Source organism: Humulus lupulus, chromosome 5 (genome assembly GCF_963169125.1).
Source record: "Humulus lupulus chromosome 5, drHumLupu1.1, whole genome shotgun sequence".
Classification (NCBI taxonomy): domain Eukaryota; kingdom Viridiplantae; phylum Streptophyta; class Magnoliopsida; order Rosales; family Cannabaceae; genus Humulus; species Humulus lupulus.
The window spans coordinates 203,713,644-203,785,732 of record NC_084797.1 but is presented as its reverse complement, the minus strand read 5'-3'; the positions used below and the strand labels follow the sequence as shown (position 1 = coordinate 203,785,732).

Here is a 72,089-nt window from a genome sequence, read left to right as displayed (position 1 = left end):
CCAGATAGTGGGAAAAGTCACAATGAGGGTTTAAGATAAGACTTTGGAGAAGTCGGGGATACTTTTAGATAGCGGATGGTAATTTGGGTTATCGGGACACAGAAATAAATATATGGAGATATATTTGAGGTTAGAATGTCTAGGCGGGAATATTGGGGGATTTTACCATTTTGGCCTCGGGGACGGTTCCGGCACCCCGAGCCTTGGGATTAACTTAATAGATAAGTTAGACTTAAGGAAGCTTTTGGAAGAAAAATATAAACCGACTCTTATTCTCTCTCCCTTCTCTCTCTCAAGGGAACTAAGAAAAACACAAGGAAAATAGAGGGAATTTGGAGGATTTAGGCTGGGATTTCAGTGGGGATTTAAAAGCTTGGTGCAACGATTATCCAAGGATCATTCAACTAAAGCCAAGGTGAGAATCAACTGTGATTTTGAGGTTAGAAGCTCTGAGTTTTCTAGGTAGTTGGATAATCATGATTTTTATGTTTAAGGTTGAATTGAAGCTAGAACTTGGGAACCAGCTGGGATTTTGCTTAGAGAAGAGGTTCAGCTAAAGAGGTAAACTTTAATTTATGAATTAGAGGTTTAAATCTGGGTTTTAAATGGTTGGTTATGGTGTTTGATGTTCTTGAGTTTCAGAGATTGAAACATGGATTGCAATGAGTTTTAGATTGGGTTTCCTGTTGAATTATGATATTAAAGTTGTTTTAAAAGTGTTGGGAGTGATTGATATTGAAGTAGGGAGCTTTGGGGTGGTTTTGGGTAAGGTTTGGAGGTTGAAAATGGTGGAAATTCTGGGTTCGACGGAAAAGGCCGCGGCTCTAGCTTGCAAAGGAGCCAAGAAGGCTCAGCCAAAGGCAAGCGCCGCGGCGCGTGTCCCCTTCAGGTGTGGTGTTGGCTCTGTTTTGGTGAAGGGCCGCGGCTAAGCTTCAAGGGCCGCAGCCCTTGGTTGCACACTTGGGATTTTGAGGATTTTAAGCATGGGGGAGTGACCTAGTGTGCTCGGGTTTGGTTTCACCACCGTGCTTGGTGGAATTTGATATCCCGGGAGTTAGTTTTATAACTGGAACCTATATTTGAGTATTTATGAAACCCTATGCTTTGGTTGTGACTAGGTAATGAAGGCTTAGGCTCGGGAACGAATCGTGCTTGAGGGGCGTTGCTCGTAATTCTATAACCGCACAGATTAAAGGTAAGAAAACTGCACCTGTGTATGTGGCTAGGATGGGACTAAGTGTTCCCTATATTTGAATGTATTGTTATGTGATCATAATAAACCATGTGAATGTGTTGGGACTAAGAGTTCCCTATAACTGAATAAATGTCATAAGGTGGTATTATGCCACGGGGACATGTGGTAACGGCCTAAGGGTGCCAAAATCCACACTTGCGCGTAGGCGCGGCTCAGACACTGGTATCCGAGGACAGCTTATTATGCACTGAGCTCGGTTAAGCTGGCCGGAGTCAGTGGGCATGTCACTGTAGTTGGCCTAAGCGAGCCTAAGGCAGTGAGTTAAACAAAGGGTGCGGCCTGCGGGCGTTAACCCTAGTTATTGCTTGATATGTGTTTGTTGTGGATTAATGTCTGTGGCTTAATGAGTGCCTAGAGCTGGATTAATTGTTATTTGTGAGGGTGTTGCTTGAATGCATTTTATGGCCTGATGGTACTGAATAGTATTTTGGGGTTATTGGACTATGCTCTGTGAATTGCTAGTTGTTAATACTGTTATGTCGTGATATTATGTTTTCTTGCTGGGCTTCAGCTCATGGGTGCTACATGGTGTAGGTAAGACAAGTCGACCATGGGTTGGAGAGCTCTGAGGGCAAGGTGTACATTGTCAGCTGCTCGGCCACCACGGTTGAGGGTTTGTTCAGGAACAGGAACCTAAAACTTGTATTTTTCCATTTGAGTGGCTCGGTTACTTACTTGTAATTAAGAGCTTTGTATTCACGTTATTTAAACCTTGACTTGGGATCCCATGTATTAAACATCTGATTTTAATAAAACTTAATTGTTTATAACCGAGATTCTTTGAAACCTAATCTGCTTGTGTCATTAGGAACACATTTTGAACTAAATGACTTGATTAGCAAGTCTTGCACTACTTCAAACACACAGTGTAACGGTCTTGGTTATCCAGGGTGTTACACGAAATGTTCCAATGCTGATTTTGCCTTTTCTAAGTACGCTGCCATTCTCGTACCACGAGCCTGGTACTCTCCCAAGATCTGGTTAACCACTAGCTGGGAGTCGCTATAGCAATGCATTGCTTTAGCTTTGAGCTCTTTGGCTATACGAAGTCCCACCAATAAAGCCTCGTACTCGGTGTCGTTATTTGACGCATTGAAGTCAAATCTCAAGGCAGAGTGAAATCTGCTTCCTGTAGGAGTGATCAAAATTACTCCTGCCCCCAATCCATTTTCATTGGATGACCCATCAACGTAAAGTTTCCATAGCTTGTGGGCCGGTGTTATAACTTCATCGTTGGTCATGCCAGTACACTCCACTATGAAGTCTGCTAAGGCTTGCGCCCTAATGGTCATCCTTGGATGATAGGTGATCTTGAATTGCCCGAGTTCAAAGGCCCATTTAAGAAGCCGACCTGAAGCTTCCGGCTTGGACAAGACTTGTCTTAGTGGTTGATCCGTTAGTACATGGATAGGGTGCGCTTGAAAATAGGGTCGAAGTTTTCAAGATGAGTGAATTAAGCTAAGAGCTAGCTTCTCCATCAAGGGATATCTTAATTCTGCCCCCAGTAACCTTTTACTGATGTAATACACGGGCCTTTGCACCTTTTCTTCCTCTCGTACTTATGGTGTGCTCGGTCGTAGCAGGATATAAGTACAGAACTTCTCCCGTAATAGGTTTTGACAATATAGGGGGTTTTGCGAGGTGTTTCTTGAGTTCTTGAAAAGCCAACTCGCATTCCTCTATCCATTCAAACTTCTTGCCTCCCCTCAACAGGTTGAAAAACGGAAGACAACGGTCTGTAGATTTTGATATAAACCTACTTAGTGTCGCCATCCTGCCTGTCAAACTCTGGACATCTTTGTGTTTTCGAGGCGAAGGCATATCGATCAGGGCCTGGATCTTATCTGGATTAGCCTATATTCCTCTAGCATTTACAATGAAACCTAGGAATTTTCTAGAAGATACTCTGAAAGAGCACTTCTGAGGGTTAAGTTTCATGTTATATTTCCAGAGCACGGCAAAGCATTCTTCGAGGTCATCAATATGGTTATTGTTAAGTTGAGATTTGACTAACATATCGTCAACATAAACTTCCATGTTGTTCCCTATTTTCTCGGAGAGCATCATGTTCACGAGCCGCTGGTAAGTGGCTCCAGCATTTTTGAGCTCGAATGGCATGACGTTATAACAATATAATCCTTTATCTGTTATGAAGCTCGTATGTTCATGGTCAGGGGCATGCATGGAAATCTGGTTATATCCAGAATAGGCATCCCTAAATGACATTAGTCCATGCCCTGCCGTGGCATCCACGAGCTGGTTAATTCATGGTAAAGGAAAGCAATCCTTAGGACAGGCCTTGTTGAGGCCCGAGTAGTCAATACAGGTTCGCCATGTTCCATTAGGCTTCGGGACCAGTACCGGATTGACTACCCAATCGGGGTAAAAGGCATCCCTAATGAATTGGTTTGCCTTTAACCGGTCGACTTCCTCTTTTAGGTCCTTTTTCCTATCGTCATCCAGTTGTCTTTGCTTTTGTTGCTTCGGCGGGAAGCTTTTATCGATATTTAGCGCGTGGCTCACTATATTTGGACTTATTCCTACCATGTCCGAATGTGACCACACGAAGACATCCTGGTTTCTCTTCAAAAAGAAAATGAATTGCTATTTAGTTTCCTCCTGGAGGTTTTTCCCGACCTTTACCGTTTTCGGGGGGTCTGATTCTTCGAGCCTGATTTCTTCGAGCTCTTCTAATGGTTCAAGATTTGCTCTTTCCTCCACTCTTGGGTCGATTTCTTCATTTATCTCCAAGATTGCCCCGTCTTTATTCTGAATAATGACGAGCGTTTGTGCGCTTACCTGCTTCTTTCCTCTCATGGAAATGCTAGAGCATTCCCTCCCGGCCAACTGGTCTCCCTTCAATGTCCCGATGCCACTAGAAGTCGGCAACTTGATGGCCAAGTGCCTTACAGAGGAGACTGCCCCCAACCCTATTAGGGCGGGTCTCCCGAGCAGCACAATGTAGGCCGATGGCAGGTCCACTACTACAAATTCCATCATCTTGGTCGCTGAGACTGGATAGTCTTCCAAGGTTACAGGGAGTTCAATGGACCCCATACAGGCAATCCCCTCTCCTGAAAAACCGTACAAGGTCGTTGCACAAGCTTTTAGGTCTCGAAGCGCGAGTCCCATCTTTTCTAAGGTGGCCTTATAGAGAATGTTCACTGAGCTCCCATTATCAATGAGAACTCGGTGAATTCTCTTATTCGTGAGCTGGAGAGTGATGACCAGTGGGTCATTGTGGGGAAACTGAACATGGGACGCATCGTCCTCAGTAAAGGTTATCGGCTGAGATTCAATCTTTTGGCACTTTGGAGCTCTAGGTTCGGGTTCATAGGGGGACCCGTCCCCAGTCTTTAGCTCGTTCACATATCGCTTTTAGGCATTCTTGCCCGTCCCTGCGAGATGAGGCCCGCCCGAGATGGTTATCACATCTTCTCCATCAATCGGAGGGGGCCTATCCTCTTCTCTAGCTTGGGAATTATTGTTTTGAGCAGGCTGTGGCGCAGCTGCCCTCTGGCTAGTAGAAGCCTGATTATTATTCTAGTTCCTGACATACTGTCGGAAGTATCCTCTCGAGATTAGTCCTTTGATCTCGTCCTTCAACTGCCTGCATTCATCAGTAGTATGCCCAGTATCTCTGTGAAATCGACAGTACTTGCTGGAGTCCCTCTTGGACTTCTGATTTCTCATGGGATCTGGACGCCTGAAAGGGACCTGGTTTTCATTAGCCAGGTATATATTCTCCCGAGACTCGTTGAGCTCGGTGTACACTTTATACACAGAGAAATACCTTTCCCTTTCTTCTTCTTTCCCCCTTCCGCCTCGGGGTTACTTCCTTCGTTCTTCTTCCTTTTGGAAGGGTTTTCTGCAGGAGGTTTTGAGGTCGATGGGTCTGCCGAGGCCGAGGTAGATTTTATGTTTATCGTTGTAGTTACGGGCTGAGAGGTCATATTCAGTGTTGACCTCGCCTCTTCTACATTGAAAAACCTCTAAGCTCGCCTATTAAACTCGGTTAAGGACCTCACAGGTTTGCTCTGCATATCATCCCAAAGGGGACTTCCCGGCATTGCCCCAGCTTGGACGGCCATTAGATGACCGCTGTCGTCTACATCCCGAGCTTGGGCGATTTCCAGATTAAATCTTGTTAGGTAGCTCTTCAACGTTTCACCCGGATGTTGTCAAACGTTGGTCAGGGTCGATGCTTCGGGTCTTACCCCGATCATGGCTCTAAACTGCTTCTTGAAGTCCTTTGAAAGCTGATCCCAAGAAGTGATTGAATGTCTCTTATATTTTTCAAACCAGTTTTTTTGCTGGTCCTGTAAGAGATGCTGGAAATAACATGCATTTGAGGTCGTAACCTACATTACTTGCTCTCATTATGGTGTTAAATGTACTCAAATGACTGTACGGGTTGGATTTCCCTTCAAAAGGAGGGACATGAGGAATCTGAAACCCTTGAGGAAACGGAGTGTTGGAAATATGGGGAGCGAATGGTTCGAGCTCCTCATCAGAATCCTCATCCCGACTCCGACCTTGCTCATTCTGCAAGAGCCTAAATGCCCTTTCCAGCTGATCAATTCTTTCTTGAACCGGGTCCGTAGGGGGTCTTGCCTAAAATTGGCTATCATTGATCACAATTCCAGGCTCGCGCCTTCGCAGGGGATCTTTGCGCCCATTTAGGCGATCTCTCAGGTCTGGGTTTGATGGATTACCACTACCCCGATTCTGATTCAGGTACTCCCGCAGGTCGGAGCGGTTCCTATGGTTTCCAGTATTTATTCGACCTTGATCATACATGCTGACTGATCTGTCGTCCCCTGAGTCGTCACTGGCGAGGCTTGTCGCATGATTTTTCCGAGACGGAGTTCTTTCATGCTGCCTTGTCTTTGCAGTGCGAGATCGAGACATTTGGCTTCTCGCAGGTTGGTCGCCTCTCCGTTCTCTAGTGGCCTCTTTATTCCTCTGTTTCTTTCCTGCCCGTCTTGCCTCATCACCCCGAGTTGGTTGTGTGTTCCTCCGAGGTGGTGAGGGGTATCTTATTGGTGACGGCGGGAACCATACGGGTGACGGTGGTTGCCAATCATTTCGGGGCCTGGATGGCCTCGAGTTTGCCCGTACTGACTCAGTAACATTTTGCGTGTTACCAGGAACCTAAGTCCGAGCCATTGCAGGGGCTCGGTTATTCCCAGTTTCTGTTGGTAACTCCGCAGTCGAGTTAGCCGGAGCCCTAACCCGAGTATTTCTTCGAGGTCTCGAGGGAGTAGGTTGCTTTGCTGGTGGACGAGGTTGCTCCGCTCCTCTTGTGGCAGCATTTTTCCGGGGTCGCCCACGAGGCCTGCGGGGAGGAACGTGAACATCCCGCGGAGGTGGGTCTTGGTTCACCTGCGGAGGTTGAGGCTGAGCCGCCTATGCATCTATGGCTAACCTAGCCAACTCTTCATTCCGTTTGTTGGCCTCAGCCAATTGTTTTCTTAACTGTCGGTTCTCAAGTTCCACAATGGGGACGTACTGTTCAGGATTATAGTACATGTCCTCATCATCCCTTGGAGCCGGAGGTGCTGGAGGTCCCCGAGAATTGGAGGACTCACTTCTCTCTTCAGTTTCAGGATTCGTCATCGGCTGCTTCCCAGGGCGCCGCGGATAGTTTTCTTCAGGAATATTCTGATCATTCGTGGCCATAGCAAGTCGGGGATTGTATTGCTTAGGGCTCTCAATGAAAGCACCAAACTGTTGACGCCATTTTTCGTCAACTTAAAATGTAGAGTACGTAAACAATAAAAACTATGGCAAAGATGAATAGTATAGTAGAATAATGAGGATTTTTTACGTGGTTCAGCAGTTAACTCTGCCTAGTCCATGAGTCTTTTTTATTAGGACTTTGGAGTTTTCTGGAAATCCTTCAGGGATGAATTCTCCAGAAATTCTCTCAAGATAACAAAATTTCGTCCCCTTCAAGTGTTCATGACATCTCTATTTATAGAGAGTTTTCAGAGTTTGTTCCCACATATTTCAGGAAGATACTCATCTTTATTGATGGGAATAATGACATTAAATTCTGTAACTCCTATATTCAAGGAAACGTCCTCTGAAGACCAGGAGACATATAACAGACTACTTAATATCCCTTTAATGTAGGGAAGTTACAACAATAAATATCTTCTGAATGCATGGACTGCGTCTCATCAGATGACCCACTAAGCCGTTCGAGATCAGTGATCAGCATCATGTCAGTCCAGGTCTCTAGGTGAATTACGAGCTGTATAACTTTCCCCGAGACCAGCTTGGAGCGGGTAAATACCACCGAGGCCATTATATCCCGAGCTCATACCCATGTCAAGCTCGGGCCACTTGATCCGAAGACACCCAACAATGGATATACTCCGATGCTATTGTTGGGGTTTTATGCCCTAATTAAAACCCAAATTCTTTGTAATCTCATTTTATTATCAATAAAAGAATAGAAATCATTTTTTGACTTGGTCAATCACTTTGCTCACATGTTTTATTTTCATGATTATTTGTTTAATATAAACTTCTATTAAATCCCGAGCATATAGCTAATCTTATTTATAGTGACGTAATCACAGTGGAATATAAATATGATTATATGTTCAAAATAAGTTAGTCCTAAGATTAGTCAGTGCACTGGATTTACACTGACTTGCCAATCTACGATATGATCTACTTACACATTACAGTGTTATGTTCTTTCCAGAACATTAGCAAAGTAGATAAGATCGGATGTATTTGTTACATCGGACAGGACCGATATTGACAGTTGATAAGATAAGTAAACATACCGTTATTATCTATTCTAGTCATATCATATAGTTGACCATAGGTCAATTCAATCTCAATTCTGAGTGGTTAGTATTCTAACTGATTGTATTATTTGAGTTCTTTGACTTGTTTGTTACCAGCTTACCCTACGGACTAGTCCATACTTACATCTTGGGAACTCGGTAGTATAATTGAGTGGGAGTGTTAATCATAGATATGAACATCTATAGCTTCTGATGAAGAAGTGAAACGATGGTTTCCTTTTAGTTTGGTTCAAGGTGTTAAATGATAGATATCTCATTTCAGTAATTAAATTAGTTTACTGAAATATCATTTACAAGGAACTAAGTGTTTTAAGGATAAAATACAATGAGGGGTAAAACGGTATTTTAGTCCTATCTCATTGTAGACCGTCTATAGAGGATTGAGTGACAATTATGGTTGTAACAATGGATAATTAATAGCGTATCTATATTTGTTATAGAGCGTTCTATGAATTCAAGAGTGCAATTCCAAGTCTATAGTGGAGTCACGAGGAATTAATAAGTTAGTAAATTTATTTGTTAGATTTATGATAACTTATTGGAGCTTGATTTCATAGGCCCATGGTCCCCATTGTACCTTGGATAAAATCATCTAGATAGTCTCAATTAATTGATTTAATTATCAATTAGAAATATCAAAGTTGACCAGGTCAATTTTGGATAGTTTCACAGAGTTGTGTAATTTTGAGAAGAAAAGAGAAATTATGGCAGATTTATTAATTAAGATAAATTTGTATCTAAATTAATAAATAAATTTAAATCAAGGTTCAAATTATAAATAATTAATTTGATAAAGGATTTAAATAATTAAATCAATAGAAAATAATACAGGCCTTGATTTTAAGTCCAATGGGCTTATAATCAAATGGGAAATTTCACGGGCCTATAGCCCATGATAATTTCGACCTAGGGCTTCAAAATGGCTGTTATTTTATTGATTTTTTAATTAAATTAAATGGCCTAATTGAGTCTATAAAAGGAGTGCTTAGAGAGAAGATTTCAGAGACGACAGATAAGTCACAAGTCAGATTTTCTGATAGTTTTATATTTTCTCTAAACACAAGTCCTTTTCTAAGCCACTTTGTTATTTTCTCTTCTTCTCTCTATATCTATCTCATGTGTTGAGAATTGCCCACACTAGTCTAGGTGGTTCTAAGGATACATTGGAAGATTGTGAAGAAAATAGAAGATCGGTTCAGTTTCTTGATAATACTCTGCGACAGAAAGGATACAAGAGTTAGAGAAACTGAAGGAAGGACTCTTAATTCCGCTGCGTATACTGTAAGTATTATATTATTTGTTTCTCTTTGAATTCAATTTTAGAAACATGTTTTAGGCTATCTCGTATTAATTTGTTTAATATTAGATATACATGAAAATAAATAAAGATCCTGTATAAGCTTTTTCCAACAGCTATATCTTTCAAGCTTAGAAAGAACTTCGATGTTACATATCTTCGAGGTTGCCACCTTGCTTTGAGGGCTTGGCATCTGGACCACGAACATGCACTTTAGCTATCGCGAGCTCACACCTGACGAATCCAGCTTTCGAGGTCACAACCTCAGATCTCGAAATCTGGGTGTAACATATTTTATGTCTTGAGGTTTATATTTTAAAGGGAAATTTGCGGCAATAATACCTATGTAGTAGGATTTGTTGCACTTAAATGCTTATGTAAAAATTTTGGCGGCAATAATGCCTACCGTTACGAATTTGGTGCAGCCGTTAGTCCTTGAGCCGTTAAATGTATAAAGGGGTACGCGTGGCAGTACCTGATTGGGTCAAATTAATTTTAATTTATTAAATATTTTAAAAACCCTTAAAAATTATTTTTTTTAAATCTAATTTAAACATTTTTTATTTTCTTTTTCTCCCCTTCTTCCTCACTCTTGTTCATCCCGATTCCTAATCCTCGTTTTCTTTTTCTTCTTTTCATTCTCTTCTCTCCATCGTTCCACACAAACCAGAAGCTTGAACCCGAAAACTCAGGATCTTTTTCTTCTTCTTGCTTGCCGTTTGGGTTCGTTTTTCTTTCTCTAGATCTGAAGGTGTTACGCTTGGGCGAGCAGGGCTACAAGGGAAGGGACCGAAGAAGAAGGCCTGAGAGAGATGAGGGACGGGGCCGGAGGTTCATACACGATGAGGTTTTCTTCTTACACTTGGGCGAGTAGGGCTACCATGGTTTTCTTCTTGTTTTTTTTTTCTCCAATCGGTTCATACACAATGAGGTTGGGCTGAGGTTGGGCTAGATCTGAAGATGAGATCGAGGTTGGCGGAGAGAAGAAATTTCAGATCTGGTTTTTTGTATTTGTTTTATTATTTTGAATGAGCACAAGTTTGAGAAAAAAAAAGACACAAATCTGGGTTTTTTATTGTTCTTTGGAAAGACACTAACTGTATTGTTCTAGGTTTGGATTTTGTATTTTGATGGAATTTTCTGGGTTTGGGTTTTGTATTTTGACAAAATTTTCTAGGTTTGAGTTTGTGCTCATGCCTACAGATTCATTAATTTTTATTATTATTCTAAGATGTTAGATGTTAAATTTTAGAATGTTTAATTGATTTCAATTAATTTATTGAATGATTTATTATTTAAAATTTAAAAATAATTTTTAAGGGTTTTTAAAATATTTAATAAATTAATATTAATTTGACCCAATCGTGTATTGCCACGTGTACCCCTTTATACATTTAATGACTCAAGGACCAACGACTCCACCAAATTCGTAACGATAGGTGTAACGACCCAAATTCACTAATAAGGCTTAAGGGCCTTGATTAGTGTGCCTGGAGGGCATAATGGGACTTATGTGTAATCTTAATGAGTAAGATGCATGATTATGATTTAAAGCATGTTAAATGATTATTTGAATATTTGAGATGCATGATTATGTGTATTAGTATGCATGTAGGCCCTGATTAGGTTAGAAGGGCATAATCGTAATTTTGGCCATTATGGGCATAACCGCTTTGATGTATGTGATAATTGTCGAGACCACATTATTATGTGGATATATCTGTGATATGTGACTCGAGACGATCCTAGTGAGAAAAGTAGCGAAAAAGTCATAGCGGGGATTTATACCCGGCTCGGGGTGAGCTTAGGGGTATAAATGGGAATTTAGTGAATATACTGGAGTCAATTTTGATATTGAGGAATATTATTGGTGATTAATTAGGTATCGGGAACTAAGAGGGAAAATATTGAAGACACTAGAGGAATTAGCGGGAATTGGGTAAAATGACTAAAATGCCCTTAAGTGGACTAAAGGGTTAGAATTAATAGGGAGGGCATAATGGTCATTTTATTTACAGAAGTTAAGTTATACTAAGGCTTTATACTAGTGGAAAGTGTAGAGAAGGGTAGAAGTCTGAAAAAGAAGGAAAAGGAAGGAAAAAGAAAGGAGAGAAAACAGAGAGAATTCTTTACGTCAGTTTATATTTCCTTCACCTGTTTCTTTAGGATTTCTGGAGTAGAGCTCAGAGGAGAGCTGGGATAAACTAGGCATCAAGTATCCTAACCTAAGACTGAGGAATTGGCAGAGGTTTAGCAAGGAATCATCAGCAATTGAGGTAAGACTCTAGAGTTCTTCAATTTTCTGTTTCTGGTTTTTGAGCTTTGGTGCTTAAGTTGGATTGGATGGACCTTTAGGGAATTCAGGCTTAAGGCTGAGGAGAAGCAAGCCAAGGGAGTCTAGAGGCACCTTGTGGTCGAAATCCTATCAAAGGTATAAAATTCTAAGCTCTAACTCTGATGTTCAGCTGGTTTTTGTTGGGTTTTAGAGTTTAGGAGTGACTATGGTTAATTCTGAGTTTGTGGGTGCATGTGTTTGGATTTTAGGTGTTTGGGGTGCTTGGGATGAGTGGAGTGTGGTCATGAGGTTGTTTTTGAGTTTGGGAAAGAGTTGGGAGAGTTTTGGTTGAGGTTAGTTCGAAGAAATCGCAGAAGAGAAAAATCAGTGTTGGTCTATCTGTGACTAGCGCTACAGCGCTAGCCTTTGGGCGCTGTAGCGCTAGGCCAGAATGCTGAAGGGAGTTTGGCTTCTGTTTGTAGCACTGTAGCGCCCTCCCATGAGCGCTGTAGCACTACCCTGCCTCCTGAAGGGGATTTTAGGGTTATTTGCAAGGGTTTTTGACCTAAGGTTTGGGGTTTGATTCCACCACCTTGTTTGGTGGAACTAGGACTTCCCGGGGGCTTGGGATTGGCCCCGGGACTAGGTTTTGAACTTGAGGATTGATGATGACTTTGGCCATGATTGTGTTTAGGTGAGCGCTAGGGCTCGAGGGGAATCGTGCTCAAGGAGTCGAGGGATCAAAGCTAGTAATTGAAAGGTAAGAAAACTGCACCCGGTTATATGATTGTGATGGGACTAAGTGCTACCGAGAATTGTATCGTGTCAATGTTGGTATTACGCCATGGGACATGTAAAAGCGGCCTAAGAGTGCCGTACACAATATTAGCGCACAGGGCGCGGCTTGGCCACTGGTAGCCAAGGACAACGGGATAACGGAGGGAGCAGCCTGAGAGCGCTAGCCCTAGTTATCGTTTGTGAACTGTACATGTTATGAATTGATATGCCTAGTATGTGGAATACTTGACTATACTGAATGGTTATTTGGTTGAGGCTATGTGATGCAATGTGAGATATTGATTTGTCTGTTGATTGCTTATGCTCTGTTGTTGTTGTGTTTTCTTGCTGGGCCTTGGCTCACGGGTGCTACGTGGTGCAGGTAAAGGCAAGGGCAAGTTGGACCAAGCCTGAGGTGGAGAGCTCCGAGGTGAAATGTACATAGCCAGCTGTTCGATCACCATGGTCAAGGAGTGGACCAGGACAGAGTTTACCTAACTGCTTGTTTTGCCTTAGTATGGCTGGTTGTTGTATCTAAGTCCTATAACTTTTGTAAACGATCTTTAAACTTGTATTTTTGGGATCCCATACAAACAGATAACGTTTCTTAATGAAAATGTGGCTTTTAAGTTCAAAATATTTTAAACCCTAGTTCCTTAATAGTTTCAGTAACATGATTTTAACTACATGACTTGATTAGCAAGTCCGGCACTTTATAAACACACAGTGTAACGGTCTTGGCTACCCAGGGCGTTACAATAGGCATTATTGCCGCCAAATTTTTTACCTAAGCATTTAAGTGCAACAAATCCTACTACATAGGTATTATTGCCGCAAATTTCCCTATTTTAAATGATTGTTGTTTACATTTTAAGATTTATGGTTTACATTTTAAGCCTTGATTTTTACATTTTAAAGAATATTTTTTCATAGATTGAATACATTCCTATAAATATAGTTGTCACACACATATATGATACACTACAATTAGAATGCATTTCCAATTTAACTATAATATACCACATATAATACACATTATAACAACACTTAGAACATGTGCTCAAATAAGGGTAATTTGGGAAGTTTCATGATAATAATGGATAAAGTTCAACTAAATATATTTAGTGTTTAATATTTGTTAACTACTCCTAAAAGTGGGCAATTCTTAACTTTTCTCAATCTTCTTTGTATACATATATAATTTGTTTTTGTTAATGTGCCTTTCCTTATATGAGTAAAATTATCCCCTTGTTTTGTTGACTTATATGATGATAACCATATTCATTAGTGTTTAATTGTTTAGTATTCTCTTAGTATGGTTTCCTTTATTACTTCTCCTCTTTACACGTGTATTTGTGGTCCCTTATCTTTATCTTTTAGTAATCGTATATAAGTTTCATGGTGTACACATTTCCTTTCTAAGAATGAATATACACCGAGTATTTTACCCTAATATCTTACTCAACATTCTTCAAAGCTCTACTACGAAGGCTATTATGGCATCAAAGCAGCTGTCACCGCCGACAATCCCTTCGACATCTTCTCCGATGACGTCTTCCGCACCTCAGCAGAGAATCAGTCTTCCCCATACTCCTCAACATCCTCATTTCTCAGGCATCCTTCACACTCCTCCTAAGCATTCATCTACTACTACTGCTTTTCAAAGGGAAATTTCACTCTTTATGCATAATAGTCTCTATTATTACAAAAATATACCACCACTATTAACTATTTCATTTTGATGCTAAACATTCTCCATCTACCCAAAATACCCCTCCCACTTTTCCACCCAAAAAAATTTAACATCTCATTTCTCTCTCTACTCTCTCTCTCTCTCTCACAAGAAACACCAAAATCACGTCGAACCCAACCCCCGCCGAGCCTCAACCTCCGTCAAGCCCAACCTCCGTCGAGCATCTCAGGCAACCCATCTCCCCCATCTCACCTAACTTCATTGACCTCCATCTACTCGAGACCCACAGCAACACATTCCTTTCAAACCCAAGACCGACAACGCCTATTTCCTCCCACGGCGACAATCAAATGTTAGATCTTGAACCCAACTCCATTTTTAAGTGAAATGCATGTTGAATCTGTGGGTTTTGTGGGTTTTGTGGGTTTTTTTTCTGGGTTTGAACCAGTGGCTCGATAGGTTCGATGGTAGCTCGATTGTAAGCTCGATAGCATAGTATGAATGTGTCGATATGAGCTCGATAGGCTTGATGGTGTATATGGTTAAGCTCGATAGGAGCTCAATGAGGTATATGGTTAGGCTCGATAGGAGCTTGATGGGGTATATGGTTAGGCTCGATAGGACAGTAATTGGTTAGGCTCGATGGGGTCTATTGTAGGCTCGATAAACTCGATAGGAGCTCGATGGTTCTGATGAAGGCAGAGTATGATTTTTCTCGAAGTTAGCTCGATATGAGCTCGAGATCTTAACAGAACCCACACAATCTTCCTATTATCGAGCCCCTATCGATCTCTCATTGAGTACGTATCAAGAAACAACTAAACTAAATAGTCAAGGGTCCAATCGAACCCCTATCGAGTTCCTATCGAGCACCATCAAGAAATAAATGCTATACCTATCGAGTTATCATCGAGCCACTATCGAGCAGCATCGAGCTCACAACTTAATCATCTTCTACATAGTATCAAGCCCCTATCGAGTTATTATCGAGAAAAACTGTTGTAGAAGATGCAAAAATCTCAGAAAAACACAGATCGCGAAATCTTTCTAACAAACCCAAAAAATACACCAATATAGGCTTAGATCTGTTCGAAATAGCAAAAAAAAAAAAAAGTAAACAAACAGTACCCAACACAAAAAATTAATGTGGGTTTTGGTGGGGGTTTTGTGAGAGAGAAAGGAAGAGAGGAAGAGAGAGTTTTGGTCTTCTTGATATAATGGGAGGGGTACTTTAGGTAGATAGGGAATGTTTAGCATCAAAATGAAAGAATTAAATATAGTGGTATTTTTTGGTAATAGGAGAATCTATCAAGCATAAAAAGTGAAATTTCCCTTTTCAAACCCCTCCTCAACCCTCTTTACACCCTTCACAAATTACTCCACAGACTCTTATACAACCTCTTCGTCCTCCATATCCATCAGTACCACCTGCTTATCTTCCCCAAAATCTTCCAAATCCCCAACCTCATCTCGCTGCCCCTATTGCTCCCCTGCTTTTGCCTCTTCCTAACCTTCCTTCAATGAACCTTATGATTACTCAACTTGGCAATAGTATAATCACCTAATCATGAGCTGGATTTATGGGTCTCTCACAGAGGATATCATCACCCAAATTTTTGGCTACACAAAAACTATGGAGATTTGTGTCGCACTGGAACAAGTCTACTATGTTACTTCTTTTGCACGTATCACTGAACTGCGTGGCTTTCTTCAAACATTTAAAATAGACGGTGTCTTTGCTTCTCAATACATACAAAAGTGCAAAAGTGTCTAAAAAACATTGTAAGTTTTTATATATACGGTTACTTGCTATATTCATTATTGGTTTATATTTTGAACTTATATAAATCATATTTATTTTTATATAACTAACTCAAATTAATTACTTCGATTTTACAGGCTCATTATCAAAAACTCATTGAGGAGGGTCAATGGGAACCCCAAGGCCTTGATGATGTGTTGATGAGGGCATTGGGCACCCTCGAGCCACGATGGTGTGTTCGTGCTAAAGGTCACGGTGTGTCCCCCGCATTGTTTTGGGATACTCTGAAACTTACCAACATAAAAGAAAAATTGAAAGATATTGTTTCGGCTAGCACTATGAGAAATGAGTTTGAGGAAAGATTTCGACAACAAGAAGAACGACATTGTCAACAAGAAACGTGTTGTAATGCCCTACTTCCTTAGAGTCGTTTTATAAATGTATCATTAGCTCGCTAATCGAGGTTTTAGGATTAAAAAAGTGCGATTAAATCACATTAAAGACCCATTTAATGAATATTAAACAAAAAGAGTTGGTCATTCATCAAAATTCATTAAAAAAATTTCATTGGGATCCCAAAATACTGTTTTAAAATACATTTACAATCCAAAAATATGGCACAGTCGACCTAAGCGACAAAAGCGAACATTTACCACATGTTCCTTAAAACAACCCCAGCCGTGGAGACCAGGTAGACCAAACATGTACACACCGCTCCATGCCCTCCAACTCATGGTTGTTCGACCCAATTTCCTTGCTCTTACTGTTGAGAATTTTCTACACGCAAGTATACGTGTGTAGAGTCCAAGAACTTTACTTAGCTAATTGTTTAGTAGTATTATAGTATGTTTAGTATTATCTTTGTAACTGTGGATTTTTGGTTCAGACCGGGAATTATTTGGACACTCATAGTTGTACTTATAGATTTTCTAAGTTTAATCTATAGTTTAAGAATATTAAGTATAACCTAAGGTTTGATTAAAGTAACTGATATTAAGGATTATATTTATTATACTATAAGGTTTAGATATCAACCAATAGGATTTTAAGCACATGTTATGAATGGTGATTAAGGATTAAGTATTTTTGAGGATTAAATTAAATAAGGGTAAATTTTGAATGATATAGGGTCAATCAGCAGCTTTGAATACGTTGAAGGCTTAGTCAAGGCTGTTTACTCCATTCAAACTTAGCTAAAAATGTGTAATTTCGTGTTTAAATATTCAGCGTGTGCCGATATATCGCAGCTATAGGGGGTGATATATCGCAGCACGTAGATACGGAAAACACGAGACGATGCACGGTCGCCTCGGGCATACTGGCCCAGGCGATATATCGCCTACAGGGGGCGATATATCGCCTCCTTCAGCATAAATTCAAACTCTTTTGAATTCATTTCCTTTCAGCCATTCAAACTCCTTCAACAGTCCAGCATCTTTTGAACGAGTCTTTAGCCTCTGCTGAACGATTATTCAAATGATTTTCACCTAAAAAGCCATTATTTTTATTCAAGTAAAATCAAGATATTTTCATTCCCAAACTCTATAAATAGGACCTAGTACCCAGCCATTTCTTCACCTTTTACTCTAAGTTCAGAAGCCGCTAGGGCTAAGTAAGTGTGAGAGTGTAAACACCTGGTTTGGAAAAAAATCATAAGCTTAAACATCATAAGCTTATCAAACACTTTGGGAAGTGAGATTCGTTGGTATTTCGGTTGTGGTTAGATTGATCTTGCAAGTCTTTGAGGTAAACCCGAAACTCTAGTTCATTTATGTTATGTTTCCCTTCTCTTAGTCTTCTACTCAGTTTCCTAACCTCATTCTTATTTTGGTTAGGGAATCCAAGTTCTTAAGCACATAAGTTGTGGTAAGCATATTTTCTTTTAATGGTTTAGTCTTCCTATTCATTTTCATCTCTTCTTCTTCTTAAGACTCACTCTTTCTCATATGGTTTTAGGAGTGTTCCAAAAGTCCTAACTCAGTCCATTATATCCCGGTAACTTTGGTAAGGAAAATAGGCTAGAATCTATATGTTTATGTTTATGTTATCTTATGTGTTATGTTATGATATGTTATGAATATGTTATGAATGTGTATGTTTGTAGGCTTGGGCTTATGCCCTATTTGACTAACAAGACCCCAAAAAGATTGTGGGCATATGTCTATTTAGCTGGTAGGACCCCACTAATCTCATGGGCATAAGCTTGTTTAGTCTATGGGACCCCAAGTAATAATGGCCATTATAATAAGTGTATTATGTGTTATGATATGTCTTTACGTTATTATGAAATTGATGTGTATGACTATGTGTTAGATTTTTCCTTGCTGGGCATTAGGCTCATTCCTTTCTGTTTATGTGCAGGAAATAAGCTTTAGAGGCGGAAAGATTCGTGACGCTTAGAGGATGTGTATCGATGGTGAATGGAGTCAAGGGGCCGAGTGTTATTCGATTCGAGGATGTAGTCTCATTTTAATTTTTATGGTTTTATATGTATTTTTCGCATTTTCTTATGTAATGTCTTTTTATTTTTAAATCATGTTTTGTTTTTAAAGACAATGGGATCCCATATCCTTCTTAGTATTCATTTTATTTGTAAGTAACTCTTATTTTACAAGTTACTCAATAAAATTATGGTATTTTCGTAAAAGTGTAAGTTTTATGTATAGTTTCGTTAATGGTCCAAATAGTCTAGATTAGTGGGTCATTACAACGTGTTCGTTTAACAAGTAATATAATGTAAGAAAGGTCGAACCCACAAGGACTGTTACCAAGTACCAATCATTAATCCTAATATTCTATTTGGTTAACGATAATTTGATTATAAGAATTAAGTAAAACTATTAAAATAAGGACGTAATTGTAGGAATAAAAGATAACAAAGGAAATAGATTTCAATAATTAAATGAACTAAGGCAATTAACTTCATCTACCATCCACTTTATATTTCAGTAACACAAATTATACTATTCAGTTCTCTCTCGTGATAGCAGGTCAACAAAAGTAACTTATATTCGTACTAGGATATACAAGTCTCAACATTTTATGTAAATTTTCTACATCTCTGTGATAAATGAACATAAGACAAGCATTAAGTAAGACAATCCTAAAGCTACACAGACCAAACAGGTACTCTCGTCCTATAATGAAATCTATGTCTATTCAATTACATCATAATCAATTTTCACTTCTCAGATTTCGAATCAAAATCATATAAATCATGTAATAGATGACCAATCAATCACAAGCATTAAGCATAAATTCGAATAGATCACAAGATAGAATATAATTCATAAAACTTGCATTAATTCAAAATAAAGTTTCAGGAGAATCCATTAACACCCTAGAAAAATAGTTTAGTTCATGACAAAATTCATAATAACCATAGAAGAATTAAAAAGCATCCAAAAATACAGAAATTCAAAGTAGAAAAGAAGAAAACTGTGATTAATCCTTTGATTCCACTTGCAATCCTCCACAATGTGCCTCCAGCCGTCTCCTAGGGTTAATCTCATCTTCAAAACGTCATTAAGAAAGTTTTTATAGTCCCTAATTAATTATGTGCGAAAGGAAAAAATTGCCCTTGAAAAATGCTCTAATTTGGCTTCCGTACGGACTGGCACCGCGGCTCCATCTGGTAGCGTCGCGGCTCTAATGTGCTTCGCGCTCCAGATTTTGTCTCTGGAGTATGTGGTGCTGCAACTCTATCTGATAGAGCCGCTGCTCTAATTCTCATTTTAATAGAGCCTCAGCTCTATCTGGTAGAGTCCCAGCTCTAATTCTAGCTGATTCTTTTTTTTCTTCTCTGTAACTCTTAGGGTTGCGGCTCTACACCATAGAGTTGTGGCTCTAATTCCAACTTTTCACCAAATTATCAATTTGACCCCTGGTTTCGCCCAATTTCCATTCCTTAGCCCGTTTAGCATTGTTTCTTCAAGAATTAAGCGCTTTTCCTCCAATTTCAAGTTATTTCCTTAATAACTACACTTAATCCTGAAAACACAATAAACACCAGCATAATATCGCACAAAACCAAATAAAAGACTAAAATTGCATCTTGAAACACGCCATAAAAATATACCAAAACTTAAACCTAAAAAATTCCCCCAAACTTATCCTTTACTCGCCCTCGAGTAAAGAACACAACTAAGACTCGATAAAACTTAAACAAACCAAGTTGACAACCATAAACTAGCCTAAAAAATCATGAATACCATATGCATATAATTCTAAAGAAAAGTAACGTGCTACTTCCAATATTAATCCGGAATTTCAATCAAAATATTTCAATTATTCACTGTAATACATCGATACTCATGCTCATTCACTCATAACCAATAAATGTAAACAATTGAACCAATCTATGCATGCCAAATTCTCACCATCAATCCACTTAACATAGTTATTCCATATGCTTGCTATACTTACTATTCTCCACTAATGTAAATAAATACACACTTAAAAATCAAAAGGACTTTACAAATCTTGTAATAGAAGGCTTAGGTAAAGGTGGATGAGAAGACATTGTAGGCCCAAGTATACCGTAAGCATTCAAACCCAAGCAACCTATCCCTTTAACTCAACTTCATATCCCATTGTTACCCTTTTTTTTCTTCTTTTTCAAGATTGAGAAGAGTTGACTATTTATTCATCACATTTTTTTTTCAAACTACATTCCCCCAAACTTAGATTTTTCAGTAAATAACTTAAGGAATGTAGTTTATTCTGAATTTATAATTTCTTTTCTCTTTTTTTTTTTTTTCTCTTCTTCAAACTTTTTATGCACTGAGTAACCACTTGTTTCTACATATGTCCCTTAAACATTCACTCCCCCCTCCAATCAAAAGATATGTTTTTATGCTCATGGTATAGAACAAAGGGAATAATGAATACACGGATGCAATTATAGGCTCAAAACATGTGTTAACCAATAAAAAAGGTCAATTATAAGGCTCAAATAGGGTAACTAGAGATAAATATATATAAAGGTTAGCTTGAAAGGCTCAATCATTCTAAAGATGGCCTACATCCTCTTCTTAAGTGTGTATTGCTTAGAATTTCACCTCAAATAGCAAGTAAGCAAGTTCTAGAAAAATTTCAACTTGTACAATCCACAGTCCAAATTCAACATGCATAAACAAAGTTCAAATCCCACATTTACTGCTATGAGAAATAGTTCAAACAAGTATTCAATTAACCACAGTGAAGTGACAAAGTATTTCAATCAAGCACACAGATTGTTTTTATATACACAACTCTTCCTTCAGATTATACAACATAGCATTCACTCAATCTCACTGGCGACAAATTATCAACTTGATTTACACTCTAACAATACCGTGAAAACTAGACTCAAACACAATAACAACTAATAATAAACTTGAAAAACAACAAAGAACAACAAAGCTAAAAAAAAAACCCCTTCCCCCAAACTTAAGACCAACATTGTCCCCAATGTTAGACTCAAATAAAAAGAAGAGACTTACCTAAGCCCCATTGAAGAACATTAAAATGGAGGAAGCGATGGAATGGGAGTTGTGTTAATTTTTTTTTTTATGGAAACCCTTAAATTGCATTTCAGGACCCAATTGGCGCCGCAACGCTGGTGTATAGAGCTGGGGCTGTAATTCAGATTTTTTTTGGCTCCTCCCCTTCTGATCACATTAGAGCCCGACTCTAATTTCTAGAGTTGTGGCTCTAATTAAACTTTTGTGCTATTTTTTTTCACGGTTCTAATTGCATAAAATATTTAAAAAAAATTAAACAAAAATAAAATAAAATTGAATAAATTGTTCAACTAAAAATAGCATAAAAATAGAAAATAACGAAAACATAAACTTGAGATGCCTCTCAAGGGCGTTGTCGTTAACATCATTTAGGCAGACGTTGACCTCTTTCTTAAATTAAACTTGGATCCAAACCACCCCTCATGTCCTTGAGAGCCATAGTATCATGAGAAGACGCTTGTTTCTTAATATTTCACATTTTTTTAACTTTCCACAGCTCGTAAATCAATCGAGCTTTCTCACTAAAGATCCTTTTCACTTTCTGATGAACTATTCGCTTTCCACCTTCAACCATAGATTTCTTCTTAGTAAATTTCAGCTTATCACCCTTACTTTCCACCACATCAACTCAACAACAAGTTGGAACCTTCATTGCTGCAAAAACATTAAATGTTACCTCTTCTTTTTGCACTTGCAACTTCAACTCACATTTTTGCACATCTATTAAGGCCATACCAGTTGCTAAAATTGGCCTTCCGAGAATAATTGGCACGTTTGTATCTTCCTCCATATCCAAAACCATAAAATTTGCTGGGAAGATGAACTTATCGAACTTTACTAACACATCTTCTATGATCCCCCTCGGATGAATGAATGATCGATATGCTAATTGTAGTGTAACAATGGTTGAATTTGCCTCACCCAAACCAAGTCTTTTGAATACTGATAGAGGCATGAGATTGATGCTGGCTCCCAAAATCACATAGTGCGTGCTTACACTCAAAGTTACCAATTGTGCATGGGATTGTGAAACTTCCAGGATCCCTCAACTTCTGTGGAAGCTTCCTTTGTAGAATAGCACTACACTCTTCGGCCAATGCCACAGTTTCGTAATCCTCCATCTTTCTCTTCTTTGATAAGATATCTTTCATAAATTTAACGTAACTGGGCATCTGTTCTACTGCTTCTGCAAAGGGAATGTTGATATGCAACCTCTTGAATACCTCTAAGAACTTTGCAAATTGCTTGTCAAGACGGTTCTTTTGGAGTCTCTGTGGATATGGAATTTTGATGTGATGATCTATAGACACCGGAGGTACCACTTCTCTTGCTAGAGGATTCTCAGTAACCTTCTCTTCTCTAGTCTTCTTGTCCTCAATAGTAGGTGCCTGTTGATCCATCTTCTGCTCAACTTTTTTCTTCATACTTGGTCCCTTATACACTGATCCGCTCCTCAAGGTAATAGCCTGACATTGTTCATTAAGATTTCCCTTCGGAGTCACTTCAGTAGTGCTTGGCAAGTTCCCTTGAGCTTGGTTTGCCATTAACGTGGCCAACTGTCCAATCTGAGTTTCCAAGCTTCGAATAAATGCCCTCGTTTCTGTCATAAATTGAGTTAACAAATCAGCCTGACCATCTTGTTTTTCTTGCATTGGTTGTTGTGTAGGTCTTACTGGTTGCTGCTGATAAAACTAAGGAGGAGGCCTTGGGTACTGAGGTTGGTTTCTCCTGAAACTACTGCTGACTACCTTGACCACTTTTCTAAGAAAAATTTGGGTGATTCTGCCACCCAGGATTGTAACTCATGGAATACAGGTTGTTGGAGGGCCTTGGGGAGTTCCCTATTGATTGCACTTGATCCATAGGCATGTTGTTAAAATCCCTCATTGTGTGTTGTTCAAATAAATGAGGTCCCCCACATAATTCACACATAACCTGCATCTGCCTAACTGGAGCTTGAGCTTGAATGTTGTTCTGCTATAACTGTTTAATTAATGTTGCCACTTGAGCAGGAAACATTGAGATGGCATCCAATTCATGCATCCCAGCCACCTTCTTTGGGGTCTCCCTCTGTGATGGCCACTGATAATTGTTCATTGCCATCTCCTCCAATAAGTCATAAGCCTCATTAGTGCTCTTACTCATGAACGCTCCTCCCAATGCTGCATCAATGATTGTGCGAGTAGTATTGCACAAACCATTATATAAAATATGGACTAACATCCATTTCTCAATTCCATGGTGGGGACATTTTCTCAGCATCTCTTTGAACCTCTCCCACACATCATAAAGTGACTCACCATCTCTTTGGTGAAAATTGTTGATTTCACCTCTATACCTTGCAGATAATGATGGTGGGAAAAATTTCGCCAAAAATTTCTGAGTGAGCTCCTCCCATGCTGTAATAGAGTTGGCTTCCAAAGAAATAAGCCAACTTTTTGCTCGGTCCCTTAGTGAAAACGGGAACAGTCTCAATCTCACCGCATCATTTGTCACTCCGTTCATCTTAAATGTGGCGCAGAGCTCTAGGAAATTGGCCGAATGTAAGTTTGGATCTTCCGTTGGTGATCCCCCAAACTGAACTGATGATTGTACCATTTGCAGAATAGAAGGCTTAATTTCAAAATTATTAGCCTCAACTGCTAGAGGTCTAATGCATGACTGTGCCCCCGTGACAATAGGTAGCACATAGTCCCTCAAACTTCTTTGTATTGGTTGCTGAACTGGTGCAACTCGTTCAGCAACTCTTACTCCTCCAACATTACCCGCTGCTATCCCAACATTAATATTCTCAGTGTTGTCATGGGCAATGTTGTCAACCCCTCCGTTACCTCTGTTCTGAGCCATTCTTTCTAACCTTTTCTGTTTCTAATTTCTTCTGCAGGTTTTCTCAATTTCAGGATCAACAGGCACCCTCGATTCAGACCCCTTTCGTCGCATAAACTATGTGAATACCTGAAATCTCAAATTGCAAAAGAAAACTAGAATGAGAACCGTATAAAAGAAAAACAACAAAATTAGAAAAAGAATTAATTTCTTGATATTATTAAAAACAGTCCCCGACAACGGTGCCAAAAACGTGTTACATATTTTCAACATGCAAGTATACACTTTCGTTTAACAAATAATATAATGTAAGAAAGGTCGAACCCACAAGGACTGTTACCAAGTACCAATCATTAATCCTAATATTCTATTTGGTTAACGATAATTTGATTATAAGAATTAAGTAAAACTATTAAAATAAGGACGTAATTGTAGGAATAAAATATAACAAAGGAAATAGAATTCAATAATTGACTGAACTAAGGCAATTAACTTCATCTACCATCCACTTTATATTTTAGTAACACAAATTATACTATTCAATTCTCTCTCGTGATAGCAGGTCAACAAAAGTAACTTATATTCGTACTAGGATATACAAGTTTCAACCTTATGTAAATTTTCTACATCTCTGTGATAAATGAACATAAGACAGGCATTAAGTAAGACAACCCTAAAGCTACACAGACCAAATAGGTATTCTCGCCCTATAATGAAATCTATGTCTATTAAATTACAGCATAATCAATTCTCACTTCTCAGATTTTAAATCAAAATCATGTAATAGATGGCCAGTCAACCACAAGCATTAAAATAAATTCGAATAGATCACAAGATAGAATATAATTCATAAAACTTGCATTAATTTAAAATAAAGTTTCAAGAGAATCCATTAACACCCTAGAAAAATAGTTTAGTTCATGACAAAATTCATAATAACCATAGAAGAATTAAAAAGCATCCAAAAATACAGAAATTCAAAGTAGAAAAGAAAAAAACTGTGATGAATTCTTTGATTCCACTTGCAATCCTCCACAATGTGCCTCTAGCCATTTCCTAGGATTAATCTCATCTTAAAAACGTCATTAAAATTTTTTTATAGTCCCTAATTAATTATGTGTGAAAGGACAAAATTTCCCTTGAAAAATGCCCTAAATTTGGCTTATGTACGGACTGGCGCCGCGACTCCATTTGGTAGCGTCGCGGCTCTAATGTGCTTCTTGCTCCAGATTTTGTCTCTGGAGTATGTGGCGCCGCAGCTCTATCTAATAGATTCGCAGCTCTAATTCTCATTTTAATAGAGCCTCAGCTCTATCTGGTAGAGTCGTAGCTCTAATTCTAGCTGATTCTTTTTTTTTCTTCTATGTAACTCTTAGGGCTCCGGCTCTACACCATATAGCTGCTGCTCTAATTCCAATTTTTCACCAAATCATCAATTTGACCCTCGATTTCGCCCAGTTTCCATTCCTTGGCCTGTTTAACACCACTTCTTCAGGAATTAAGCGCTTTTCCTCCAATTTCAAGTTATTTCCTTAATAACCACACTTAATTCTGAAAACACAATAAACACCAGCATAATATCGCACAAAACCAAATAAAAGACTAAAATTATATCTTGAACACATGTCCATAAAAACATACCAAAACTAATCCTAACACTTACCTGCACCACAGAGCACCCGTGAGCTGAGGCCTAGCGAGAGAACTTCAAGCAAAGCATACAATAATAATATATCTCAACAAAACATACTTAGTCTGAACAACAAGCAGCTACCAGATCCTATTGGAATGCACAACAATACAATAGTAGAACAACTCAAAAGCACAGTGGCATAACAGCCTAATAGTATAGCAATACAATAACATAACAGTACCATAACACTGCAATACAATAACTCAATACAATAAGATAGCATGGCAACACAATAATATAATAATATAATAATACGACAGCTCAATACTACAACAGCAGCCTCCGCCGATCGGGGTGCATTACTAGGCACCAATTCTGCGGTCCCAGCCAAACGAGTGTGTACAACACCCTTGAGGGTCTCGCTCTGGCGGCCTACATTCAACATGCTTAATGCCGATCTCGGCCTCTTGCAGCTCCCGACTCTTGCTGCTTCCGGCTCCTGCCGATCAGTCATAATCACATGTATGACATAACAACTATAAACAATACATATAATGCTATATTTCACATAGCTCTACGGGTACAAAAAATTATCTTACTTGGTGTCCCTAGTTAACAACCCAAAGTGATCCCGAGCACGACTCCTAATCCCGAGCCTGAGTGGTAAAACCTAGTCACAACGTATTAATAAATATCCATCGTGATCTAAATCAATTAAAAACCCTTGGAATAACATACTAGCCTCCGGGACCTCGAATTCTACTAAACTGGTAGTAGAATCCTTCCCGAGCCCTACTATATGGATTCCCAAGCCTAAAACCCTCATTTGACCAATATTTCCCATTTGAGCCGCGACCCAGCCCATAAAGGTTGCGACGCGCTCAAGTTAGAGAGCACAACTCTCTCTGTTAATGTACGGGTCGTGACACGCCTCAGCATGCGCCGCGGCGCCTGGGCAAAGTCAGAGGTTCCTAAGGCTTTTCATTCATACAGATCGCGATGCCTGAAGCATAGGCTTGCGACTCTAGCCTAAGAACCCAGGAATCCCACCATTTTCAGACTTCTAATCCTCCTACAAATCAATCCAATCATACCCTAATGCCCGAATTGAGTCCTAAAACACTTTCACTAAACCCAGAGCAGTATATAAACCCTAAAAACTAAACCAAAACTTCATTATAACTCAACTTAATCTCTTAAGTTCAAAAACTCCTAGAACACTAAAAAAATAGAGAAACTCAACAAAAAGCTTGCTCTAAACCTTACCTCTTTGTTGCTTTTGACCTTGAGCTTACTCCAATCACTTCCAGCTCCAATTCCCCTGAATTCTAATCCTTCCCCCCTTAATTCCAGCAAAATCCCTCCTTAACCTTGAGAGAGAGAGAAAGAGAGAGATAGACGCGAGGGAGAGGGATAGTGAGAGAGAACTGAGAACAGTCTAAGGGATTCCTTCTATTTCCTTCTAATTGACTCTAGTGTTTTGATCAGCTTAAGCCTATTCCTAATTACCTAATGACCAATATACCCCCAAGTCTATCCTCAATCCTCTAGTGCCACCAAGGATAATATCGTCATTTGCTACATTCCGCTAATTCATCGAGTGTTCCTACAAATCCCCATTAAATCCCAACATACCCAAATAATTACTAAGTAATTACCCGTTATCCAGTAAACCCCAGGCACATGTCAAGCTCTCAAAACACCCCTAGGCTCACCCCGAGTCGGGTATCTGACCCCGTTGTGACTATTCTGCTAATTTGCTCCCTAGGATCGTCTTGGGCCACACATCTCAATTATATCCCCATAACACTGGGGTCTCACTCATAACACATGCATATTTACATTTATGCCCTCAACGGGCCAAAATTACAAACACGCCCCTATTTACAAAAATGGGCCCACATGTATATTCAATACACAAAATCATGCATGTCTAATCACATTACCACATAATTCATTTATAATACATCAACACACATATAATCTAAATTAGGCATTGTAGTCAAGACACTAAGCATTAATTACCAAATTCAGGATGTTACACGCGTCTAGAAGAACGTTTTTTGTAAACAAGAGGAAATGTTGAGATCTTTCATGGCCCAACAGAGCGATTCAGGATCCAATATTGGAGTCCCACCATTTGTGCCAAACCCACCGGGGCCATCTTACTATGTGCCCAACCCACCAACACCATCTTACTATGTGCTCGACCCACCAGGGCCATCTTGCTATGTGCCCGACCCACCACCGCCATCTTACTATCAACCCGACCCACGAGCACCATTTGTGCCTGAGGTAGTTTCAATTTGATAGTTGAAAATGACTATGTATGTGCATGCATACACACATATATACATAATGCTACTTATTATAAGGTGCATGTATCTAGTTGTCAGTTAGCCATTGGTTCGCTATCCAATATTGTTGCATCAGGCAAACTCATTGACAAGGAGTCAGGTAATAACTACCAAGTGGTGATTACTGACGCTATTAAGTCGGCGATGCCTCTTCCTTATGCAAAACCTGATCAGAATATGTACATTGTTATCCAAAAAGCAGGTGTGGATGATGTGGCAAGCATTTTTAACATGTGGCTGACACCTGGCAGAGGTTCTGTTCGACTATCGACCAAGGAGATTCCCCTGACACAGCATTTGGGTTTTATATACGACCAGCTTGGTCGTGTACTCCGTATATTTTGAGATAATCTTGTACAATTGTAATCATATCCGAGATTGTCTCCCATGATACCTGATGATCCTATTAATTAGGAAAAAATATCTGTAACTAATTCATGTAACCTTCCTTGAGCCTATAAATAGAGAGAAATAGCTCAAGGGAAAGTACTTTTTGGGCTGATTATGGTTTATGCTTTAGAAGAGAATTTTTGCTATTATCTTTCAATTGTATTATTCTTCCCTCTAAGGCTTGTGAAATCCGAAGAACCCTAGTTCTTTGATCACTCCTTTGAGAATCAAGATCAATAATAACTTAAGTGGACGTAGGTCATTACCAATTCGTGGGGCCGAACCACTATAATTTGTTGTGTCGTTTACTTTTCTTTCCATTAGATTTATTTCAATACTTTCTATCACATCAAGCATTTTGACTCCGTGTCAGTTGACCAAAACGAGGGTCAACATTATGGTGCTTTCATTGAGAGCTTGAGACGAAGTGGTTAAAGTACTAATGGCAAAGACATCCAGGAAGACTGGGCAGGCTGCTGACGCTGCACCATCTTAACCTCCTCCCCTGAACATGGCTGAGAATGAGCCACACTTGGAGTTTGATGAAGAGGAATTGGACTCTGAAACGCTGAGAACTACTCTGGGAGTATTGCAAGAGGAATTGGCCAATCTAAGGGCCAGTCAAGAAAGTGCTGCAGAGACCATGGCGCGACAGCAGCAAGAAATAGAGCGCCAGCGCCGAGAGCTGAGTGAAAGATAGGCGGAGATGGACTGTCGTCAGAGGGATGCCATGGCAGCCCTCGAAGCAGCTCTCCAATTGGCTAGGAATCAGGCTGCGCCTGCCTCGCAACCTGACCAACCCCCAAATGGGCCACCTCAAAGAGGTCCCAATCCTAGCCCTCCGCTTCAGCCAACAAGCCCTCAAAGGTCGGAGCAGCCACCAATGCCTCAGGATGATGTCCCACCTAGGGACCCTGAGACGCAACCTCCATCCCAGGCTGGTCGAGGCAATCCCCCACATCCAAGGCAGAATAGGACTGGGCAGCAGCCCCGCAACCCTAGATGCCCGAGGGGTGAAGAGCCGTACCCACCAAGCAGGGGGCAGCGTCCTTCTGGCAACAGAAGGAACTCAGAGATAGGCTCTACGGTAAGGGGTCCCCCACGGCATGATAATACACGGGGACCTACTGGCCAGCGCAGGCCTCCCCCTAATGCTCAGGAAGTTCCAGCCCAAGGAGGCAACTGAGAAAACAGTCAGTCCCACCATAGCCAATCAAGGTTTAAGGATGGCCATGGCTACAATGAGGCTGACTCAGGCAGAGGGAACGCTGGTCGGAAGAACGAGGAGAAAGGTGGAGGCAGAAGCCCCCCACCTAGAGAAAATCGACATGCAGGACATAATGCTGGGGGGCAGCCCAGACAAAACAACGTCTTTAGCCGGCTTGGAGCCAGCGAGCAGCAGCGAAGAGATGACGATTTAAGGGATGTACTCAACAACCGCCGAGAACGGCACGACGGGTACATTCCCCCGGCACCAGAGGCCCCGGCAATTCTTGAGGCAGTTCAGGCCCAAATAGATGCCCTGAACCAAGCAGTGCAACAGCTGGTCGAGGGAAGAATGTCTCATATCGAGTACGACAGGAGAAGGGGCACTCCTTTCATATAAAGGATCACAATGGCTGAAACCCCCAGTAAGTTTACAATGCCCACACTTCCGAACTTTGACGGGTATGGTGACCCGGTATCTCATGTCAACAAATTTGAGATACAAATGGACATTCAGAAGGTGTCCGAAGACGCTCGGTGCAGGATCTTCCTTGCAACACTTTCTGATGCTGCATAGGAGTGGTTCTTTAAGTTCCCTCCTGCAAGTATTGTATCTTGGGAGATGTTCGTAAAGGAGTTTTACGGAAAATTATACGCGGGTCATGTGCACCCAACTGAGGCAAACCAGCTGGTCGAGATATGCCAGCAAGAAGGAGAACCACTGAAAGAGTATGTCCAGCGTTTCATGCGAGCAGTGGCTGGGGCCAAAACAGTGGGGGACGAAGGCAAAATGATGGCCCTAACTGCAGGGGTTAGGCGCCGTACGCCTCTTTGGAGTAGCCTCAGGAAGCATGGGGTTAAAACTACCCAATAATTTTTGGATCGAGCTGATCGATACATCAAGCTTGAGGATGCAATTGCCAGCGAGGGAAAGACCCCAAATAAAGATAAGGGGACAGAAGAGCCCGCCAAAGCCGCCAATGGGTCAAAGCCCAATGACGCCGGTAAAGGCAATGGGAATGGCAACGGCAAGAATGGGGGGAAGAGGCCCCATAACGAACCCTCTGCCTCCGAGAGTAAGCGCTCCAAGGGAAATCGTTATGAGCCAAGGTTCACCAATTACACCGCCCTTGTCGAGTCTCGAGCAGAAGTGTATCAGGCCACAAGTTCTAGTGTGCCTTACAAGAGACCCGCTCCCATCTGAAAGGATATTTCAAAAAGGGATACAACCAAGTTCTGTCATTTTCACAACGATTACGGACACGATACGAACGAATGTAACCAGGTGAAGGATGAAATCGAGCTCCTTATTAGACAAGGACACTTGAGAAGATACGTGCGGGCCGCGGGAGCTTTCCAACAAGCGGCTCCAGGTGGCAACGAGCAAGCGCCTACACGCCAACGCTCGCCACCTTTACAGCCTGATCCCGTGGCTGGCACCTTACTCACCATCTGTGGAGGCCCACACCTTGCGGGAAACAGTGGAATAGAAAGGGAACGATACACTCGGACCCTACGTCACGACCAGGACATCAAGATGATGATTGTGGGGGATCGGGCATCAAAGAAGGCTCAAACAAAGGACGGTGCAATAACTTTCTCTGATTATGTTGCCCAACATGTCCGGTTCCCACATTCCGATTCGCTGGTCGTGGACATTCAAATAGCCAACATGATGGTGAAAAGAGTACTGGTCGATACAGGAAGTTCAGTTAACATCTTGTATAAATCTTCGCTGGAACGTATGAAGTTGTCCGTCAAGGACTTGGAGCTCTGCAACCAAACAATTTATGGTTTCTCTGGTGAGGGACTCGCTCTAATAGGGTCAATCAGGCTTCCAGTTACAACAGGTACTGCGCCCGCCACCAGGACATTACTCACTACTTTTATAGTAGTTGATTGTCCTTTAGCCTACAATGCAGTAATTGGAAGGCCAATACTGGTTGACCTTCGGGCTGTCACCTCTATATGGAACTTAGCCATGAAATTCCCAACAGACACAGGGGTAGGACACGTATTGGGAAACCAGAGGGAATCAAGGGAGTGTTACAATGCCTCAATCACTAAAGCCAAGAAGAGTATGTTGAGGAGTGCTCCCCCATAAAGTTGCAGATGTGATGAAGTCACCAAATAGGGTGTTGCCCAAAGTGAGGATAGAGACTTAGATCCTCGCTTTGGGGATTTTTAAGAAGATATAGGACCTGTCGAGGACCTTGAGGAGGTCCAGCTTGATGAAGAGTTTTCGACCAGAGTTGTAAAGGTTAGCAAAAATTTAGAAACAACAACCAAACACGCGCTGGTGGAATTTTCAAGGAAGAACCAGGAAGTTTTTGCCTGGTCACATAAAGACATGATTGGGATAGATCCTACAGTCATCAGCCATGTCCTGAACGTCGACAAAAGCTTTCCACTAGTGCAACAGAAAAGAAGGCTGCTCGATAAAGACAGATCAAAAGCCTTGAAGGAGGAAGTTGAAAAACTATAGGAGAATGGGTTCATTAAGGTAGCGTTTTATCCATCACGGGTCTCTATTCCAGTACTGGTTCCCAAGCCGAATGGAAAATGGTGGACCTGTGTGGATTTCACAGACCTTAATAAAGCCTGTCCTAAAGATTGCTTCCCACTCCCAAGGATTGACCAGCTGGTCGATGCAACTGCAGGCCATGAGATCCTCTCCTTCATGGATGCATACTCAAGGTATAATCAGATTAGTATGCATCCCCCTGATGAGGATCACACTAGCTTTCGAACCGATACGGGGCTATACTGTTACAAAGTAATGCTCTTCGGATTGAAAAATGCTGGTGCGACTTACCAGTGACTAGTTAACCACATGTTTAAGGAGTTGATCGGGGTAAACATGGAGGTGTACGTTGATGACATGCTGGTGAAATCGAAAAAGGCAGAAGGACATGTGAAGGATTTGCAAGAGTGTTTCAATGTTCTGAACAAATATCAAATAAAGCTAAATCCTCTCAAATGTTCCTTTGGAGTAGGATTAGGGAAGTTCTTGGGGTTCATCGTCAATTCGAGAGGAATCGAGGCTAATCCCAAAAACATCAAGGCCCTGATCGATATGAAATCGCCAGTAAAGATGAAAGATGTGCAAAGTTTGCTGGAAGGATTGCCGCACTCAGTAGATTTATTTCAAAATCAACAGATAAGTGCGTCCCTTTCTTTAATCTACTTAGGGGCAACAAGAAGTTCGAGTGGACTGAAGACTGCGAACAGGCTTTCCAAGCCTTAAAAGTCCACATGGCGTAGCCTCCCGTCTTGTCAAAGCTTGTAGATGGGGAAACTTTGTTCATATACCTAGCAATCACCAAATATGCTTCTAGTGCGGTGTTAGTGAGAGAAGAAGAAGGCGTACAAAAAGCAGTGTATTATGTGAGCAAGAGGTTAATCAGAGCCGAATTGAGATATCCTCCCATTGAAAGATTAGCCTATTGCCTAATTTTGGCCTCAAGGAAGTTACGTCCTTACTTCCAAGCCCATCCAATCACAGACTTGACTGACCAGCCCCTTTGGCAAGTTTTGCAAAAGCCAGAGGCTGCTGGTCATTTGTTGAAATGGGTAGTCGAACTTGGGCAGTTCGATATAACATACTCACCACGAACAGTAATAAAAGGACAAGTCTTGGCTGATTTCATTGCTGAATTCACTAAACTCCCAAACATCGAGTAGGGTGAAAAGCCTAGTGCGCTTGAGCCTCAAGTTGAAGCTCCTTTGTGGAAACTATTCATAGATGGATCATCCAACGAATCTAACGCAGGAGCAGGAGTGATATTGATAACACCAGAAGGGCATCGATTTCACTGCGCAATTAGGTTTGATTTCGCCGCTTCGAACAACGAAGCTGAGTATGATGCCTTACTTGCTGGGTTAAGGCTAGCCAAAGACATGAACATAAAAGTGCTGGATATTTACAGTGATTCACAGCTGGTGGTGAATCAGGTCTTAGGGGAGTACCAAGCACGAGGCCTAAAATGGTGGCTTATCTGAACAAACACAAAAGATCTATTGGCACAATTTGAAAAATATACCCTCCAGCAAATACCTCGAGATCAGAATTCAAACGCAGATGCCTTAGCTAAACTCGCGAGTGCAAAAGATGCTGACACTTTAAATATAATGCCAGTTGAACGGCTATGCGCGCCAAGCATATGAGCAAATGAAACCAATATGGAGGTCCGGTTAGCAGATACATGGATGGCACCATACTTGGAGTATCTCTCAAGCAATATACTACCAGCAGATAGAAATAAGGCCAAGACCCTGCAGAGACAGGCTGCTAGGTATATCCTAGTCGATGGTATTCTATATCGAAGAGGATACTCAATGCCACTGCTCAGGTGTGTTACACCAGAAAAGGCTAAAGAGCTGATGAAGGAAGTACATGAAGGCTTCTGTGGAGACCACGCTGGGGGGCAGAGCTTATCAAAGAAGATTCTAAGGCAGGTTATTTTTGGCTGACAATGAACGAAGACTCGATGGAATTTGTGTGAAAATGTGATAAGTGTCAGAGGTTTTCCAAGATCCCACGGGCAGCTCCTAATGAGTTAAAGCAAATGCAAAGTCCATGACCCTTCGCAGTATGGGGTATAGATTTAATCGGGTCCTTGTCGACAGGAAAAGGTGGGGTGAAATACGCAGTGGTGGCGGTCGACTACTTCACCAAATGGGCCGAGGCTGAGCCACTCGCAACCATAACGACAAAGAAAGTACTTGATTTTTTCATCAAGAACATTGTTTGTCGATACGGATTTCCAAGAAAGATTTTCTCGGACAATGGCACCCAGTTTGATAGTGACATGTTCACAGACTTCTGGGAAAGGCATGGCATCATCAAGAGCTTTTCTTCAGTTGCTCATTCACAAGAAAATGGGCAAGTCGAAGCGGTAAATAAGACATTGAAAGATACCCTGAAGAAAAGGCTCGAGGAAGCTAAAGGAGCATGGCCATAACAGCTGCCTGAGGTCCTCTGGTCGTATAGAACTTCTCACCGAACAGCAACAGGTCATACCCCATTTTCCTTAGCATATGGGTATGAAGCTATGTTGCCTTTCGAGTTAGATCCGCCCTTGCATCGCAGAATCACATACGACCAAGACCAAAATAGCCAACTGTTAATGGAGTCCCTAGACCTGATCGAGGAGAAACGAGAGAAAGCCCAACTCCGAGTAGCTGTGTACCAGCAAAAATTCGCTCGATATTTTAACTCCAAAGTAAAAGAAAGAAAGTTCAACGTTGGAGACTTAGCACTTCGAAGAGTTTTCTTAAACACCCGCGACCCAGCTGCTGGAGTACTCGGACCAAACTGGGAAGGACCTTACCAGATTGAAGAAGTCCTTCATCCAGGCACCTACAAACTTGCACACTTAAATGGAGATCTCATTCCATGTTATTGGAATGGAGAACACCTGCGCAAGTATTATCAGTAAACAACCCTTCTTAAAGGACTGGCTTGTATTAATTTTTACTTTTTACAAGTTTTGAAAAAAGGTTAGTCATATTGTATGGCTAATCACTTATCAGTGTAAGATCTTTCAAAGATCACTCGTAAAGACATGTTTAGTCCATTTAAATACGAGAATTATAAGGGACTGTGCGCAGCCAGTCATTCTTGCCGAACTTTGTAATTTTTTACAAGTATTTGTTCATTACGTGTGTTGTTTTGCTGTATTATAAGTTTTACATTTTATATCGAGCAGTGATGTTCGTACAGGTTGTGGTCAAGGCAAGTGACCAAGGACCTAAAGCTCCTCAATCACTTGGGGGGCATATAAGGTACATAGAAAGCAAAGAATACCAAGAGGTATGTAAACACATGAACAAAATAAGTGAAAGCATGCTACAGTACTTAGAGTATTTTTCAAACTTTATATTTTGTTAAATCAAGCCAAAGTACTATCTAAGTTCGGTCATGCGAACAGATGTTATAATAAAGCAGAAATATTATAATATCAAAAGGAATCCATTTACACCACGAGCAGTATTGCTCGGATGTAAATGTTAAGTTAAAAGGAAAAGCTGCCCATATGACAATAAGAAAATAAATATTGTCTTCGCATCATGACCTGTGGGTCATGTAAGGAAAAGAAAATAAAACAAGAAAAAATAGGCTAAGGAACAGCGGGAGGATCTTGGGGAGCATTTTGGTTAACTGGATCTTCTGCAGCTTCCCCTCCATCCATCCCTATGGCCAGCGAAATCTCTGGGGAAGCAGGAACTCTGGCCCTTTCTTCGGCAGCCAGTCGAGCAGCACAGCGAGCCAACTCAGCATTCCTGGAATCCTCTGGAAGGTAGCCGAAATTGGCATTTTGATTATGTTTCCAGAAGTCATAGAAACATCGAAGTGTCGCAGTCTTGTACCTTTCCAGGTCCATGGCGTTCATGAGCTTGAGTTGCTCCACTTGGCTCTTGAGGATGGAAATGTTCCTGTCCTTCGCGAGATTTTACTCCTGGAGCCTTTTGACTTCGCGCCAGTGGGTTCGACTGGCCTCCTGGTATTCCTTTCTCTATTTTCTGGCACTTTCCAAAGAGTCTTGTTTCTCCACCAGGTCCGCAGCCAAAGAATCCTTCTGCTGGGTCACCACCTCCAGCTCTCCCGCGTGCCTTGCCTCCGCGGCTCGAAGCTCCTCCATTAGCTTCAACTCCCCAGCGCGGGACTACTCGACGCTTGCACCAGTGCGGGCACGAGCAGCCGTCATGGTTAGCATTGCCTGCAATCAAAGAATAAGAGTTAGACTAACTTAAAAAAGGAAAATTAGGATCACGAGAATAAAAGAGAAGGAAGATTACTTGCACTTGCCACTTCATTAAGGGCTCTATTTAGGATCTGGTCGACCCCCATTGTTTCTGCTTCAGTCATGGCCTATTTGCAGCGGTCATGCTTAAGAATGTGAGCAAGGCGATCCTTGGCCGACCTTAGGGAGCGGCCCGATAGTTTAGCCCCGGGGGGAACACCCCCAACTTGTTGAGTCTATTCAGTAGGGGCCGGAGGTGAAGGAGTTGTGGCAGTAGGAGTAGGTGGAGGCGAAATTTCCTTCTCGCGAGGAGCAGGAGGTTGGACAGATGTTTGACCAGAAGGTCCATCCGTCGAAGGATCGGTGGCTCAGTTCCTCTTAGACGAAGGTATCTGATTGGGCTCCCCGTCATGTTTCCTGGTCATTTTTTTCTTTCGGACCAAGGGAACTTCTTCTTCCTCTTGAGTGCTGTAGAGATCGAAGACGTTTGTGGAAGCCATTTCTGCGAAAGAAGTAAACATGCAGACAGTAAGCCAAAAATAGATGACAAGTTATGTTGCATCAGAAAAGAAATAAAGAAAAGTACAAAGTCAAATACCCGAGCTATTACTACTGGTCGCTATACTATTGACTCTACTAGTCATACACTCACTATCTGGCATGAAGAAGCCTGGCCCTAATTTTGGAGCATATGTAAAATTTCCATCCCCGTCAAATAAATGATAGGGAATTGGCAAGTTAACTAAGAGTGAAATAACTATACCATTTTCGTCAGAGGACTCGTCTAAGTCTATGACAGGCTCGACTGCCTTTTGTTTTCCCTTTCCTTGGGGGGCAGAAGACCTTTCTGCTGAGGGAGTGCCAACGGGTTCCCTGATTGTAACCCTAGTCAGTCTCCATTGAGGAGGAGAGTGGTGGTTGCTGCTCGGGATTTCCTCGGCAGTGGTACTTCCTGCCGCAGGTTCCCTCACATCCTGGTGAGGGGCCAGGAGGCCAGCTAGCCTCAAGTTGGCCTTAGTGACCAGAGACTTGACACTCTTCTTAACGTCCGTCATACTGGCCAGCATGGCATACCTCAACACCATGTCTGGTGTTGGGTCTGGTCGCAACCATGGGCCTGAAAAACACAAGAAGTTTCAGAAATATGTAGGGAAAATTGCTAAGTAAAAACAACGACCAGTGGAAAAAGAATTTTACCTCCTCGAGTGAAGGCCAGGTTATTCGCGACCATGTCAGGCGTGAGGAAATACTCCTGATTGTATTTCCTCACGTTGGAAATGTGGGTTGTGTCACTCAGGAAGGTTTGGTTGGTCTCCTGGTGACAAAAGTGAAAGAACCCCGTACCAGATTGTTGGGGGTTGGACTTAAGGTCAAAAAGGTAATTGACCTCATGGGGGGTAGGCTCTGGCCATTGCTCATGGTTATAAAGGATATAGAGTGCAGCAAGCATTCTATATCCATTTGGTGTAATTTGGAAGGGGGCGACTCCAAAATAGTTTCCCACCCCCTGGAAGAATGGATGGAGAGGAAGGGTAGCCCCAGCCTCTACATGGTATCTCGACCAAGCGCTGTAAACGCCTCCAGGAAAATTCGCCCGCTAATCTGCAGTGGGGATTTTGAGGGTTACCCCAGAAAGGCCGTACTTTCTGAAATAATTTGCTAGCATCTTAGGGGTTACTTGGCTAAGTGGGGAAAGATACCACTCAACGTAGGGAAGAACTGAATGCCGAGGACGGGCCCTAACTTGGATGTGAGGGTTAGGAACAATATTTTCTCGACCACTGGTTGAAGGAACCCTAGCCTGTGAGTCAGGCTGGGCTGGAGGATTTGAAGGGTTTTCAGGATTTTTCTTCTTTTGGGCAGTGACTTAACACGACCCATTCTAACTGGAGTTGGTTGAGGTATGGGAGGAAAAATTTTGGAGAAAGGAATCTCGTGGATGCTCTGGGCTGATTGTTCTTCGCCCTCAAGCAGCTGCGCAAGTAGATCGTTGTCTATCGGCCTCTCACCTCCCCACAAATCTGGCATTAAAAGCTGCGAACAGAAAAATGGGGAGGTGAGGATGAAGAGCCTAAAAAGTTGGTTAGAATAACGCTGCTCATGTATAAAAGTCTAACTTTTATACAGCAGCATTCTAACGAAAACTAAACTTTTCACACGAACAGTTTGAAAAACATATCAAAAAGTGAAAGTAAAAAGTTTTTCTAAAAAAGCTTTTTCAACTTTAGTAAGGGCGGGAAAAACCCAGTTTTTCAACTAGCTTAAAAATCAAATTTTTACTTCGATTTTACGTCCTAAATTTATGATCTCGACTATCAAACTGATTCATAACCCCTAAAAAAAATATATACACTACCATATCTAGCATCACTCGACAAATGCCCTATTTTCATGCATCTCTACCCAAGAACACGAAGCAGTATCAGAACCTAAAAAACTAACTTAAATCGGCATGCACAGCAAAGTAAAGGGTGCAAAAGTTTTGAAGCTTACCTATACGAAGATTATGAAGTCCTGGAGAAATTTCGAGTGTAGGTGTGCGAACAGCATATTCCTGGACCGATGAAGGATGGTCTTCAAAGAAATTCTGGGTTCTGACTTGGGGGTTCTTGGAAGAGTTCTTGACAAAAAAATAGCTTGTAAAAAGGTGAAAATGAAATTATGGAAGCTATATTTATATTGTCTGAAATATGAAAAAAGAGGTAATCATAAGTTCCCCTTTTTCGAAACGTGGGGAAGAGTGATAGCCGTCAAAGGTTTGCTTGGGAACCAAAAAGGCATGATTGGACGTGGGTAGGTCACTTTTTCCGAGGAGGCACGAACTACTCTGACAGATTTGGTGGGGTAATCGAATGATCATTTTCCTAAAAGTTTATTTATTGCTGGTCGTAATAAATAAACTTGGTGGGAAAATGTTATCCAAAAAGCAGGTGTGGATGATGTGGCAAGCATTTTTAACATGTGGCTGACACCTGGCAGAGGTTCTGTTCGACTATCGACCAGGGAGATTCCCCTGACACAGCATTTGGGTTTTATATACGACCAGCTTGGTCGTGTACTCCGTATATTTTGAGATAATCTTGTACAATTGTAATCATATTCGAGATTTTCTCCTATGATACCTGATGATCCTATTAATTAGGAAAAAATATCTGTAACTAATTCATGTAACCTTCCTTAAGCCTATAAATAGGGAGAAATAGCTCAAGGGAAAGGACTTTTGGGGCTGATTCTGGTTTATGCTTTAGAAGAGAATTTTTGCTATTATCTTTCAATTGTATTATTCTTCCCTCTAAGGCTTGTGAAACTCGAAGAACCCTAGTTCTTTGATCACTCCTTTGAGAATCAAGATCAATAATAGCTTAAGTGGACGTAGGTCATTACCAATTCGTGGGGCCAAACCACTATAATTTGTTGTGTCGTTTACTTTTCTTTCAATTAGATTTATTTCAATACTTTCTATCACATCAAGCATTTTGACTCTGTGTCAGTTGACCAAAACGAGGGTCAACATACATAGTCATTCAGGCTATTGAGCATCCTATATCGTGGCCTAAGGAATCGGTCATCGTATCTGATGATATACATGAACAGGTGATGTATCATACTTATATAATCATATTTGTTATTATATATTTCAATTTGTTTGTAAAATTTTTAATTATTAATATTATTTTACAGACTTGTTCTAGAAGTAATAACATATCGGAACGACCGATTGCTCCCTCAACACAATGACCACAAGAAAGGATACAATGTTTGAGTGATCCTCTGACATAAGACACTAGACCTTTGGAATATATATACAATATTATATCTCGTTGGGATGACAACGACTATGTCAATCCAGGCATAAATGAGGATGTATTCGATCAGGATATTTCAAGTTTTTACTTATGCAAAGAGGACATACTTCAATTTATTCGAATGGAAAAGATTGGACAAGGAGTTGTCGTTTGCTACATGAGGTATTTCACAAGTTTTTTATTTAACCTTTCTTATTTGATTTATTCTAACAAAAAATTTCCCAAATTATATTTTTGACTACTACTTTTGTAATGTCTCAAAATTTTACTTAGCTAGATAGTAGTAGTAGTAGCTAGTAGTAGTTTATAGTATGTTAGTTTCCATGGATTTTGGTTCAAGCCGGGACTTAGTTGGAAACTCATAGCAACGGTTATGGATTTTATAAGTTTAACCTATAGTTTAGAAATATTAATTATAACATAAGGTTTGATTAATATTGCTGGTCCTAGAAATATTATTTATTATAACCTAAGGTTTAGATAGAATTATTAAGAATGCGACACTTGTCACAAGCATGTTTATTAAGGATTTAAGTATTTTTGATGAATAGTTTAATTAAAAGAAAGATCTACAAGCTTTAGAACCTTCCAGCAGCTATTAGGATCACGTTTTACTCAGTCAAAGTTGTTTTACTCAATTTCAAAATATCCTGAAAAGTACAAAAACGTATTTAAAATATTAGCGTATGCCGATATATTGCAGCTATAGGGGCCGATATATCGCCTATGGAAGATATCAAAAACACGTCGACCTCGCACGAACGAAACCATGAAGACTGGGGGTATAAGTCCAGGCGATATATCGCCTAGGGTGGGCGATATATCGACCTCTGGGAGATATTTTTGAAGCTTGAGGATTTTTAAATTTTAAAAACAGCCTTAACCACTTGGACCTGCCTTTGAACGATTTTGATCGAGTTTTGGGTATCTGCTGAACGAAAATTCAAATCTTTTTCTTTTTATATTCATTTATTTATTCAAATTAAAAGGGGTTAGTTTTACTCCTTAAACCCTTTAAATAGGATCTAGCACTCAGCCATTTCACTCATCATTCAAGCATTGTTAAGAGCCTCCAAGCTGCTAAGATTACTATAGAGAGAAACACTTGGGTTTGGGATAAAGGATTTTCCAATCTAAGCTTTTCTAAACACTTGGGAAGTAAGATATAGTGTGTTATCCCAAAAATTTGAAAAGAATGACGTGGCAATAAAATTGACACATGGCATGACTCAGTGAGGTGATCTGGCTTAATAATGGCCCAATATGTCACTTAAGGAATTGGACAGATAGTCAATACAATACGCCCGATCGAAGAGAGTATTTGGACTGGGGGTTGCTTGGCTCAGACCTCAGTTTAAATATCCTTAGATTTCAATTGGTGCCAAGTCCAAGAAATTGAAGGGGAGGCATGAATTTTGGTTCAAGATATAAAAGCAGTAGGTCCGATCGGACCTAAGCTTAGGGGACCTCTTGTTAAGCTTGGCTCGAATGAGTTCAAAGAGAATGACCAAGACTCAAGTTTTACTCAAAGGAAAAGGCCACATAGTGACCGATCGGGTATGATGTGGAAGAAGTGCACTTGGGCTTGAATGAGGTGAGGAAAAGTTTACCTTGGACCATTTCGGACCAAGGAGATGACTATGCTCGATCGAGCTTTGGTTGAAAAAGAGAGTTATGTCCGATCGGACATGCTCATAGAGGAGGTACCTTGGACCATTTTGGTCCAAGGAGATGTAAGTGATGGCTCGGACCACCTTGGTCCGAGGAGAGAAGTGCAATGCCCAATCGAGCATGGGTTGAACGAAGGAGGCTCGGACCACCTTGGTCCGAGGAGAGAAGTCCAATGCCCGATCGAGCATGGGTTGAACGAAGGAGACAACTGCACCCGATCAGACATGTTCGTGGGAGAGACCCTGGGTTGTTTGGATCCAAAGTGGTGATATGTGAAGGAAGAGTCCAATGCCCGATCGAACATTGGGTGCACGAGGGAAAGCTCAGACCATGTTGGTCCGAGGAGAAGGAATGTGTGCCCGATCGGACATGGTACTTATGAGGTACCTTGGACCATTTTGATCCAAGTAGAGGTGGTGACTCAGACCACCTAGGTCTGAAGAGAAAGGACCAAGGTCCGATTGGACCTTGGTTAAACGAAGGAAGCTTGGACCATTTAGGCCCAAGTAGAGGGGCATTGTGCCCGATCGCACAAGACGCCTCCCCCGATCGCACAAGATGCCTGAAGGAGTGCTTTGGACCATTTTGGTCCAAAGAGATGCTAGGAAGAAGATGGCTCAGACCACCTTGGTCCGAGGAGCAAAGTGCAAGGTCCAATCGGACCTTGATTGAAGGAGTCAAATAGGGTGGTTTGAACCACCTTAAGCCAAAGAAGACAACCATTGTGTCCGATCGGACACAATGGAGGAGTATACCTCGAATGTACTTGACCTTTGGTCCAAGGAGAGCCATGCACATACCACCTTTGACCTACGTAAAGCTTGGAGAATAGTCAACATGCATGAGAAGCTACGTCAAACTGCCCGAAACTACTTCAGTGAGAATTGGTCCAAGCATCCGGGAATCACTCAATCCTCACTTGAAATTAGGGATCAGTTATATTTTGAATGTTTATTTTGTAATATAAATATTAGGTAAATAATGGAATATCCCTATCTAAAGGGGATATCAGTTGAGAATCCCAGGTCTATAAATAGAGACTTGGGAGGATCGTAAAGGGACTTTTGGCAAAATCAAGAGTGAACTTGTGTTCTAGAGAGAGAAAGTGTCTTCCCTGAGAGAACCCCTTTTTGTATTCTGAAATATTTCATACTGAAGAAACTCAGTTGACACAGTTCATCTGATCTTGAGTGTGATTACATAATAAAATCTCTAAGTGGATTAGGCTATTACCGATCATCGGGGCTGAACCACTATAAAAACCTCGTGTTATTTACTTTCGTTCATAAAAAACTGTCTGTTGTCGTTTATAATTCTCTTGAAGGTTGTCGTAGTTGACGTTCTTACGTCATTGGCTAAATTCACAGTCAACATTTTGGTGCTTTCATTGAGAGCCTGAAGAGAAAACAGACAATCCCTAAGGCGATATGGCGCCTAAGAACACCACCGCGGCCTCCAAGAGGGCAAGCACCTCCAGGGAACATGCAAGATCGGAAGGCCCCAGCGTTCAAGATCGTGAGAATGAGCCCAGGGTCGTGCTCGAGGATGTAGCTCCTGAAGTTGAGGAGCTCCAGGAGACCATGAGCGTGTTCCAGGAGGAATTGGCCCAGTTCAATGCTAGGCAGGAGGCCTTTGCTGAGGAAATGGCCAAGCAGAGGCGAGAGATGGACGCTAGGAGCGAGGAGATCCGTCGACAGCAGGAGGAGGCCGACAGGCGACATCGCGAAGCTGCGCTTGCTCTGGAGGCAGCTACGCAATTGACCCGAGCTAATGCTCAAGCTGCGCCTGGGGTGACACCCACCCCAGAAGCAAGGACCACAGAGGCTGGTCATAAGAAAGCTGATAGACCAGGTAGGGGTGGAGGTAACCCACCTGGTCATGAGGAGGAGGGAGTACGATCGCGCACTGCCTCTACCCAAAGGGGGAATTCTAAGACCCCCTCAAGGAAGTCATAAGTCTGGCAGTAAGAAAACACCTTCTGAGCAGGGGCACAACAAAGCTCCTCGTGGCAAGGAGACTTCCCACTTCAAAGATGGACATGGGCGTGATGAAGGTGACAGTTACCACACCAACCAGTCGAAGGAGAAGAATAATAACCGATGAGGAGGAGATGATCAACCAGCTCAAACGGGGAAGCCACCACGGCATCCCAACCAGCTTAATGGCAAGGAGCACGCTCCACCTAGTAGGCCCTCCGAAAAAACTCGGAGTACGGTGTTTGACCGGTTGGGAAAGAACACTGCTCAGAAGGACCTAAGGGACGTTATTGATGACAGAAGGAGGACCGCTCCGGTCGAAGGGCAGGAGCCAATCCGTCCTACCAGTCGAGTAGAAATACTCGACGTGGATGCGCCGGATAGGAGTGCCCGACCAAGCGGTCCCGAAGGTGCATCCCCGGCAGTGGCCCCAGCCATCCAAGCCCAGCTTGATGCGTTGACGGCGGCAGTACAAAGTTTATCAAAACAACCGGTTATTGATCCAGTAGACCACAGAAGTGGTAGCCCTTTTTGTCCCAGAATAAGAGCGGCCCAACCACCAAGGAAATACAAAGCGCCGATGTTGCCAGTTTATACAGAAAAGGCAGACTCGGTGAGACACGTTGGAAAGTTCGAAGACCAGATGGAGCTGGTTGGGGTGAGTGATGACTACCGCTGCAGAGTCTTCCCCACCACCTTGTCAGACACTGCCCAGGAGTGGTATTGGAAGTTCAAACCCGACTCAATCACCTCTTGGGAGAGCTTTAGGAAGGAGTTCTACAGGCAGTTCAGTACTGCCCGAACCCTTCCTGTTTATGCCAACCACTTGGTGGATATTAGGCAGGGTAAGGATGAGTCTCTCAAGAACTACATTCAAAGGTTTATGAGAGAGGCCAATCGGGCTACCGCGGTTGGAGATGAAGGGAAGATGGTTGCAATCTCCTCGGGTATTATTTATCGAAGTCCTTTATGGGACAGCATTCACCGCCATCCGATTTCAACTTTACAACAGTTTTTGGACCGGGCAGATAAATACATGAAGTTGGATGATGCCATTGAGAAAGGAGAAAACGGGTTGAACAACCCAAGTGGATCAGAGGATACTCCAAAAGATAGCGGAAATGATCAAAGCGGTAGTAAGAAACGTGGGAATAACGGGTCTGACCGCCGCAGTGAGAAAAAAGCTAAGTCTGGGTCGAATGACAAACCTACGAAGTATGAACCTCGATTCACCAACTACACTACTCTTTCGGCAACCCGAGCGGAGATCTATCTAGCCAGCCATCAGGAGGTCCCTTACCGAAGACCCCCTCCAATCAAGAAGGAAATGAGTAAGAGGGATAAGAACAAGTTCTGTCGTTTCCATGGAGACTATGGTCACGACACGAACGAGTGTAATCACCTTAAGGATGAGATAGAGTTTCTCCTTCGTTCAGGGAAACTAAAAAAGTATAAGGCAGAGAAGACCCAGGGAGAGGGAAGCAGCAATAATCCTGGGTTCAAGCGGCAACGGTCCCCACCTTTGCAACCTGAACCTGTGGACTTCACGCTAGATACAATATGTGGAGGACCACATCTTGCTGGTGATAGCAACAAGGCGAGGGAGAGATATGCTCGCACCCTTCGTTATGAGTTGGAGGCAGCGTCCACATCCGAGGTTATTACGGTGGAGGAGAGACCATCAAAGAACCCAAGGTAAGAAAGTGAGTCCCTCACTTTCACTGAGGAGGATGCTAAACACGTGAGGTATCCTCACAATGACCCTCTTGTAGTGACAGTTCAAATAGCTAACATGAAGGTGAAAAGATGTCTGGTTGATACGGGAAGCTCCGTAAACATTATTTATAAATCCTCTTTTGAAAAAATGAAGCTATCCATCAATGACTTGAAGCCATGCTCTCACGTCATTTATGGGTTTACTGGAGAGGGACTATCACCAGCTGGGACAATAAAGTTACCAGTCACCACGGGGGAAGCTCCCAAGCATGAAACTGTGATGACTGAATTTTTGATTGTTGACTGCCCGTCTCCCTACAATGTGGTTATTGGTCGACCACTACTCACCAACTTGCATGCGGTAGTTTCAATTTGGCACCTCTCTATGAAGTTCCCGACCAGCGCTGGCATAGGCTGCATCCAAGGAGACCAAAGGGAAGCTAGGGAGTGTTATAATGCCTCCATAGCTAAGGCAAAGAAAGGTGCCAAGGAGAACAACATGATTGTATGCGTTGAAAGAGAGGAAGTGGATGAGATGGATGTAGACCATAATCTTGTAGTAATGAACGATGAAGAAGTGTTGAAGGAGTGTGGCCAGGAGAGCACTCCTAGTTTGAAAGAGCAGAAGACCCCATCAGGTGATGAAGTCACCAAATAGGGCGTTGCCCAAAGCGAGGGAAGAGATATTGATCCTCGCTTTGGGGATTATGAGAGTGATGTGGGACCGTCCGAGGAGTTAGAGGAGGTCCCTATAGATGAGAATGACCCGACAAGAGGGGTCAAGATTGGGAAGAAGTTGAAAGTTGAGGTGAGAGCACAGCTGATAGAGTTCTTGCGAAGGAATCAAGATGTCTTCGCCTGGTCTCACAAGGATATGGTGGGTATCTCACCAACTGTGATCAGCCACGTGCTCAACGTGGATGAAAGGTATCCAGCGGTACAGCAGAAGAGGAGGTTGCTTGACAAGGATCGAGCAAAGGCTCTTAAGGAGGAGGTAGAGCGGTTGAAGGAGAACGGGTTTATTAGAGAGGCATACTACCCAGCTTGGGTTTCAAACCCAGTCTTGGTGCCTAAACCCAATGGAAAGTGGAGGACTTGTGTAGATTTTACTGATCTAAACAAAGCGTGCCCGAAGGATTGTTTTCCTTTACCGAGAATAGATCAGTTGGTGGATGCAACCTCAGGTCACGAGAACTTGTCCTTCATGGACGCATATTCGGGATACAACCAAATCAGCATGCATCCTCCTGATGAAGAGCATACCAGCTTCCAAACGGATATAGGGCTCTATTGCTATAGAGTGATGCCCTTCGGGTTAAAAAATGCAGGAGCTACCTACCAGCGCTTGGTGAATGGTATGTTTCGTGACTTAATCGGCAAGAGCATGGAGGTATACGTAGATGATATTCTGGTGAAGTCGAAGGAAGCTGGGGGGCACGTGGGAGACTTAGAGGAGTGCTTTGCAATCTTAAGGAGATATAACATGAAGTTAAACCCCCTTAAGTGTTCGTTTGGAGTAGGTTCCGGAAAATTCCTTGGGTTTATTGTCAACTCCCGAGGAATAGAAGCAAACCCTGAAAAGACCAAGGCTCTCATGGAGATGAAGTCTCCCACAAGAATAAAGGATGTGCAAAGCTTGACTGGGCGGATTGCTGCTCTAAGCAGGTTCGTCTCAAAATCAACGGACAAGTGCGTCCCGTTTTTTAACCTGCTTAAAGGAGGCAAGAAGTTCGAGTGGACCACAGAGTGTGAACAAGCTTTCCAGGCGATCAAGGAGCATTTGGCTCAACCTCCTGTTCTTTCTAAACCAGTTGATGGAGAGGACCTATTTATGTATCTAGCAGTCACAGAACACGCTGTTAGTGCTGCCTTAGTGCGTGAGGAGGATAAGGTGCAGCACCCTGTGTATTACGTTAGCAAGCGCTTGGTAGGAGCGGAGTCCTGATACCCCATGATTGAGAAGTTGGCCTACTGCTTGGTACTTGCGTCACGAAAGTTGAGGCCGTATTTCCAAGCACACCCCATCAAGGTCCTCACTGACCAGCCTCTTCGCCAAGTTTTACAAAAACCGGAGTTGTCTGGTCGGCTACTTAAATGGGCGGTCGAGCTAGGCCAGTTTGAAATCAAGTACCAACCAAGGACTGCTATTAAGGGTCAAGCCTTGGCAGATTTCATCGCTGAGTGTACCGGAATCGTTGAGGTCCCTAACCAGCAGGAGAATGTTACTGGGTTAAAGGAAGAAATTCCTGCTTGGCAACTTTTCGTTGATGGATCGTCGAACGAGCACCATTAAGGAGCTGGGATTATACTAGTCACACCAGAGAAGCACCGAATTCATTGCGCACTAAGATTCAGATTTAATGCTTCTAATAACGAAGCGGAGTATGATGCCCTCTTAGCAGGCTTGCGATTAGCTAGAGATGTGCGTGCCTGATCGGTGGAGATAAACAGTGATTCTCAATTGGTGGTTTATCAAGTATTGGGGGAGTATCAGGCAAGGGGCCTACACATGGTGGCATACTTAAACAAAACTAAAGATTTACTAGCCCAGTTCGAGGAGTATACCATCAAACTAGTACCAAGGGAGCAGAATTCCAATGCTGATGCTCTAGCAAAGGTTGCAAGTGCGAAAGATGCCGAAACACTGAATATAGTTCCAGTAGAGTACTTGGCAGAGCCAAGCATTGATAGACAAGAGGCCATGCCGATTACGATAGTCGACACCTGGATGACTCCCATCATTGCTTACCTTGAACAAGGGACACTCCCAGATGGTCGTAATGAAGCAAGGAAAGTTATGAGGCAAGCTGCTAGATACACCATGGTGGATGGAGTGTTATATAGGAGAGGATACTCCTTACCTCTCCTCAGGTGCATAACTCCCGACCAGTCAAAAAATTTATTAGCTGAGGTGCATGAGGGGTTTTGTGGAGATCATGCTGGGGGGCAGAGTCTATCTAAAAAGATCTTAAGGCAAGGATTTTTCTGGCCTACTATGAACGAGGACTCTATGGAATATGTGAAAAGATGTGACAAGTGCCAAAGATTTTCTAAAGTACCCAGAGCACCCCCAAATCTTTTGAACCAAATGCAAAGTCCGTGGCCTTTTGCAGTGTGGGGCATTAATCTGATCGGAAAGTTACCCAAAGGAAAGGGAGGAGTGCAGTTCGCAGTGGTCGCGGTAGATTATTTTACTAAATGGACTGAAGCCGAGCCATTAGCCACGATCACATCGAAGAAAGTATTAGACTTTGTAGTTAAAAACATAATATGTCGTTATGGTCTACCTAAGAAAATAGTGTCTGACAATGGCACTCAGTTTGATAGCGACATATTTACCGATTTTTGCACTCGGCATGGCATCACCAAAAGTTTCTCCTTGGTTGCCCATCCTCAAGCCAATGGGCAGGTTGAAGCGGTGAACAAAACGTTGAAGGACACTTTAAAGAAGCGCCTGGAGCAAGCTAAGGGTGCTTGGGCAGATGAGTTACCAGAGGTCCTTTGGTCATATAGGACTACTGCTCGGACGGCAACTGGCCATACCCCATTCTCTTTAGCATATGGGTATGAAGCCATGTTACCCGTGGAGATAGACCCACCCTCTCATAGAAGGACCGTTTACAACCAAGAGGAGAACCATCAGTTGTTGGCAGAATCATTGGACTTCCTCGAAGAGAGGAGAGAGGAAGCAAGCCTCAGAGTAGCAGCTCATCAGCAAAAAGTGGCACGCTACTTCAATTCCAGAGTACGGGACCGAAAGTTCCAGGTTGGAGATTTGGTCCTAAGGAAGGTATTTGTTAGAGACCCAGCAGCTGGTGTGCTAGGACCAAACTAGGAAGGCCCGTATCAAATTGAACAAGTCTTACCGCCCGGCACTTACAAGCTTGCTCGATTGAATGGGGAGCTGATCAGAAACTACTGGAATGGCGAGCACTTGAGAAAATATTATCAATAAATACTACTTACAGAGTAGTAGCTTTGTATCAAGTGCCTAACTTGTTATTTAAGTGTTTGTTTGTGAACTGGTTATTTGTTACCCAATCACATTATTTTTAAACAATGTTATTTTGTTTGGAACTCGTTGTTAGACACGTTATGTCATTTATTATTACGAGTAATAAAAGAGACCACGCGCAGCATGGTTGCACCTTGCTACAAACTTTGCATATGTGTTGATTATTTTTGCTTGGCAGTGTTCAACTGTCATAATGATTTAAACAAAACAGGTCTTCTAAAAACTAAGTGTAAATATATACTGGACAGTGTTCAACTGGTCGGTATCATAACATGAAGGACCAACGTTTAAATAATATTTTGTAGTGGTCAACTACTGATATATGTTCGTATATTTTATGTGTTTCACGAGTAGTAACTACTCGAACAAATTCGATCAAGTAGTAAGTGATCAAGGATTTATCCACCCTCAATCACTTGGGGGGCACATAGGGTATACTGGTATGTATTTTAACACAGGCAATAAGAGCACGAGCAAATATGTTTGTTTTTGGGCTGACTTGTAAGTTTAGAAGTCTAAAATAGCCGTTAAGCTAACTTGTTTTACAAAGCTTAAGTAACTTAGAATTTTACAAATTTTAAGTTAGAAACTGATATTCGTGTAATAAGAAACTTATGCTCATAAAAAGTTAGAGCAATAAGAGCATGAGGAAGTATATTTAGTGTGAACTTATGGAATGGTAAAAATTTCTAAGTTAAAAAACTAAATTCTCATGTGAAACTAAAGGCATCTAAAAACTTTGCTAGGCACAATAAAAACTTAAAAGTTTGAAATTGTCAACAAGGAAAGAGTAAAGTGCTAAATGTCAAAATAGCTCACTAGTTCGAGCAACAAAATACAAAGTAAAGTAGACTGTGATGAACTACGAGAGGGAGTCACAGGCGAGCTCCTCTAGAGGGTTGATCGAATCCCTCCTCTGCATCAGCTGCTCCTCTCGCTCGAAATGATATAGCAGAGCAGGCGGGGGTGAGTGCAGGAGGATTGGCAGCTTCTTCAGCGGCCCTTGCTTCACATCTGGCAAGATCCTCTGCCTGGGCCTCCTTGGAGAAACAATCAAGATTAAGAGGCTTGTTCAGCTTCCAGACCTTATAAAAGCAGTCAAAACTGGCCTCCTCAAAGCGAATCAAGTCAAGCTCTTTTTCTTGCTTCAGCTCTTCGTTCTCGCTGATCAACCTCTCATTGTCTCGAACTAACTCTTTAATATCGAGGGATTGCTTCTCCAATTGAGTTGTCAAGGAAGCATTGTTTTGAGCCTGCTTTTTGAGAGACTCGTCCCGCTCAGCTACAGTTCTCTCTGCTTGCTCCAGCTTGGACTTGGCCTCCACCAGTTGATCGTCCTGCACCTTGATCAACTCCTTGTAGTCTACGGCTCGGAGCTGAGCATGACCAATGGTGACAAGTGACTACATGGAAGACAAAAGGTTAGTACAAGTAAAAATACTAATAACAAAGTGTCTCAAGAAAAAATGCTTACCTTCATCAATTGAGCGAGTCCTCTCTTCAAGACAACTTCGACACTAAGTCGAGGGTAGGAGTCTAGGCTTTGAAGCGTCGATGCATCACGGCCAATATCCTCAAGAAGCCCCTTGCCCAGGTCGCTAACAGCACGAAAAAGCTCGCTCGAACTACCCTGGTGAGTAGGAGTTAGGCTCGCAGAAGGAGGAAGGGAAGAGGGGGTCAATGGCGGAAGTGTAGTCGGTCCCCCAGGTTGCCTCCCTTGACTTGGCAGTGCTACCTTCTGAATCTTCTGTGGAGGCATAGAGCCACTTCCATCACCAGTTTTCCTCTTTGAAGCAACGCAATCTCTGAACATGTCTGAATCTGCAAAGGATGAAAAAACAAGATTGTTAGAGAAATAAACATAATAAAACGTGTACAAGTGTATGCTACAATTGTGTTATTCTCTAATTACCGATTATCGAAAATATTCCTATTTACACTAGACATGTGTTACCTGCGTTGAGGATTTGATCAAGGAACCCATCCTCGTCGTCCGAGGATGAGCTAAGTTCCCCATCAACCTGGATAGCTTTTCCTTTCTCAGGATGAGTGGGAACAGTAGATCTGCACTGAGGATCAGGCTCTCTAATGACTAGGTCGCCAGGTCTACGGGAAAGCGGAGAAGGCCCAGGAGAGGGCCGATCAGTCATTTGCTCCGTGCCCTCATTAGACTGACCAGGCGTGTCGTTCTCCCCGGTGGTACTTTCCACCACCAGATCCTGCTCACATGGCACCAGACTCACCATCTGGAGAAGTTCCAGCGTGACCAACCTTTTTACATCCTTCTCTTTAAGACTCATGTTAGCCAATTTCTTGGCCCGCCTAAACATCTCTTCAGTAGGCAATGGTCGCTCAAACGGACCCGAGCGCGTAAAAGCCAAGTTTTTGGCCTCAATATCCAATGTGAGGAAGTATTCCTTATGATACTTCCCGGCGTTTGACTTATGGGAGATGCCGTTGAGATATGTAACCCCCCTATGCCTGTGATAGAAATGGAAGAAACCTGAGTTGTTGTGGGAAGGGTTGGTCCGAAGATCAAACAGGTAATGCACCTCATGAGGGGTGGGCTCGTCCCAACCATTCAGAAAATAAAGGATGTACAGCGCATAGAGTGCATGTATCCTGTTCGGCGTGATCTGAAATGGGGAGATGTTGAAGTAGTCTGCTACAGACCGGAAATAGATGTGCAGCGGGAGTGTTGCTCCAGCTTGTACATGGTGCCTGGACCAGGCGCAGTACCTTCCACCGGGCCTATTGGCTCTATGATGCGAGCCCGGACATGTCACGTTTGCCCCGCTCAAGCCTAAAGCTTCAAGATGTTTCTGGAATAGCGCGGGAGTAAGTTTGGAAGCTTCGGCAACGAACCAGGAGGGTTCTTCTTCTCCCTCATCACGTGGCTTCTGGACAGCCAAATCCTGAATCGTGGTAGCAAATTTCAGAGACGGCTTTCTTGAAGCTGTGGTAGTGCGGGTTTGATTGCGCTGTACCACCTTCTGTACTGCTCTGTGGGCGATCTGCGGATCGTGTTCCTGAGGGAGCCTGTTAGATTGCTTCTCCCTCATCGTCGACTCAGAAGCTTGTCGAAGGAACTGTTCCTCGTGGAGAAGATATAAGGCTGAGCGAGGGAGGATCTGTTTGAAGCGGCGAAGACGATCCTCTGGAGTGTAATCAGTAGACGAGCCTGGTGAGGAATCGCTATTCAAGGGAGTCTCGATTGTCTGCGGGGCAGATGATTCGGAGTCCGTATGATTGTCACCTCCCCTATAGTCAGAGCGATTCATCTACAAAAATGAATAAAAAATGGGGAGGTGAGTAACCATACAGAAAAAATTCATCAAAAATAAGAGTTATTTTTATACTTGGAAAATTTTGTCTAAGTTATAAAAATATAACGCATATGGAAAAAATAATTTTAATGCTCAAAAGTGCCTAAAAAGTACTTAAAGTATTGAACTTATTAAACTTTGTAGAAGGAGGCATTTTTGGGATTTTCCTATAAGGCTAAGTTCCTTATGCATGTAAGTAACCCAAAAGGTTGGTTATGCACTTGGAAAGAAAGAGGCCAAGGTCTAAGAAATTAGGTGTGGTCTGATCGGACCACATCCTAGGCTCAAAAGAATGGTCTTATACCTCCGATCGGATGCTTAGACCCATTAAGTGGGCATGACCATAAGGGCGTATAAGCCAAGGAAATTTGAGAAGCCCGATCAGACCATGTGATTATTCTAAGGGATAATTTAACATTCGACCCTACCTCCGTGCGAGCCTAACCAACGCCTGTGACACACCCGATCGGACGGGGCATGCCCAAGGAGGCGTTCAGAGCTCATGGGTCAAGGAACCATGTATCCACGCAAACTCTGGGCAAAATAAAACTGGTCCGATCGGACACAGTCTGGCCAGGAGACGTCCTGCCTCGCCACCGCACGAGCCTCACGCAAGCCCCAGAACGTCCGATCGGGCGTAGCGTGCCCGAGGAGAAGATGTGCACCCAGGTCCCGAGAGTTCGCCTGGTGTGCCTCGTGCCTCCAAAGCTTCTAGCCAGCAGCAACAAGTTAGGTTCGATCGGGCATTGGTGTCTAGGGAGGTTCGGAATTAGCTATTAAAAATCTGGGCACTAAAAAGCAAAGGGAGGAGCGTGTGGTCCGATCAGACCACACACTTATCTGAAGCATTTCAGAGCCCGATCGGAGTGGTTGTCTCGCCTCGTTCAGAAGGGACGCACGCCTCAAGCTCAAGCAATAGTCATCGTCCCCGATCGAGCATGGGCTCACGATGAAGACAAAGTGTGGTCCGATCGGACCACACGCGTATGCCCAGAATTTCTGGGCAAAACCATGTAAAAAATATCCCTAAACGACATACTTTGCCTACCCCGAATCCTCAAGCAAATGGGCAAGGTCCTAAAAAATCCCTAGCCTCAAACACATTCCATCATTTACACAAACAAAAAACAAGATCAAAACATGAAAATGAAAGGTTTTCTTCATGTTCTTAAAAACCCATTACACTATCAAAACCCTCAAAACCCATATTCATGTTTATGTCAAAATATAAAAAATGTCTTGAAATTCCTATGAAATTAGGGGAAAATTCAGGTTACCCATGCCACAAACCTCATCAAGACAACAAGCAAACTCATTGAACAAAGCATATTCAAGAACTTCAAGAACATTCAAGGCACAAGCATATTCGGCCATGGCATTTTTTTTTTAGAATTTCTGAAAAAAAAAATGTAGCAATCTAAGAGGCATGAAGAAAGGAGGCTTACCCAAGGTTGGAGAACTTTTAGTTTGCTTGGAGGATGCTTGAAGATGAAGAGCTCCCTTTGAAGCTTGTGAAATCGGCAAGATGGGGAATCCTTGAGAGGGTTTCGGCCAAGAGAGAATATGGAGGGTTTTTAGAGTGATTTTTGTATATGTGAAGAAGAGAGTGTAGAGTGGGGATATTTAAAGGGAAAAAAGTGGGTTTTTCATTTACTTTTGGACCTTTGGTATTCTGGGATTATTTTTCCTCCACGATCATGGGTGGATTTTTGCAGTGATCGTGGGTCTGCTGCATGAAGATGAACATTTATTATTTTTTATAATGACGTCATCCGGAGAAAAAGCTTATTACGTGAATAAATCATATAATAAACTTGGGGGGCAAATGTTATCCCAAAAATTTGAAAAGAATGACGTGGCAATAAAATTGACACATGGCATGACTCAGTGAGGTGATCTGGCTTAATAATGGCCCAATATGTCACTTAAGGAATTGGACAGATAGTCAATACAATACGCCCGATCGAAGAGAGTATTTGGACTGGGGGTTGCTTGGCTCAGACCTCAGTTTAAATATCCTTAGATTTCAATTGGTGCCAAGTCCAAGAAATTGAAGGGGAGGCATGAATTTTGGTTCAAGATATAAAAGCAGTAGGTCCGATTGGACCTAAGCTTAGGGGACCTCTTGTTAAGCTTGGCTCGAATGAGTTCAAAGAGAATGACCAAGACTCAAGTTTTACTCAAAGGAAAAGGCCACATAGTGACCGATCGGGTATGATGTGGAAGAAGTGCACTTGGGCTTGAATGAGGTGAGGAAAAGTTTACCTTGGACCATTTTGGACCAAGGAGATGACTATGCTCGATCGAGCTTTGGTTGAAAAAGAGAGCTATGTCCGATCGGACATGCTCATAGAGGAGGTACCTTGGACCATTTTGGTCCAAGGAGATGTAAGTGATGGCTCGGACCACCTTGGTCCGAGGAGAGAAGTCCAATGCCCGATCGAGCATGGGTTGAACGAAGGAGGCTCGGACCACCTTGGTCCGAGGAGAGAAGTCCAATGCCCGATCAAGCATGGGTTGAACGAAGGAGACAACTGCACCCGATCGGACATGTTCGTGGGAGAGACCCTGGGTTGTTTGGATCCAAAGTGGTGATATGTGAAGGAAGAGTCCAATGCCCGATCGAACATTGGGTGCACGAGGGAAAGCTCGGACCATGTTGGTCCGAGGAGAAGGAATGTGTGCCCGATCGGACATGGTACTTATGAGGTACCTTGGACCATTTTGATCCAAGTAGAGGTGGTGACTCAGACCACCTAGGTCCGAAGAGAAAGGACCAAGGTCTGATCGGACCTTGGTTAAACGAAGGAAGCTTGGACCATTTAGGCCCAAGTAGAGGGGCATTGTGCCCGATCGCACAAGACGCCTCCCCCGATCGCACAAGACGCCTGAAGGAGTGCTTTGGACCATTTTGGTCCAAAGAGATGCTAGGAAGAAGATGGCTCGGACCACCTTGGTCCGAGGAGCAAAGTGCAAGGTCCAATCGGACCTTGATTGAAGGAGTCAAATAGGGTGGTTTGAACCACCTTAAGCCAAAGAAGACAACCATTGTGTCCGATCGGACACAATGGAGGAGTATACCTCGAATGTACCTGACCTTTGGTCCAAGGAGAGCCATGCACATACCACCTTTGATCTACGTAAAGCTTGGAGAATAGTCAACATGCATGAGAAGCTACGTCAAACTGCCCGAAACTACTTCAGTGAGAATTGGTCCAAGCATCCGGGAATCACTCAATCCTCACTTGAAATTAGGGATCAGTTATATTTTGAATGTTTATTTTGTAATATAAATATTAGGTAAATAATGGAATATCCCTATCTAAAGGGGATATCAGTTGAGAATCCCAGGTCTATAAATAGAGACTTGGGAGGATCGTAAAGGGACTTTTGGCAAAATCAAGAGTGAACTTGTGTTCTAGAGAGAGAAAGTGTTTTCCCTGAGAGAACCCCTTTTTGTATTCTGAAATATTTCATACTGAAGAAACTCAGTTGACACGGTTCATCTGATCTTGAGTGTGATTACATAATAAAATCTCTAAGTGGATTAGGCTATTACCGATCATCGGGGCTGAACCACTATAAAAACCTCGTGTTATTTACTTTCGTTCATAAAAAACTGTCTGTTGTCGTTTATAATTCTCTTGAAGGTTGTCGTAGTTGACGTTCTTACGTCGTTGGCTAAATTCACAGTCAACATAGTGTTATTTCAATATTGAGGTGTAGATCAAGTCATAGTTCATCCAAGGTATTCCTATCCTTAAGTTCAGTTCTTCATGGTTCTTTAGTTTTCTTTGTTTTCTTTCAGATCCTAACTTTGGTTTATGATTCTTGATTAGGTGCTTAAGTTTCTTGAACATTGAGGTTTTCGGTAAGTTTCTACTTGGATGGTTTAGTTCTATTTTCCTCTTCTTTCCTTTAGACACTCACGATTCTCACTATTGATTTTAGGAGTGTTCCAAATCCCATTCTTGTCTCCATATCCCGGTTTTTGGTAAGGAGAACATGTTAGAATATATGTGTTTATATGTTTATGTTGTGATATGTTTTATGCTATGATATGATATGTGCTATATGTTTTGTAGTCGCTCGGGCATATGACTTGCTTAGATAGCAAGCCCCAAGAATTTTTATCATTTTCATGGTTTAGTGTTATGATTTACCCTACCTTGATTAGTAGATAGAGGACCTAGATGGGTTATCATATACTATAGTTGTGATCTAACCTACCTCGATTAGTAGACAGAGGACCTAGATTGTTTTATCACATACCATGTTAATGAGTTAATGGCCATTAATATTGTAGTCCTATATGATATATGTTTTTATGTCCTCTGTTTATAGTATATGATTTATGATTTGATATTATAGTTTATGATATATGTTTGTAGTAGATTTTCCTTGTTGGGCATTAGGCTCATTCCTTTCTTTTTAGAATGATGTAGGAAAATGAATATGGAAGGTGGGAAGAATTCGTGGTAGCTTGGCATGTGTGTTAAGGATGAATGGAATGCTAGAAGATTGAGGATGACGTTATTTAAAGTCTTTTAAATTATGTCTATGTATTTTCGCATTTAGTATTTAAACAATTAATTTAAAGTTTATGTTTTATGTTTTATAACAATGGGATCCCATACCTTATTTTGTATTTCGTACAATATTTTAGGTTTCGAATAGAGCTCTATTATTTCTTGATGTATGTATTCAAATTAATAGCTATGTCATAGTAGTTTTTAATGGTCTGAGGTCTTAAAAATAGTCGGGGCATTACAACTTTTTTTTTTGAATAGGTTGTTATACAATTTTTTGGTAGAACAAGGGCGCCAAAATAAGTTTTTATTTGTCAATCCTAATGTTGTAGCCACTTGATTAATGCCCAAAACGTGCATCCACTAAGCGGTGGTTGTAGTATAGATCGGGCGGTCGATTCCACAAGGAGGCAAAGAAATAAAGCTAATCAATAAATAAAGTTAAGAGATAAATAATATGAGAAAAATAGAACAAGTGATATTTTTGTTGTTTTTGAGATTTATAGATTAGAAATAAAGATAGACTAAAGTGTGATGTAAAAATAGGTAACAAATAGGAAGGATCAAGAGTCACCAATATGCATACTTATTTATTTGGATCTTTGATTCACAAAAATTATACAAATGCGAAGTTCACATCCCAACTATTCATTTGGAAGATTTAACATTGAAGCACAAATATGTTTTACAAAAATGTATTCAAGTGATTATTATTCTTTACCATGGAAATGTGAGATAAATCTTATGAGAAATCTAAAAATGACATTATACCATTGACAATAATGCAATAAAAGATTGGACATAAAACCTAACACAAATATTACTTTTACTATTTATAAAATACATAGAAAGAGCATGACTAATTCTATATAGATTTTAGCAAAAGTAAATATATATGAATGAGATGGAGAAAATGATAAAGATATTATCTATATTATTTTCACTAATTTGATAATACATAGAAAGTGCTTGAAAAAATCTATATACTATTAGTAAACATAAATATAGATAACAAGATGAAAGAAAATAAATCACTCAAATATATAAACTTTAAGCACATGGTGAATCAAAAATACTAAACAAAGTCATAGTGCATATAGGATCAACCTAACCTTCCTAAGAAGGTTAGCCTATTATGCTAGACATTCTCATGAAATTCTAGAGAGTAAATATGAGAAATGAGACTAAAATTTGGTAGAGTTTTGCTACCTAAAAATTACATAGAAAATGTGAAAGAAGAGTCCCTATTTAGAGATGGGGAAAATGACTAAAAATAAATTAAACAACAATTTGGAGTTTACAAAATAAATCTGAAATATTAATAATAAAATATGATTTTGAAAAATCAAATCTTATTATAAATATTAACCTAGTTATTTTGGTGTATGGTCAATATGCCATTTTTTCTAAAGCACAAAAAAATAAAAAAAGAGCTTTAAAGCTCAAAATGGCAATTTGCAAGGCCCAATACCCACAAAACATGGGTTGAAAGTGGCTGGTGGCAGAATTGGGTTTTGACCCATTCCCAGCCAATGCAAAACGTGCCACGTGGGCGGTTGGCTGGCTTTGGTTGCTTCGGATGGGCTTGGCCTGCGTTTGGGCCGCTGGGTTGGGGAAGCTTCAGATGCTGAAGGAGTTTGGGCTGCTGGGGACTTTAGTTGCTTCGGATGGTCACGTTGGTTTTGTTTGGGTTGAGAGGTGGGGCGTGCATGGGCGTGAAGGGCTGGCTGAAGTCTGGACACGTGGCACGCGCTGGAGTGGCTGGCTAGGTTACTGCTGGGACGCGTGGCGCGAAGAGGGCACACCACCTGGCAGCTGGGGAAAGAGGAAGGAAGGGCTGGGTCTTTGGGCCAAATTCTTGGGCCTATATTTCAAGAAAAATACCATATTTTCCTTCTCTTTTTCAGATTTAATTGTTTCATTTTCTCTTCATTTCAAAGTGCCAAAATACAACTTTAATTCCTACAAAATAATAATAAATTAAATCATAATCAAATATTTTCATTTATAAAATAAATCATATTAATTCCATGAAAATATTAATTAAAACTTAATTTATTTTGACTATTAAAATCAATAAATGTGTATTTTTCACTACTAATCACCATTAAAGGAAGTTCATTCGAAGAGCGTGTTCAAGACCTGTTCAAGCGCTATCGTCAATTAAGATCAAGTGAGTAACTTATGATTGTCCCTTGGAACCATGGGTAAGTTCAAAAATTTGTTATTGTCAGAAACTTAGTCCTTATAACATTTGCGTTGGAGATTTATACCTAGTATTGTTTTTCCTGTGCAGTGACATTGGATGTTGATTATATTGGCCCCATATGCGTATTACCTTTGTTGTTGTGATCCGGTGAACTTAGAACTAGAAAACCATGAAGAAATTGTGGTAGTAATAGTCAATGCTTTCAACCTTTTTCTGACCAGTCTACCAAAACCTCCCGAGATTCCAAATAATATAGAAATTGTGCAACCAAAAGTAAGTAACTATGACTTTAATTATTTTGAAAATTTATACTTGCATTTTACTAATATTATTTATATTAATTGCTTGACCTTTTATTTAAATATTAGAGTCCACACCAACCAGAAAATGTGGCATGTAGATATTATGTGATGAGGATGTTAAATGATTACATTGAACATTCAGGACTTGGACGTTACTTGAAGAAATAGGTATGTATATAAATTTATACAAAGTTAACAATTTATTTATTATTAATGTATATATAATCAAATAATTATAATTAACTAATATATTTTACTTTGTATTTTTTGTAGCTAAACACTACACCATATACACAAGCACAGATTAATGAAATACGGCAACACTGGGTGAACCATATGCTACCGATAATTCAAAGTCATCGTCCCACATACTAGGTTTTTGTTTTACTTTTTCTTTCTTACTATATGTCTAGCTAGCTAATGTAATATTTGTTAATTTTGTATGTTTAACAACAAATATTACATTTTTGTATATTTAGCTAGCAAAAACATATTATATACACGTTTTGGTTTTATTAATGAAAATTCACAATTCAAATTTGCATATACTTTAGATTTTTTAATTAATATATTTAATTCTATTTCAAAAAAATAATATATTTAATTCTATTAATTAATATACTAGAAATAATTATTTAATTATTTAAAAAAAAATACAAAAATCAATGATGACTCATGATATGAGACATTCAATGTCTCCCCCTAGGAGTCATCGTAGGGTGTAAAACTTACACCCTCCCATGGGGAGACGTTGAATGTCTAAAAAGTCTCCCTATAGGAGGAGACGTTGAATGTCTACAAAGTCTCCCCATGGGAGTCATCATAGGGTCACTTAAGATGGGTCCCTCAACAATGTCTACTTTTGTTGTAGCCATTACATGTCTATTTTGTTGTAGTGTTACTACATATATATTTCTTGTTGGGTCTATCAAATTGTATAGTCTTTTATGATTTTTGCTTGCTTTTAATTGTGATTTGTTATGGCTTGTTTTGATATTATATAGGATGGGTTTGTAACAATATGTTTCAAAATTTGTTAACAAATATCATGGTTTGATATAAATCTGTTACAATATTGTTAATGTTTGTTATTACATTTGCTCTATATTATTTATTGCATATCATTTTGATTTTTCCATTGCTTCATTTAAGTATGATGGGAAGCTTCGGTGTGTTTTTTCATTATTGTAATCTAGGGATGCTCGTGCTGTATTTTTTGTGTTTTTAGATTTTTTTGTACAAGTGTTATGGTTATTTAGAGAATATGTACTCTCTGTTTCAGTCTTGCTAACACGTTTTATGATTTTGTAGAATCTAGGTACTATTTGTTTCAAGTTTAACACACTTTATGACTTGTTAAAATGTGTTACAAGTTTGTTAATATACCGACTCAAGCTGCTAGATCATGGTTCTATATATACTAGGTACTATTTATTTCAATCTTGTTAACACATGTTATAATTATGTAAAGATATGTAGGAAGGGACACGGTTAGCCAATCACCTGACATTACAAACTTGTTAATACATATTATGGTTCTATAAAGATATGTTACAAGTTTGTTAATATGTTATGTACATTTTTATAGTTACAATACATTAAGTCTTACCAAATCTCTTTATAATTATTTCATTGTTCTGTAACAATCTGTTTCAAGTTTGATAACACCTATTTTGAATGTGTAACAATCAATTACAAGTTTATTAATGTGTTTGTAGTTTTTATTTTTATTTTTTGAGAGATAATGTGTTTGTAGTTGTAGAATGTCAAATCTTAACATATTTGTTTAATATAGAATTTAGTTACATTTTAACAATAGCAAAGTTTTGTTTTTTTAAAAATTATATAATTAACAAAGTGAAAGTTCTCTAAAATATTTATGAGTATAAACATTTTTTCTAAACTTTTATAGTTTAATATCTGTACAATTAAACCGAAGCAAGAGCAGTATAGAAATCTTGATCAAACCCAGTATACAAGACCAATTATGTAAATGATGGTTATAATATCAAAACATTTTGTTTCAAGTGAAGAACTTTGATGTAGCTTCATCAATATACAATTGCAAGCATGCTTTTTCAAACTGTTGTTGGTTGCTATAAATTCAGAGATTTTATTTTTTTGACAACTTTTGTTGGGACAGCTTCAATGTGTAGTTGGTGTGGGTTTGTGGTTATTAATTTTAGGAATATAGATTTGGGATGGATGGTCTTTACCGTGTAGATTGTGTGGTTTTAGGGTGGACTTTAACATATAATGGATTGGGATGATTCTATCGTAAAAATATAATTAGTTATAGTTATAGTATATTTAGATACATTTGAAAATTTCCCTTTAGTGTATTATATGATTATTATTTGATTAAGTTTTCAAAACTAAATGAGATGTTAATTTTAACAAATAAATATTTATTTGAATTTGTTAATATCTCTACAGAATTATCTCTATGTATACTTTATACGTTATTAGGAGAGATACATATCATATTTAATCCAAAATTTGAAATTGTAATTGTAATTAATCAATGAGAGAAATGAATGAGAATAAAATATTAAAGAATCAGAGTTATTATTTTATTATATTGCTTACTAAACTGACCGAAGAGGAAATCAAAAATATTTTATTTTGTTTACATAACTAAGTGTAAGTTTTGTACAGTTTTTAGAAAAATTAAAAGATGTTTTTTTTAAAAAGTTGAACAATAAATGTGTTTATTAAACAGTCAGAAAACAACTTATTAAACAATTTATGCAGAAGCTAAAAGTTACTTTTAAAAAAAAAACTCTTCAATAAATGTTTTTTTATCTAAATATATTTTAATACAAATTAAAATATTTAATAAATTAGTATGTTAACAACATAAATAATATTTAAATCTTAAATATTTTTATTTTGTTCTAAAAATATTTTTATAATTTTTTTATTTTTAAAAATCACATTAATATATAGATTTTTTTAAAAATGTTTAATATAGATTTTATTATACACTATAATGTTATTTTTGCAATTCATAGTATTTTTAATTTATAATTTTTCAAACATATATTAATTTCACGATTTAGAAAAAAATAATAATTAAAAACACAAAAAGTGCTAGTTTTGCATAGCTTAAATTTTATATATTTGTGATTATATCATGATGAGATTATTATACTATGATCATTATAATTAGAATTTTAACTACACTGACTAGTTATAATATATATACAATTATATGTATATATTATATAATATTACATTTTTGTTAAGAATAACTTTATTAGTGCCTTATCATAAATATATTAAATATGATATTTATTTTGGTCTTTTATATTTAACAATATTTTAATCATATAGTTTACCAAACACTCTGTTACAGTTTTTTCAACTCACAACACTTTCAATTCTATAATTTACTAAACACTCACTAACTTTTTCCTTCAGCAAAACTGCAATTGTTTTTCCCCACAATACAATTACAATTGATTTTCCTCACATCAGAGTCATACCAAATTGACCAAAAAAAGATAATCGAAATACTTTAATTTGATTAAATTGTCCTTTATCAAAATGTATATTTTTTAAAGAGAAGATTTTGTAAGGATAAATTTGTTTTTTAATTTTTAATAATAAAAAATAAAATAAAATAAATAAAAATCTATTTCCTGTGATTACTTGAAATTACGAGGGTAAGTGTTGCTGTTTTTTCTTCCAAATTCATGTGGAGCCATAAAATATTCCAATTAATGAAAATTAACGATTACAACAAGTTTATTACTTGTCAATGCCTCTTTGAGGCATCAGCAAATATCTTCATCTCCTTTATTCACCTTTCATATATACACTATTTTGGTTTCTAAGCATGGAAGATGTTTAAAATTTCAAATCTCTATACAAGTTGGGGCAATGTTTCAATAAATGAAGCTGGACTTTTATAGGCCTCTTGTAAAAGATAATCCTTGCCGCTGCTTTCCACTGTGATAAAAGTAACAAAATCAAGTAATATGGTGCGACTCTTGACACCGGCGTTGTGAGGCTCAACGATAGCATATAGCATAACAACAGAGGAATAACCATCTTTATTAAGAAGTAAAAGCCTCTTGGGAGGTGAAACCATATCTCAGATATTGATGTAAGGAAGGCCACTGTGCTTAAAGCCAAGAAGCAAACCCATGGAGCCATGTAGTGGAAGGCAAAGAGTGAGTGTTGGTTTTGATCACTAGTAGTAGAGTTAACCATGTCACTGGTGTTGTTGAAACTAGAACTTGGCCTTATTCCACCTGGTGGGCTTAGCACTGCTTGGAAAGAGGTTGTTGCTATCAGGACAGCCACCATTAGAAGGGCATTTCTATTTTCATTTGACATACAACATTTTCTGAGGTAAGTAGATGTTATCCATTCTTCTAGTGTTGACATCTTTGTTGTTAAAAATTCTGCTAGGATAGTACCTCTAGGAAGTGAAGAAGCTCCTAAAGCTCCGCTTTGGTGTAGCAGATCCTTTATGTATGCATCGCACACTGGTTGTTTGGATATGTCCAGAGCTGTCAAGCCCTCGAAATTATTTGCGTTTAAGTCGATCCTATTCACTAGTAATTTGACCATCTGCATTGTTAAGAATGAAAGAGATCTTAGTTGAAATAGTAATATGTAATGCAGGAATGGAACATGGGAAAACAAGAATAATCTGTACAAGAACAGATAAGGGATTTACTTTCCAACGGTTCAAGCTTGTATTGTTTTCCTTTTCATCTGTTTTGAAAAACTAAAGGAACTTCCTACTTCTGGTCTCTATGACAAACTACCTTGTGCAATATGGACTACTTTTAAGGTCACTGTTCCCTTTACCACTTCAAGTTCATCAACAATTTATGGTAAATCTTTGTTCTCATTTTTGTGCAACACTAGCATAACTATTTATCTATGAGACTAGTAGTATCTGTGAACACAAATCCACCAAAGTGTTATGAACAAATATTTCATGCTTTGCTTTCTAAACTCAAACTTTTGCAAAGAAAAAACACAATTAGGACAACCATTAAAGAGAGAAAAGTTTCAACATGCCTAAAACTTAAGCCTAACCTGATGGAAAGTCGCAAACACTTGAAGGCAACCACCAATACTGAAGAGGTTATATGTACATATATATGCATGAATAATTCAATGATTTGAATCTGTCAGGTCTTCTAGCTAAGCTGGTATCAAATAATCGATTAAGACAGATACATACTAAGTTAGCATAGCGTAATTGAGAGACTATTACTTACCTGAGATTGATTTCTGTATGTGGCAATGCGCAAAGCGGTATTGCCTTCATCATCAGTCCACTGTAGAACCATATCCATATCAACACGCTGAAGCCATCCTAACAAGACTTCAAAAGCTTCAAACTTGTCATTCTTTGCTGCAACATGAAGGGCAGTTTCTCTTCGAATGGTCAAGTCTTGTATTGATCGGGGGTAGCTAGCTAAAATTTCTGCCAGAAGAACAACATTTCCTATTTCAGCTACATAATGCAAGGGAGTCTTCTTCCCTGCCTTTGACGCGGACAATGTTTCTGTCTATGGCTAAGAGATGAAGCGCTGTCTGGAATTTGTTGTTCTGTAAGGCAAGGTGCATTGGGATGAAGCCATATTGGTTTAGCTTCGATGAGCATGTTGGCTTTAATCTCATAATCTCTATGGAAAAATGGCTATGCCCTGCTGATGCAGCTATGTGCATAGGAGTATCAATGAAAGATATTTGATCAATACGATCTAAGATACATGGATCTTCATATATCACATCATAAAAGGCATCAATATCTCCCTCTTGAGCAGCTATTTTTAACCTCTGATCTGTCCTGAGAAGAAATAGAATTAGGCAGTTGAATATTACAGTTGGTGTAAATCTATGATTTTATTGTGATTTTCACCATATGTGATATCTGAATGTCTGATTAAGGTGGTAACCAATAAAATTTATACTTGCTTTCATTATTGTCATGAAAGGTAGTAGCTTTACTGAAATTTAAGACTGCACGAACTAGTAGCATTTACAGGATGCTCCAAATACTATGATTAGACCAACTGTTGGTTAGATGCAGATTATACTTCTGTTTTGAACTAAATCGTTCTGTTTTAAATGTTAAAAGCGAACAACAAAATTTTATAAGTTGTGCGGTCTAACCTTAAGTAGAGTTTAGATGCGTAGTCAGTTCGAAAAGACGCTCCTCCCATAGCTCCAGCAGCATGTAGCATATGTTTAATTTTGAAGGTGATTTACTACCTAAGAATCTTGAACATTGAAGAAGTAAAACAAGATTTAAAGAAATAACAAAGAGCAAGTAAAAGAAACACACCAAGCAATTTTTACAAGGTTCACCACTACACAAAGTAATGGCTAATGCTTGGGACCTAGTCCAGAAAAAGAATTCCACTAAGATATAAAATGCAAGTTCTACACAGTATCTCTGATTTTACAACCAAAATAGTAAACCATCTATACTTGTCTCTCTTGCAAAATTCCTTAGTTTGATCTATTTGAATCTTTACACTTGAACTCTTTCAGATCTAACTTTCTTCCAATACTCAGCCTGAAGAACAATCGCAGCTAGCCATGGATGAACACCCTCTGAAAATCAAGTTCTTCAACTTGTAAAAGAAAGACAACAAAAACAAACCATACGAAAAACCCCAAAAAACTCACCGAGCTGAGAAAAAACCAATTAACCAATTATAGATCTGAGTGCTAACCAACTCAAATACCCAGCCACACTCAAAACAGAAAATCGTTAGGAAAACTAATTAACTCGGCACACACTGAAAAAACGAAACCTAACAACACAGTCAATTAAAAATAACAGACACATTAAACTAAGTCACGTAAGCAAACAGACAATTATAACAATATCAAACTTCCAGATGCAACTGGAAAAATAGCAGATGAACCGAAATACTGTCAAAATACAAAATACAGATGCAACTGAAAAAGTAACAGGTGACTCATGAAATTGCCAAAATACAAAATACACAAAGTAAGACACTTACAATCTCCCCCTTGGCAATTTATGACCATTGCAAAACAAAACAACAAAATAAACGAAAAAAAAAACAAACACAACACCGAGGGACCACCCAAATCTCCCCCTCAATGATCATAAACGAGCCGAACGACGAAGTCTGCCACGCATGAGCTTTCGTGGAGGAGAAGATGAATGAGTAGAAGCAGATACAGGAGTGCCATCAGTAGCAGGAGCAAACTCCCCTGGACAGTATGCTGAACCTTATCAGAAACACAAGGAGACAACTCCCCCTGGACAGTATCCGGAACCTTAGCAGGAACACTAGGAGACAACTCCCCCTGGGATGGAGCCGGAGAATGAACAGCCTGAGGCAATGAACCATCCCCCTGAACAACAGATGGAGATTGAGACTGAATAACTTGTCGAAGTCCAGCCAACTGAGCCAAAACCTTGCGTTCAAATGCTTTGGAACACTGTTGAGATTGCAGAACTGAACTTTGAAGACTATCCAACTGGGATTGCTGAGAGTAAAGCATTTCAAACAACTTGTATTTCCATGAGGCAGGAGCTAAACCCTTCAAAAGAGGATACTTAAGTGGCTGAGGAGGAGGCACTGGTTTATAGGACTGAGGCTGAAACGATTTATCGAGAATCGGAAGAGGTAAGAAAACATCTTGAGAAGTAAACTTAGGATGAGCAGCCAAAGTAACCTTGCGAACCAAACAGGGATAAGGAAGAAAAAACCGACGACTCTTGGTAAGAAAAGCTTGATACACCCTGTCAAACATAAGCACAGACAAATCTATGGAAACCCCAGTGCCCACAGCAAATAGAAAACGCCCAATATCAGCAGTAACAGTTGAAGTATGAGAATTTGGAATCCAATTAGTGAGAGCAACCTTATGCAGAACACGATAAAAACTTGTTAATGAAGGAGTAGGAAAATCATTAGATACCTCATTCCAGCAAAAATCAGCTTGACCTGTCAACTCACGACCCACTAGGTTTAAATCAGGGGCAAATTCAGCATTGTAAACAGCATTAGAAACCAAAGGTATATTCAATAAACCCCGAATAGTGGAGGGAGCAAATGAAATACGTTTGCCCCTACAAAAAACAGTAAACTGATTTGGATGCTGAGCATCAAGTAAAGATTTTTCGATGTGAGAATAAAACTCCCTAACCAGATTTTGAGAAGGCATGACTAGACCAGAGACAGTGTGAACCCACTGTCGAGACTTGAGAATCTCAAGCAGCCTAGGAAAATCCTTTAACACTACAGAATGCTCAACATGCAAACGACGAAAAGACACATATTCTTTAAACCTTTTTTCAGCAAACCGATTGACAAAAAAATAGACAGAGTTCAAATCAGACTCACCACCAGCCGAGGAAGATTTGGAGTGCTTAAGATTTGATGGGAGACCACTAGATACCTTAGGCTTCTTACGAGGAGGAGGAGAAGGTATATGGTCAGAGGAAAGCTTAGGAGGTGAAGAAGAAGACCCAGCAAGATTAAGGGAGGCTCGAGTAACTCGACAAAGAACCTGAGCAGACTCACGAGAGGGTGTTTTCTTTTGGGCAATAGACTTCACCCGAGACCCACGAAAAGAACAAGATGGAACAATGGAAGGAGTAGATGCATCAGGGGAAAACACACCAGGAGGACAACCAGAGAGATGAGCAGGGGGAATACCTGGCGAGGAAGAGGCTAACGGAGGCTGAGAAGACACGGACGGCTGAACGGGAGGAACATACGAAGGAACAAGGAGAGCCTCTTCCATGACACCTGCAGGAACCTGAGACCTAACTTTGACACATGGAGAAGATATTAGACACAAAAGGAGAAACAAAATAGGGCAGAATAGGAACAGACGGATGAACGTCATGTATTTAAAGAAAAAAAATCCCCAAGTCCATATTTGGCAAAAAGAAAAAAAACAAAACAAAAGAAGCCTGTGCAACAAGATACCAGGAAAACAATATTGAAAAAAAACGTAAAAAAAAACATGACAAAAATCCAAACAGATAAAAAAAACACAAATTTCCACAGGGCCACAAAAAAAATGATAAAGCCACACAGAAAAAAAATAGAAAAAGCAGGAGAAGAATGAACAAAAAATAGTAAAGACCAGAGAAAAGAAAACAAGAATTTCAAGTTAGTGGCAATACAAAAAAGTCTCAAAATGAAGCAAGATGATTTCTAAAAAGAGATTTCAACAGAATGTTGAGCTAGAATTCTTCATTAGTGTGTGCAAGTGTTCTCATGTGAGCTAAAAAGCTCACTCCCTCAAAAGAATTTGAATCACTTTTCTTGAATTTTTTTTAATAGTATTATTTTTTTTTTGTAAAATCCCTTTTTTTTAAAACACTCTGGGTTTTTCTGAAGAGAACCAGCAGAGGCTTTCACTCTTTGTCAGAGATGTAGCCGTCATCTTTAGTCAGAAAAGTCAAATGAGAAGGAGCAGACTACTAAATGACTAAAGGACCACAAGATAGCTCTTCCCATTGCATCCAACAAAGGTAGCCTTTTCTGCTGAGAAGAATGAAGAGCTCAACCAAACAAACTGGAAATCAAACAAGAGAAAAAAAAAACTTGCTTCAGAAGACAATGTAACCACCACACAAAAAAAAAAAAAACTAAAAAAATGAGCTTCTCTGGACAGTACTAGATCAAATCATACAAACTCCAATGCATTTTCTAAGATGACCAAAAGTCTGTGAACTCAGCGGCTTAGTAAATAAATCAGCTAATTGGGCCTCTGTGGAAACATGGGAGAAAACAAGAACTTTGGATTCAACCAAGTCTCTAATAAAATGATAGCGAATATCAATATGTTTTGTTCTGGAATGTTGCACAGGATTCTTAGAAATATTAATTGCACTTGTGCTATCACAATAGATAGTCAAAGTTTCTTGGGGAAAACCATAGTCACTAAGCATTTTGTTCATCCAAATTAATTGAGTACAACAACTACCAGCAGCTATATATTCTGCCTCAGCAGTAGATAATGAAATAGAGTTTTGTTTTTTACTCAACCAAGACACAAGATTGTTCCCAAGATAAAAACACCCACCAGATGTGCTTTTTTTATCATCTAGACTCCCTGCCCAATCAGAATCACTATAACCAACAAGAGACATATCAGTGTCACACGTATACCAAAGACCAAACTCTAAGGTACCAGCAACATACTTCATGATTCGTTTAACAGCAGTAAAATGAGACTCAGTGGGATTAGACTGATATCTAGCACACAGATCAACACTGAAACATATATCTGGGCGACTAGCAGTAAGATAGAGAAGGCTACCTATCATACTACGGAACAGAGTTGGATCAACAGGTTTCCCAGATTCATCACGTGAGAGCTTTGTTAAGGTACCTATGGGTGTCTTAGCATGTTTAGAATTTTCTAGCCCAAATTTTTTCAACATGTTTAGAGCATACTTGCTCTGGGAAAGGAAAATGCCATTATCTAACTGACGAATCTGTAATCTTAGAAAGAAACTTAAATCACCAATCATACTCATCTCAAACTCTTTTTTCATAATGTCAACAAATTTAGGGATTTCATTAGGACAGGTAGAACCAAAAATGATATCATCCACGTAAATCTGAGCAATGAATAAACCTTTGGAAAGGTGTTTGATAAAAAGAGTTTGATCAGCATTGCCCCTAATAAAACCATGTGTGAGAAGATAAGAGGTAAGTTTTTCATACCAGGCCCGTGGTGCTTGTTTGAGACCATACAAGGCCTTCTTAAGTTTGTAAACATGTTGAGGAAGATGAGGATCAATGAATCCCTGAGGTTGCTCAACATAGACTTCCTCTTGAAGTAATCCATTCAAGAAGGCACTCTTCACGTCCATTTGATGAAGTTTGATTTGTAACTGACAGGTTATAGCAAGAAGTAACCGAATTGATTCAAGGCGAGCAACAAGGGCAAAAGTTTCTTCAAAATCAATGCCTTCAACCTGTTTGTAGTCTTGAGCAACAAGTCGAGCTTTGTTTCTAGTTACAGTTCCAAACTCATCTGATTTGTTCTTGAAAATCCATTTTGTTCCTACAATATTCTTCCCTTCTGGTCTGTCCACCAAATCCCATACTTCATTTCTTTGAAACTGTAAAAGTTCTTCTTGCATTGCTGCAACCCAATGCTCATCAGAAAGAGCTTGTTTGACATTCTTTGGCTCAATGTTAGATAGATAACATAAATGAGAGATTTCATTGGTAACCTTTCTTCTGGTAACCATAGATGCTGAAGGATCACCAATGACAACAGTAGGAGGGTGTGCTTTTTGAATCCATGATGGAGGCCCCTTTTTATATAGCCTGGCTGGTGAAAGTTGATGAGAATATTCAACTGACTGTTCAGACTCTGGACTATCAACAACCACATCTTCAGATTCTCCAGATGGCTCTGTATGATCAGTAGAGGAAGAATTTGAGGGTGAACTGGAAATATTAGGCATGAGAACTTGTGAATGAGGTACCAAGGCAGGTATTGAACAATCATCATCATTATCAAGATCATCTGACAAATCCTCTGTGTCATCAAAACGAACATTGACAGACTCCATGACAGTGTTAGTTCGTTTATTAAACACACGATATGCACGACTATTAGGAGAATAACCGAGAAACATACCTTTGTCACTCTTGGAGTCAAATTTTCCAAGATAGTCTCTATCATTCAAATATAACAGGTACAACCAAAAATCTTCAAGTAATTCAGATTAGGAGTTTTACCTTTCCACAATTCATAAGCTGTTTGAGTAGTACCAGTTCTGAGATGCATACGATTACTAATGTAGCAGGCAGTGTTAACAACTTCTGCCCAAAATCTTTGAGAAATCCCCTTGGCATTCAACATAACTCTGGCCATTTCTTGAAGAGTTCTGTTCTTGCATTCTACAACTCCATTTTGCTGAGGAGTTTTTGGAGCAGAAAATTCATGTGCAATGCCCATGTGATCAAAAAATTCAGCGAATAAAACATTTTTCAAACT

The 72,089-nt window shown here is 40.3% G+C and overlaps 1 protein-coding gene and 1 non-coding gene across 2 annotated transcripts; one reads left to right on the top strand and one right to left on the bottom strand.

The window, feature by feature from the left end:
* Positions 1-22,018: 22,018 nt before the first annotated feature.
* On the bottom strand, positions 22,019-23,042 carry LOC133779873 (uncharacterized). Its single transcript, XM_062219772.1, has 2 exons — positions 22,388-23,042; positions 22,019-22,275 (listed from the first exon to the last, which is right to left on the bottom strand). The coding sequence occupies exons 1-2, from the start codon at positions 23,040-23,042 to the stop codon at positions 22,019-22,021; spliced, it is 912 nt and encodes a 303-aa protein (XP_062075756.1).
* A 581-nt stretch (positions 23,043-23,623) lies between these two features.
* Positions 23,624-23,730, top strand: LOC133781216 (small nucleolar RNA R71). The gene has a single exon (XR_009870004.1). It is a non-coding gene; the product is annotated as a small nucleolar RNA R71 (small nucleolar RNA).
* The last annotated feature ends 48,359 nt before the right edge of the window (positions 23,731-72,089 follow it).

Excerpts from the sequence above, each read along its gene's own strand:
- LOC133779873 (XM_062219772.1), bottom strand. The coding sequence starts at position 23,042 with ATGCAAGAAAAACAAGATGGTCAGGCTGATTTGTTAACTCAATTTATG. Across the intron at positions 22,276-22,387 it reads CACAATTGGTAACTTTGAGT|CATATCGATCATTCATTCAT; the intron begins GTAAGCACGCAC and ends CACTACAATTAG.